The following is a 67664-nucleotide window of genomic DNA, read 5'->3' as shown; positions in this document are numbered from 1 at the left end:
CATCTGCTTGGCTTCTAAGGAGGCCTTGGGAGCTTATGATCATAATGGAAGGTGAAAGGGGAACAGGCACATCTCATGGTGAAAGCATGTTCAAATTAGCATAAGAAGAACGAGAACTTGGCTGGGCGAGGTGGCTCATGCCTGTAATCCCAGCACTTTGAGAGGCCGAGGCGGGCAGATCACCTGAGGTCAGGAGTTCGAGACCAGCCTGGCCAACATGGTGAAACCCCATCTCTATTAAAAATATAAAAATTAGCCAGGTGAGGTGACAGGTGCCTGTAATCCCAGCTACTCAGGAGGCTGAGGCAAGAGAATGGCCTGAACCCAAGAGGTGGAGGCGGCAGTGAGCCACTGCACTCCAGCCTGGGTGACAGAGCGAGACTCCATTTCAAAAAAAAAAGAAGAAAAAGAACTTGAATAGTCCACTGAGTGTTAGAGAAATTAAACTGGTCGTCCAAGACTGTTCAGGTTTAGGTAGTTTTACAGATTAATTCTGCCAAAGTTTCAAGAAACAATTAACTGCTACCTAATATAATTTGCTCCAGGAAATAAAGACCAAACTTTACCCAGCTTATTTTAAAAGACTGCTGTAGTTTTGATTGTAAACATAAAGATATATGTAGAAAGAAAATTATTTTAATGATGGGCATAGATGCAAAAATCCTAGGTAAAATAAATTTAAAATATATAAATATATTAAAATGGTGTGATATAATAAGGTGGGTTTTAGTATGAATTTTCAGAGCCCAGAAATCCTTTGATGTCACTCCATTATCATTTTGAACAAGAAATTTTTTTTTTTTGAGACAGTGTTACTCTGTTGCCAGGCTGGAGTGAAGAGGTGTAATCTCAGCTTACTGCAACCTTGACCTCATAGGTTCAAGCGATTCTCAAATCTCAGCTTCCCAATTGGCTGGAATTGCAGGCGTGTGCTAAGACACCCAGATAATTTTTGTATTTTTAGTAGAGATGGGCTTTCACCATATTGGCCAGGCTGGTCTTTAACTCTTGAGCTCAAGTGATCTCCCTGCCTTGGCCTCCCCAAGTGGTAAGATCGAAATAATCAAATGATTTTCTTGGTTGGGCACAGTGGCTCACAGAGAAGACAAGCATGCTCAGTATCACAACTACTGTGTAATATTGTGTTGGAGTGTATACCTAATGTAGAAGGAAACTGAAAGAAATAAGATTATGTAACTAGCAGAAGGGAAGAGTGAGACAGTCATCATCTGCAGATGATTATATGCTTGTTTACCTAGAACAGTCAACCTTGTCAAACACATACAACAGTTCAAAAGGCCTTCTGAATATAACTTACAAAAGCCAATAGCATTTCTCTGTATATCTACTATACAAAACTGGAAAAATTAAGATATTTGTAATAGTTAAAATATCTATAAAGTGCTTAGGAATTAATTTTTAAAATACATAAGATTTGTCAGAAGCACACTAAAGCTCTAATGAAGAACATAAGAAATGATCTGAGTAGATATATTCCTTGTTTTTGATTCAAACAACTGAATAAAGTTCTTCCCTAATTAGTCTATACATTCAATGCAATCTTACTAAAAATTCCAACATGATTTTTGTGAAACTTGATAGACTTACTCTAAAATGTAGAGGAAGAGAGGAGGTCCACCAGTTAGCCAACTTTGAAAATAAGGATAAAGAGGGATTTCTACCCTTCTAGATATTAAGATAGATCAAGAAAAAGCCATATTTATAGAGCATTATGGCATTGGCACAGAACAGATAGAAAAAACCAATATGGAATGCAGTGGAGAGCTCAGAAGCTGACTTACAAATGTGTAGAACTTAAAATATATGCCCAATACTGGCGCTACAAATCAATGGAGAAAGAGAAATTGTTCAGTGAATGTGTGATAAAATGAGCTCATAACTAGATCTCCACCTAGCACATGTCCACAGGTAGATGCCAGGTGGAGTAAAGACCTAAATATGAAAGATAAGACTTTAACAGAAAGAAGCAGAAAAAATAGAACATATTCATGACTTTGTAATGGAGAAGTATGTTTTAACACCTCAAAATACAAACCACAAGGGAAAAATGGATTGCATTTTTTTGTGTGTAACAAATGAAACCTGTTTAATGAAGGACCTCGTGGACGTTAACGGACAGAAGTTAGATACAGTGGAAGAAGTGTTTTGCAATGTCTCAAACTGACAAGTCATTAACACATGAAATATACAAGTAACTCCTATATTTCAACAAAAACAAGGCAGCAACCTCAGTAAAAAATGGGAAAAGGCATTTTACAGAAGAGAAAAACCTGAAAAGCCCTAATTTACTGAAGAAAAAGATCCCAAACTGAAGATAATTTAAGTGATGCTTAAACCTATCAATATTTTAAAAGGTGCAAAGTGAATGACATCACTTTATTTATTTATTTATGAGACAGAGTCTTCCTCTGCCATCCAGGCTGGAGTGTGGTGGTATGATCTCAGCTCACTGCAACCTCCACCTCCTGAATTCAAGCGATTCTGCTGCCTCAGTCTTACAAGTACCTGGAATTACAGACACATGCCACTGTACCTGGCTAATTTTTGTATTTTTAATAGAGACAGGGTTTCCTCATGTTGGCCAGGCTGGTCTTGAACCCCTGATCTCAAGTGATCTACCTGCCTCTGCTTCCCAAAGTGCTGGAATTACAGGCATGAGCCTCTCAGCCTGACATCATGTTACTTCTTTAGACTGGCAAAAATTACAAATTGGGAGATGCTCAGTCTCGGTAGAAACGTAAGGGGCCAGGCTTCAGGGACCTCTGGCCCTGCTGGTGTGGTTAGATCAGTTCAGGTTAAATGTCGTACAGTCTGATTAAAAATCAGACACAGTGTCTTCATAATTAAGGCAATTATTATTTTAATAATACATTTGCTAGCCTTTCTCTGTCTTTTCTGTTACATTAATGAAATAAGAATGAGCATTGAAGTTAATCTGCATTTTACACTTAATGTATCAGGAATGCATTCACATATTTGTGCAGTACTTATTATTCTTAGCAAGTCCTACATAGCTGAAGATTTTATTTGTTTACTTATTTTTGTAGTATGATACCACTGCAACAACCATTTGTGGAACATAATTCCTCCACTGTTTTCTGCCGGAATGCTTACTTTTAGATAAATTTCCCTGAGTACATTATGAGAAATGAGAGTAAAAGGAATGTTTTGGCGCTATACATTTGTAGCAATACTTGAATGAGTTGGTGTGGAAGCTACTAGTGTCTTCCATTGTCGCTAACCCGGGGATGATTCGCGACTCAGTCAGGCCACCCAGCTTCTTTAGCATCCCTCTCCTAGTGCCTAGGAAAAAGCCGTGGTTGCCAGGCCTCCTCTTGCCCCCTCCTTCAAGCCATGCAAACAAATCCTCCGTGAAGTCCATCCGGACCCTGTAAAACCAGGGCCGTGGCTCGTTTGCACCTGCATATACAGCAGACAGTGAGAGTGTGCACAGCATATAATGCCTTCTCAGTGCATGCTGAGTGTATGAACAAATGAGTGAATAAACAAGGGAGTGAATGAATGAAAGAAAGCAGCAAGGAAGCACTGCCGCTCAGTCTGGTCTTGTCCCAGGGCAAACACCCAGCAGGTTGCGCTGTTGCACCGGCCGTTGCAAACACTTGGAGCAAGTTTAAACAGAGCTCTCTGACTCTGGGACAGAGGAAGTGGAAAACCTGTGCCTTCAAACCATGTCATTTGGTTTGAAGATGACTTAATGTGAAAAGAAATGTATTTTAACGTCATTAAAGTAATTCTTAGTACTTGAAAATCTTGGCTAGCTTCTGAATGCTTTGGGAATACTTTCTCCATAGATACTGCACACGAGCCCCTGGGATGGGCAGGGCTGGTATTTGCTCAGTGAGACCCAGAGAGGTCAGTTTCTCCGCTGGTAGACGCAGAGCCGGATGCAGAGCCTGGCACAGGGCCCAGGTGTGTCTGACTCCTGTCCAGCGCGTTCTCCTGCAAGCTGTTGTGTTTCCAGAGGCACACTTCAGTGTGTGGAGTGAAAGGAAAGTCTCCAGACATGGAAAGAGCTGCTCTGAGCAGTGTGCTGGGCCCTTTTTTTTTTTTTCTATCTTCCTCCTCCTGGGACTGGGCAGACATCAGGCACAAAGAAGGAAACAGGCCTTCTGTGAGTGCACTAGCAACCAATAAGGGAGAAGCCTAGAGTGGCCATCCCTCTTATGTCTGCTGTGATGCTCTGGCCCAGGTGTCCCTAAGGCTGCCTTCCCCAAAGTCTGTGCATTGCGTATATGGGGTGGGGTGAGGGCAGCTGGAATTGGAGTGGAGACCCTTTGATTGTGAGGGGCTGTGGGGTAGAGATGGGCAGCTCTCAGGCCACTTCCTGGACAATTGCATTCCTCACCCTACTCTCTTTTTCTTCCCTGTGCTTACATCATCTTATTTGTGTATTTTCTCACTGTCCTCCTCCCTCTACGGACGTTGTAAGCATAGGAGGAGAGGGACTTCATTTGACTTGTTCACCCCTGTGTCCCAGACCCTGGCACAGAGGGAGCACTCGGTACACACTGATGGGCTGAAAGTGTGGATGGATCTGGGGACTAGGGCGATGGTTATTTGGCAGACAGCATGCCCCCCCGACCCAGGTAGTAGCCGTGAAGACTCTTTCTTTTCCCCTCCTCGCCTGCACTCTTTAGGATTGACCAGCGTTGCTTCAATGCATATTCTGGGAGCACAGAGGAAAGAGGGTTGAAGTCCCACCATTATGAAAAAGGTGCTCTTGCCAGGCGCAGTGGCTCACGCCTGTAATCCCAGCACTTTGGGAGGCCGAGACAGGTGGATCACGAGGTCAAGAGATCAAGACCATCCTGGTCAACATGGTGAACCCCGTCTCTACTAAAAATACAAAAAAATTAGCTTGGTATGGTGGCACATGCCTGTAATCCCAGCTACTCAGGAGGCTGAGGCAGGAGAATTGCTTGAACCCAGGAGGCAGAGGTTGCGGTGAGCTGAGATCGCACCATTGCACTCCAGCCTGGGTAACAAAAGCGAAACTCCGTCTCAAAAAAAAAAAAAAGAAAGAAAAAGGTGCTCTTGTAAGCCAGGTAAAGAAGGGGCAAGGCTCTTCCTGGTCAGCAGGGGAAAGGCTCTTCCCGGTCAGCAGGGGCAAGGCAGGTGCGTGGGGGAGGGTGAGGGCGGCGGGAGATGCAGCGGGAACATTTGGTTGGGACTGAGGCACTGTTCTGCTTAGGGACTGTGTGAGCAGAGGCAGTGGCTGCACAGGAAGAATTTAGATAAAGCCATAAGGCTGGAAGACGGTTTGGGGAATGGCTTTGAAGTGACATTTGTTTTGCAAGTTCTTTGTTTTTATCAATATTTGCATGTTATTTGGGTAGCCATAGGAGGAGGTTTTTGGGGTGTTAAAGTGCACTCTCTCCGTCATTTCTGCTACTGCCTGTAGATACACAATCACCTCAAGTTACTATCAGGTCACTAGGAATGGGCAAAGTCTAGATTAAAACCATTACGCGCCTTTGGAACAGAAAATATTGTAGGTCCCCTTCCCTCTCTGTAACTAATAACCAATGCAATATAAATGGCAATGTATAAAGAAGTCCACATATTCTTATTTTCCCCTCAATGAAGTCATGCATGACATTTTAAAACTAATACTTCACTGGCATCAGAGCTCCTGGGCTGTATTTGATCAAACTCTTGGCATCTGGCTCCGAAGCACATCCTTGATCTGTATGGATTTTTGTCAGAGAATCTTCTTTCTGAAAGGCAGTGTTTGGGGTCTTCCAAGGCACGCTGAGCTATGTTAAGCCCCTCTCACACACACAAAGCACTTAAGGCAGAAGGAACCTGGATATCCTATGCGGTCAATGGCGAGGCGGGCCATCACAGTGGCCCTGAATCCCTCCCTGAATCAGACCCTTTGTGATCTGATTCTGCGGCTTTGCCCATCCGCAAGTGGTGTCTGTTTCCCTAGCTCAGGAATCTAATTGGCCTTTCAACTTGCTTTGACCAATGAAAGCAGCAGAAGGGGCCAGTTAGGAACCTAGGCCTCAGGACACCTTGGATGTGGCTTTACAATTCACATGGCCATGGTAGCAGCCGGCCCCCCATGGAGCTGGAAGTTGACTTCAGAAGCAGGGGTAAGCCCGGTGGGAAAGGCTCAATTGTGTGCACCCAAATCTCTATGTTGAAGTCCTAACTCTCAGTGCCTCAGAATGTAACATTCTTATGCATAGTAATCTCCAGTCCTAAATCCAGCACCTGGTCATTGATTTATTTTCAAGAGGTAATACCATAGAATCTTTAAGTGAACGTTCTATTCCATTCTCCAGGCTCCCTGTGCTCAGGTGATCTTCAGCCCATCACAGGCCCTAGCCAGAAAAGAAAGAAAGTGTATTTCTTTCCTCCACTGTAACAGGAACCAATGGGAATCTGCTGTATTGTGCAAGAAAATGTGCATTGGTTGCCATTCTGGAAGCACTCAGGGGTTTCCAAAGGCATTTGCCATCGCCTGTGGAGAGGGAAGTACAGCTCAGCTCCTCAGCTGGGAATGTGAATCCCGTGCTGTGATCTGTGTGAATCTGTGCCATGCCGTCGGTGGTTCCTGGCTTGTAGGACAGGCTCAACTCTAAAAATCCAGATTCTGTAGTATCTGCCCCAAATGCTGACCCTTAGCTCCCCCCGTGCACCCCAGCTTCCATTCCCTGCTAAAGAGATGGAGGGAGGTGGAGATTCCATAACAGGAATCTCTGCAATGTTGCATGAATGTGAAGACAAGCCAGCACACAGCTCCTACTCGCCCTGGGCATGGAAGGGCAGGAGGCACTGGGCAGAGAGAGTGGACAGGACTTGGGGGACCGGAACCCCGATAGGCCACTGAGCTACATCCATGGCCTCAGGAGACCAGCATGGTGGGCATGCTCAGTGAAAGAGGAGGCAGAGAATACACAAAACAGAAGCCAGAAAATAGCAGCAGGAACGACCCCAATGCCTCCAGTGTCTGTGCTGCTTTATGAGGCCCTGCCTGAGCTTAGCCTCAGGTGTCATCAATGAGACCCTCTGTGCCACGCAGGGGTTTTTACTCCTGTTTTACAGAAGACAGGGGTGAATCTGAGGACAACTCAGTGACCTGCAGGAAGGCCTACTGCGAGTGAGTGTCAAGAGCTGGGAACCTCACACTGTGCTTTGGCTCCCAGGCCAAGCCCTCTTCCGTATCCTGCACTTTCTCCCAGCCTGAGAATGAATCAGATGCGAAATGAGCCCTGGGGAGAGGTGCCTTCTATTAGGCGGTTATCTGCAAGGCCTAGTTCCAGTGCTAACCATACCTGCTGTCCTAAAAGCCTGGATCGTTCCCTTCACTGTCTCCCTGGTAACTCAGTTCTTATTCCAGGGAAACAACCCTCAGTCTAAAGAGATACTGGAGGATGTTTCAGTAAGTTAAAAAAAAAAATGGTAAGAATTTCCCTTGAGTCCGTATTATTTTGATCTCCTCCCTAATGCTCAGATTTATTACTTATTTCTAGACCTGGAGCCTTTGTCAAAACATAGCTTAATCCCCATTCCCTGGGCCTGAGACCCTGCACCCCTTACACTGCCTGGATTCAGGTCTTACCTGGGGCAACCTGACCAACAAAAATGCACAAGGCCAGGAGCCAAAAACAGAGAATCTTGATGGAACAGAAGGAAAAGGTATGTGCCCCGCAGCTGAGACCATGAGGCCCACTGGAAGAGCCTCTGTTTCTGCTGCTCCTGGCTGCTTACACAACAGATCTGGAAACGTTGCCTGTTCTGAGACTTCATTATAAAAAAGGCTTCTTATCTGTGCAGGGAATGTTTTCCACTGAGCAGCTTCATTTCTACCCTTTTGTTGACGGTATTAACCACATATTTAGGTGGGAACGGCCTTATACTTAGCTCCAAGGCTGGATGCTTGGCCCACATACCTGACCGTAGAGTTCAATGCGCCTCAGGGAATGAAGCAGGGCCAGGAAGGGCTTGGAAAATGTCTGTCCTTCTCTTTTTAAGAATGGAATATGACCTCTGTCATGTCCCAGCACAGAAACAACCTGTGTGGTGATGACTTCTGCAGTGAGTTGACTTGTCATTGCAGAAGTCAGCACCAAGTGTCCACCTGTGCCTCAAAGCCAGATTCTAGGACAGCTGGTAACAGACAACTCAGCAAGGGGAGACCAGGGACCCAGGGCAGGTCACTGTGATGGGGAGTCCCACATGCCAGCAACCCCTTCCCATCATACATATGCAGATGTACACACCCATAGCTGCACATCTATGTGTGCACTCACACATACACACACATGCATACCTAGTCACACCAGAACATACATGCATGAGCATACATGCACACCTGCACACACCTACATGCACACACACCCCCATACATCACACCTGCACATATACACATCCATGTCTGCACACACCTACATGCACACACACCCATACATCACACCTGCACACGTACACACATGCATGTCTGCACATGCTTACATGCACATGCACCCCATACACTCATACCTGCACATGCACACCTGCACATATACACACATATACCCACATGCACACCTGGCACACACCTATGTGCACACCCCCATACACTCACACCTGCACATATACACACATTGATACCTGCACACAGCTGCACGCACACGTATACACTCACATACATGCAGATGTACACACATATACACTTGCAATACGTACAGACACTTGCACACATGTAGATACGTGCACACCTGCACAAACCTACATGCACACATGCACATGTGTACACTCACATACATGCAGATACACATGCATGCGCACCTGCACACACATGCATTCATACACACCCCATACACGCTCACACATCCACATGCACACACATGCACACCTGCACACACCCATGCCCATACATGCACACACACATATACATAGTCTGAGTGTTTTTCTATTTACTGGTAGGAGGGTGTCTGCAGAGAACATCTCTGTCTCCTGCAGGAATCTGTTTTCACCCTAGCTGGAACAGGGTTGGTCCATGACTCCCTCTCTTAACCTGGGAAGCTTTCTGAATCCAACCTTTGGGGCCAACTGGAAACTTCTTTGGGCTTTTTCGTCTCTGCACCATTTGGAGACCCAGGTGAGAGGGGTCCTGCTGGGTCCTGGCATTAAGAAAGCTTCTCTCTGGCCAGATCTATGTCCCTTCTCCTCATTAATCATTCTCTGGGTTCTTGTGACCTCAGAATTATTTGCCCCAGCCTCTGTCTAGGGCCTTTGGAAGTTTCTCCCTTGGGTTGGAACCCCAAGGTGAGACCATGCTCGCTGGGTGTGTTATAGGCCCGAGTGGTAGCTGCTGTAAGACCATGACACAGCTTAGAGGTGCAAGCCAAGGGGTCCTGTGTGGGAGTGCATGAGACCCTGGAGGCCGAGGATGGTCTTGGCCGTAGGGAGAGAAAGGGGAGGGGCTGCAGGCCAAGGCCCTGTCCTCTTTGTGCTGTCTGATTCTGGTGCAGGACTTGCAGGGGTCCAAAGGTCCTCCATTTTACCTAGTGGTCTAGGTGTCTTAGGAGCATAGGAGGAGAAGGTGAGAGGATGGAACATGTTCTAGTCAACAGTGTGACAGTCTGATTTATAACTGTTAAATATTAGTCAGTTGGCACAGGAGTCTCTTTGTGTTCTTCTCAGAGCCCTCAAATATTTGTGGTGGGACTGAGCTGCCTGCAGGGGAAATCACTCATCCAACCCAGGGCGGGACCGCAGCTTGTGCCTGCATTGACAGTTGGGTGCAGCGCTTCTAAAATCATGGCTGTTTCCTGAAGCTCTAAACTTCAGTCTGTAAACTTCTACTACCTCCTCACTTGGCTTTTCCCTCCGATCAGCCGCTGAGTCTTTCCACTCAGCCAGCCCAAGGGAGACGTGTTTCTAACTGCCCGCATTCTGCTCTACTGCATTTCTCACGGCTTATCTCATCTCTGAACTGGGCCCTATCCCAGGGAGCCGGAGGGGCTGGCTCCTGCACTGGAGGAGAACCACTGCCTTCGAAACAGCCCCAGCCCTTCACTTCTTGTTCCAGGAAACGTTCCGCAAGAGGAGACCACAAGTTAAAGCCTCTCCACCTGGTTCTTTCACTCTCTTGTTTCAAGAACAAACAAGGCGAATTGCAACACCCACTGAAAACAGTGGAGCAGGATAGAGTTGGCATTACCTACCTCCCTGGGAACCGTGGTCCCAGCACCTCCAGAGACTTTCTACAACCTTCAGGCAAAGCTTTCAGAACTTGACCATGGGGAATCCATCAACTCCCTGCTTAGCCTCAGATGTCCCCCTTATGCTCCTTGGTCTAGAAAGAGCAGTGAGTTTGGAGTGCTCCATCTGGCCTGTGACCCCTGAAAATCTGAGACAGGTCTCAGTTCATTTAGAAAGTTTGTTTTGCCAAAGTTGAGGATGTGCACCCGTGAGACAGCCTCAGGAGGTCCTGAGGACGTGTGCCAAGGTGGTCAGAGCACAGTTTGGTTTTATGCATTCTAGGGAGACATGGACATCAGTCAACACGTGCAAGATGAACACTGGTTCAGTCTGGAAAGGCAGGACAACTGGAAGGAAAGGCGGGAAGACTCAAAGCAAGCGAGGAGGGGCTTCCAGCTCACACGTAGATAAGAGACAAGTGGTTGCATTCTTTTGAGTTTCTGATTAGCCTCTCCAAGGGAAGTAATCAGATATGCATTTATCTCAGTGAGCAGAGGGGTGACCTCGACTAGAACGGGAGGCAGGTTGGCCCTAAGCAGTTCCCATCTTGACTTTTCCCTTTAGCTTAGTGATGGGGGAGGAACCCCAAGATGTGTTTTCTCAGACCTTGGATATTTCTGCTGAATTTTCCATTCTGCAGATGTGGCACCTGGGTTCAATGAGGCTTCTGTCATCCCCTAGATTTGAGTTTTTGGTGTGTCAATATGAAATTCTAAAGATGCTATGATAGAAGCAGATTTTTGCTGGCTTTGAAGTATGGCATCAGAGATACAGTAAGGCCAACGGATCAGGACACGATGTCATTGAGAAGGGGGTTGATTAGACTCACAGATTCTAGGAGGGGCACACAGAGTGGGGGCGGGGGTCACATGGGGAAGCCCTGGGGCTAGGAAGGGAATTGGTTAGACTCACAGATCCCCAGAGGGCACACAGAGCGTGGGGGTCACATGGGTGAGCCCTGGGGTTAGGAAGTAGAGGAAGAGAGAAGGAACTGCGGGCGAGAGCCTTTCTTGTGATTTCCATGGGAAGAAATGAGAAGACAGGGCAAGCAGGTTTAGGATTTGCTAGCGTACATAATTTCAGCAGCTCTGAGGCACAGAGACTGTCCCTAGTCATCTGGTACTTGGTTCTGGGAAGATAGAGGCCAGTGGATAGAGACCGGAGTGTGAGAACCTCCCGAAGGAAGGAGTTGAGGATGTGGGCTCTGCATTGGTTGGTTTGCATTTGAAACGGGTGCTCTCAGGAGAGTTGCCTACTCTCTCTAAGAACTGGCTAACTCTGAGGGGCAAGGCCCCAGATGTCAAGGCATGAGAATACAGACAACGAGAGATACGGCTAATCCACTGCTCTAACACGCCTTCCCTCAGCTGTGGCTTTGCGGTGGCTCTCAGTAGGTGGACTGTACCGTGCTGACCTGCTGACATAGGGCCTGATGGTGTGCCTTGTGTCTACCAGAAGGAAGCAGTGGCCGTGTGCCTGTTCCAGAAAGGACAGCTTGTGTCTCAGCTCAGCCCACAGCCCTCAGCCCTCAGCTCCCACGGGGAGAGCCTGTCATGGCAGCCCCCGTTCACTGAGCATGTGTCCCCGAGAGGGCCACACACGGAGCAGCCCTGAGCCCAGTCCAGAACTGGCAGCAGAGGCCACAGAGCCAACTGCAAATGGCAGGACATGCATGTCTGCGGTTTTCAGAATCGGAGATTTGGGGACCTTTGTTCTTGCAGCAAAATGTGATGAGTATAGACACCTGGGATTTTGGACATGTGGTAATGTCCAAGAGCTGATGGGGCTTCAGATCTGCACTGCAGGCTTCACTTTTTCCTGCCAAAACTGCTGTCAGTCCTAGTGGGCTTCTGGACCACAGAAGGAGATCTTCGAGACCATCTTTGTCTTTGACCTCACCCAACTCACCCATGCCAAGTTTACCTCACCGGTTTTTACCTCCTAAATGTTTCTCGAATCTTTCTCCTCCTCCCTGTTCTTAGTATCTTAGGTCTGGCTTCCATTCTTTCTCCCAGGATTAATAAAAGAGGCTCCCCCGTGGGCTCCCCACGCCCAGAATTCCCTTTGCACCTTACATCTGTACTCCACCCAGCTGTTAGAGGGATCCCTCTAGGATTCGTGTCCTGGGGCTGCTGTAACAAAATATCAGAAACTGGGTGGCTTAAAACCACAACAATTTATTGCCTCACTGTTCTGGAGGCCACAAGTCTGAAGTCCAGGTGTTGGCCGGGCCATGCTCCATCTCACGATGCTGGGAGAGGATCCTATCTTGCCTCTTCCAGCTTCTGCTGATGGCTGGCAATCCTTGCATTCCCTGGTTTGTAGAGACAGCATGTCCAGCTACACAGCCCTGTGTGTCTTCATGTCGTCCTCTCTCTGTACGCCCATCTCTCTGGGTCCAATTTCTCCTTTATATAAGGACGCCAGTCCTACTGGATTAGGGCCCACCCTAATAACCCATTTTAAGTTGATTGTCTATGCAAAGACCCCATTCCTAAATAAAGTCACTTTCTGAGGGACTGGAGTCTGGACTCGAATATCTCTTTCTTGGAGACACAATTCATGCCATAGCATAATGTATCTGAACTTCATGTCTGAGCATGTCACCTCTTCAAGGACCCAAAGCCACCTGAGGCTTCTCACCTCCCAGGCTGTGCCCCCACCAAAGGCCAGGAGCTGTCTCCTGGAGCTTGGACAGCAACAGGCAAACATGTTCCACCTTCCTGGGGCGTCATCTTTCCTCTCAGGTTTCATAAACGGTTATCTGTAATGCAATGGAATGGAATAGAATGGAAGGGACATAGGCCTCTGCTTGATCAAATGCAGCTTTGAAGGTATTTGGAACATCCAGCAGGTAGCCCCTTTGGTACCAGTGGGGCCTTTATTCTCCTTCTCCCATGCAGGTGAAGCAGGCAGGGAAAGCATTTGAGAAGGTCTTAGCTACAGAAAAAGGCCCAACATAGTTAAATTGTGCACGGTTATCCAGCATGGGTTATCCAGTCTTAGCTCAACTCAGCCATTGGCTCTCTTGCTAACGCATTCCAATGAGGTAGCATCAAACCATTCCTGCTCAAGCCTTTGCTCCTGGGCTATTTGCTGATCCCAGTTTTTCCCTTGTCCAACAGGCCTGACTCCCAGTCAGCCTAGAGAATACCTTCTCTGATCCTCTAGGTCTTTCTACTCTGAAATGGTTACATTCCCCATGCTTGCGAAAGACATCTTCAACGTCTTTATCTCTGCATGTTCTTGTATCACATTACAATTTGTAATTGCCTTTGGAATGTGGCAGCTCACATTAGCAGGTGAATTCTTTGGAGGAAAGCAACTTTAAAAAATATTTTAAATTCGTCATGTCCTTGACATTTAGTGGAGTTCTTCCTGGGATATACTAGACACTTAACACATGCTTGTGGAAAGCTGGTGATGTCTTACTTCACTACAATAAAAAAAAAAAATCTGTCTTACCTTTCAAAACCTTAAAAATAATGCAAAAAGCCTTTGAGGCAAAATTACATTATTTTGTACTAATATTCAGAAGACTTGTATACATTATGAAATAATTGATTTGTTTGAATTTTTTCATTTCCAATTACAATAACAATCCATTTTTTTATAATAGAAAAATTAGAAATACATATAAAAGGAAAATTAAAATCACAGAGAAAAATAAGTCCAGATGGATTAAGGACTTGTTTGTGAAGGCAGAAATTTCAGTTAATTTGAGTAAAGTAGTGTGCAATCTTGATTACCTCAAGTAGGAAAGATTTTTTTTTCTTTTTTTGAGATGGAGTTTCACTCTTGTTGCCCAGGCTGGAGTGCAGTGGTACAATCTTGACTCGCTAAAATTTCTGCCTCCTGGGTTCAAGTGATTATTTTGCTTCAGCCTCCCAAGTAGCTGGGATTACAGCCAAGCCTGGTTAATTTTGCATTTTTAGTAGAGATGGGGTTTTACCGTTTTGGTCAGGATGGTCTCAAATTCCTGACCTCAGGTGATCTACCCACCTTGGCCTCCCAAAGTGCTGGGATTACAGACGTGAGCCACTGCGCCTGGCCGAGGAAAGTCTTTTTCATAAGTCACAATAACTATGAACCGATGAAAAAAAGTCTAGTATGTTGTTTACTCCATTAAAATTAAGAATTTCCTTTTTATGCCAAATACACTGTAATGGAAGTGAAAGCCAATTCAAAACTGGAGGAAGGTATTCTTACAAATATACTTTACAAAATATAAGTGAGTCTGAATGTAGAAGTGACAGAAAGCAGCCAGTTCACTGCCACACTCCGCACTGAAAGCAGATTTTCTGCCAAGAGGTGAATTTGCTGAAAGTGGACTAATCAAATGATGGATGTGCTAAACAGAAGGATTTTCAAAGTCCTCAATTTCTCTGTGTCTTTTTCCTATCAGTTTTGTTTCTGTGGTTTGTCACAAAAACTGTTTCGTATTTAAAATCCAAGTACTTCAAAAATGCCCGTTATTGGCTGGGCATGGTGGCTTATGCCTGTAATGCCAGCACGTTGAGAAGCTGAGGTGGGCAGATCACTTGAGTTCAGGAGTTCGAGACCAGTCTGGCCAACATGGTGAAATCTCGTCTCTACTAAAAATACAAAAATTAGCCAGGCATGGTGGCGCATGCCTGTAATCCCAACTACTCAGGAGGCTGAAGCAGAATTGCTTGAACCCAGAAATTGCAGTAAGCTGAGATCATGCCACTGCCCTCCAGCCTGGTTGACAGAGTGAGACTTCATCTCAAAAAAATAATTAAATAAAAATGCCCAGGTTTATATAGATAGGTGTGTCAGGTTGACCTGAAATGAAGTTTGCGATCTGCATTTTGCAAGTTCATGCCTGCCTGGGCCCCATGCTAGTCCCACGTATGATCTTGCTCTGGTGCCTGCCCCTGCCATCTCCCATTCCACCCTAGTCCCAGGGACTGACCCTACTCCCTTCCTTCCCCATCTCCTGCCCACTTTTCCCCTCCCTCCGCCAGCTCTGGTTCACCCTAGTCCTTCTTTGCTCTTGAGGTCAAAAGAATCTGGTGAATTTAAAGTTGCTGGACAATTGGTCACTGGGAAAAATGTACTCAGCGAGTTTTTTTTTTTTTTTTTTTTTGAAAATTAAAAAATGGAAAATCGGTCATTCAGAGATTTGACTTGGAGCCCTGGGGAAGAGACTTGGAGCCTCAAAGATGGTAGTGGCAGGTGAAGCCCTGGGTTACCCTTACTGGCCACTAGAAGGCGGCCCCGAAAAGGTGAAGATCTGGACCCTGCAGAAACCAGCTCTTCTTCCACCAAACCTTCTGTAAAGAGCAGATGACTGAAGCTCGTGGGTGTTGCATTAAAAAGTGAAATACAGGTGCTCACCTGAAATTGCAGGGTGAGGTAATAGGTGGAATCAGGGGCGTAGGACTACCTCATTAAAAAATTTGTCATGTAAACAGGAATGGAAGGAAGAGATGGTTTTCTCTTAACAGTGGCCTGTGAAGGTTCCCTGGTGGGGGTGGTGGGTGGATGGGGGAGCCCCTGTAGCTACAGATGGACAGATGGAGAGCATGGCAACCTCCTGTGTCAGGTCCACCTTCGGAGTCTTTTCTTGTTTATTTGGTAACAGGGCTGTTTGTTGGCAAGAAGGAAAGAAAAGGGTTTTAAGAGATTCACAGAAAAACATGGGAATGATTTAATTTTGTTGAACAGATTTGGAGTTCAAATTTGTTAAGAGCTTAACTTTAAAAGTTGCCATTCAAGAGGAATGCAGGAAAGGTTAAGGATGCTTCGTGCAGAGGTGGAGTTCTACTAATCCGAAGGGTCAGCCCCCCAGGACATGGGATGTCAGTGGTCCCGATGCTTGGTTGCTCAGGGGGAATTCGTTACTCAGGGTTTATGACCCTGTAGGTTAAAAGACTTTTATGGTCTCTGTGATTGTTTTCTTTGTTGTGGCAAATGCCCAATCATGACGATACCTATAAAAAAAACAGAAAAGAATAATCAGTGTCAAAAAGATCAGACTAAAAGTCACGCTTCTCTTTCCTTCATCCTGTTTTCTTTCTTTTCCTCTCTCCGTCCTTTCTTCCCTTTCTCCTTCCTTCTGTCTGTTTTTGTTTTTCTTTCCATCTCTTTCTTTCCTTTCTTTTCTTTCTTCCTCTTTCCTTTTTTATTCTCACCTCTTTTTTCCTCGTCAAAGGATTTGATTACGTTTTCCTAACATGCCACAACAGTTTAACTAATTGCATCTAGTTTTCAATACCATATTTTTCCAAATTATTTCATTCAAATTCAACCTTTTAAGGTTCTGTTATTTTATTTTTATTTTTATTTTTATTTTTGAGACAGAGTCTCACTCTGTCACCCAGGCTGGAGTAAAATGGTGCCACTCCGACTCACTGCAACCTCTGTCTCTCTAGTTCAAGCCATTTTCCTACCTCAGCCTCCTGAGTAGCTGGGATATAGGCACCCGTCATCATGCCCAGCAAACTTTTGTATTTTCAGTAGAGACACGGTTTCACTATGTTGGCCAGGCTGGTCTTGAACTCTGGACCTCAAGTGATTCGCCCTCCTCGGTCTCCCAAAGTGCTGGGATTACAGACATGAGCCACTGCACCCAGCCCAGGTTCTCTTTTGAATTCATTCCCACGAGCCTTTGTGTTTTTAGTAAATTTGGCACTCTCTGTCTTTGTGATGTCACCAGCCTTTGCAGACCTTCAATGCCCCACTCCTGTCCCAGTGTGTCACATCATGTCCTCTGTTTACAAGCCTGGAGGGCATCCTTAGACTTGGCTAACTTGGGCTCAGCTCTTGTCTGGATGTTGCTGACTGTGTGGAGTGGATTATTCTGGGATGGGAAGGGAGGAGCAGGGAGGGAGGGGCTGAGAATTGGGATTTGTGCTGGGGCGTGTGGTCTAAACATCTGCTGCATGTGTTCAAGGATCTGTTAGTTTCTGCTAGGGTCACCGTGGAAGTGGCTGGACTTAGACCATTTAGTTGACATGTTGTCCTGTAACCACCCAGTGGGTTCACCCTGCCCGCTGCCTAGACAGACCCGATATACCAAGACAGGGAAATTACAAGGGAGAAAAAGTAATTCATGCAGAGACCGGATTTTTATTGTTACTGAAATCAGTCTTCCCAGCATTCAGGATCAGAGGTTTTAAGGATAATTTGGCAGGTATGGGCTCAGAAAGTGGGGAGTGCTGACTGGTCAGGCTGAGGATGAGATTATAGGGGGTCTAAGTGCACTCTTGCTGACTTCTGTTCCTGGGTGGGATCGCAGAACTGGTTTAGGCAGATTATGAGTCTGGGTGGTGTCATCGGCTACACTGGAGTTTAGGGTCTGCAAAATGTTTCAAGGCCTGATCTTAGGTTTCACTACAGTGATGTTATTCCCAGGAGCAATTGGGAGAGATCAGACTCTTGGAGCCAGAGGCCCCATGGCCAGGAAACCATCGTCTTTGTATCTTTGTAGCTAATTTGTTACTCCTACAAAGGCAGACTGACCCCCAGGCAAGAAGCGGTTTTTTAGGGAAAGGGGCTATTATCCATTTTGTTTCAGAGTTTAAACTGTAAATTGCTTCCCAAGCCTCCTTCTGCCTACACAGGAAATGAACAAAGGCAGTTTAGAGGTTAGAAGGAAGAAGGGGTGCCTTAGGTCTGATCTCTTTCACTGATATAATTTCCTCAGTTGTAATTTTGCAAAGGCAGTTTCAGTCCTGCCCCTCATTAGAGGGCCACTTGCAGAGTGAAAGGGTCCCAAAAGATAGAGCTGTTGCCTTTGATGGGGGTGATGGAGGAGAGAGGCTGAGCCTGACCCCATGTCCCATGCCAGTGAGTGGGGCATCAGGAAAAAGAAGGAGCTTCTTTAACAACGGAAAGCTGCTAAAAAGCTATAGAATTGAACGGAGAGACCGTTAGCAGTTTTGGGGAGAGAAAACCATTTCAGGTTTGCTACCTGTGACAGAAAAATATCTTGGGTTCCCGAAATCACTAAGCTAAAAGGAAAAGTCAAGCTGGAAACTGCTTAGAGCCAAGCTGCCTCCCATTCTATTCAAAGTCATCTCTCTGCTCATGGAGATGAATGCATATCTGATTGCCTCTTTTGGAAAGACTAATCAGAAACTCAAAATAATGCAACCAAACGGTGCCTAACCACCTTGGGCACATTCATCAGGACTTCTGAGGCTGTAGGGTGTATCAGAATATCACAGGTGTGCCTCCTCAACCTTGGCAAAATAAACTTCCTTCCTTCCTTTCTTTTTTTTTAGACGGAGTTTCGCTCTTTTTGCCCAGGCTGGAGTGCAATGGTGCAATCTTGGCTGACCACAAACTCCATCTCCCGGGTTCAAGCGATTGTCCTGCCTCAGCCTCCTGAGTAGCTGGGATTACGCCCCCATGCCGGGGTGATTTTGTATTTTTAGTAGAGACGGGGTTTCTCCATGTTGGCCAGGCTGGTCTCGAGCTCCTAACCTCAGGTGGTTCGCTTGCCTTGGCCTCCCAAAATGCTGGGATTATAAGGTGTGAGCCACCATGCCTGGCCTGGCACAAAATGAACATTCTAAATTAACTGAGACCTGTCTCAAATTTTTGGAGTTCACATACCTATCGAATCCCATCAGTCAAATCAGTTATAACACTTTGCTGAGTAAATTCTCATGAAGTTTTACAGTTCAATTACCATATTTGCCATAATTTTAAGGGAGAAAAACAAGAGTCCGAGAGTTTTAAGTCCTTGTCCAGGAAGACACACTAGTGCGTGAAGAGGAACTGGACCCAAGGTCTCCTTCGCCTTCACCTCTCTGGATGACTTCTAGTCTGTTTGGCTTCACTTGTGACATCCTTTCCGCTACAAAGCCTTTCAAATTTCCAGTTGTACCTGACTTCTGTCTTCTACATATATTCTGATTCAGCCCTGAGTCACACTCTAGGCCACAGTTGGAGGCTCTTCAATCCACAGAAGCAGCAAAACCACCTGGCGAGAGACGGGGGCAGATAGAGGCAGCCAAGGAAACCAGGTGTGGACGGGCGGGTTGGCTCCTTCGCGCTGGCTGGCTGGACGAGGTGACTCAGGTGTCCCGACCAGGACACCTCCAAGAGCAAGATGGGGAATAAGGAAGGGATGAGCTGAATTCTGGTTGCATGTCAGGGGCTGGCTGGGCTGGATGAGGGCCACACAAAGGTTATCTCACTGAATCCTCATGCCAGCCTGGGGCGTCCATTTATTCTACTCACGTTTATATGCCCAAGAATGCAAGAATCAGAGAAGTCGAGCAGCTTGTCCAAGGCCTGGGTCTGTTTGACTGAAAGTCAGCCTGTGGTTTCCTATACCACTGGGGGTTCAGGGTGACCTGCTTTGGTGCTGGGTCATAGTTGCTGGGACAAGAGATTCTCCAGTAGCTGAAGGGAGGGGATTTAAAGGGAGCTGAGCTCACAGAGCATGGGGAGATGAGGAAGAACACACTAGAAGCTCTGGCTCAGGTGGAGGCAGGAACACTCGGATGAAGTGTTGTTAACCACCAGGTGACGGCTGTCCTAGGACAGGGCATCTCTCACCACTCTCTGCCCTGGTTTCTTCAGGAGTCACTGGGCTGGTTACTAAGCTTGTTTCTCAGCCCCAAGCTCCCTACTCAGTACCTGCTTTCCAGTGTGGTGTGGTGTGTGCCTGGGAAGGGCCAGCTCAGATCTGCCCACAGGGCAGAGAGGGAGCAGGGAGGCTGGTAGGGAGGCTGTCGTTGGGGGGAAGGCTAGTGGGGAGGCTGGCAGAGGAGGGTAGGTTGGTGGGAAGACTGGCAGAGAGGGGGGAGGCTGGTTGGGAGGCTGGCGGGGGCAAGGCTGGTGGGGAGGCTGGTGGGGAGTGGGGAGGCTGGCAGGGAGGTGGGGAGGCTGGTGGGGAGTGGGGGAGGCTGGCAGGAGTGGGGGAGGCTGGCAGGAGGTAGAGGAGGTTGGTGGGGAGGTGGAGAGACTGATGGGGAGTGGGGAGGCTGGCAGGGACTGGAGAGGCTGACAAGGATGGGGAGGCTGGCAAGGAGTGGGGAGCCTGGAGGGGAGGTGGGGAGGCTGGTGGGGTGTGGGGAGGCTGGAGGGGACAGGGAAGGCTGGTTGTGGGGGAGGCTGGTGGGGAAGTGGGGAGGTTGGCAGAGTGGGGAGACTGACTGGGAGTGGGGAGGCTGGTGGGGAGTGGGGAGGCTGGCAGGTGTACAGGAGGCTGGAGGGGATGGGGAGGCTAGAGGGACAGGGGAGGCTGGTGGGAGGGAGGTGTAGAGGCTGGTGGGGGAGGCTGGCAGATGTGGGGGAGGCTGGAGGGGATGGGGGAGGCTGGTGGGAGGGAGGTGTGGAGGCTGGTGGGGAGTGGGGAGGCTGGCAGGTGTAGGGAGACTGGAGGGGACAGGGGAGGCTGTCAGAGAGGGGCTCTTTCTGTGGCTGCTTCCTGAGGTCTCCACAGTCTGTGAGTGGCCCTCCTTCCCTGCATGTACCCCCACCTGGCAGCAGCAGTTTCTTTCTGTGGCAGCAGCTGGATTTGATTTTGCAGCTTTTCCAACCTGGGATCAGCCTCATAACACCTGGTTGGGACTCGGTAAGGGCCTGCAGAGTGAGGCAGGTGGTTGGCTGGGTCTGCGTCTGCAGTTCTTCCTGCCACTAGCAAACTTCCTCTGGACAAGTGGCAGACCCAGCAGCATAATTTACACCCAGAGGGTGGTTTGCTTTTCACCCCATGTTAGGTTGCTATCAGTCTGCATGGAAAGTCTGCTGTGAATAGGACTCTGCGAGAGCCAGGGTTACAAAGTGCTCTGAGACACAGGGCTGCTCTCCGGGCTGCGCTGGGGTCCAGATGTGAGAGGCGGTAGAAGGTGCGGGGTGGGTGTGCAAGCAGAGGATGCTCAGGAAGTTTGGGTGGTTTAAGAGAAGAATGTGTCAACCTACCATAACAGAAAGGGTCGGAAACTAGTTTGCAGAGGGTTTATTCAAGTGCAAAGGTTGAAGACCGTCTCTGGGAAGCACAGATTCCAAAGAATGGAAGTCAGTGTTACCAAGTGTAGAGATTTGAGATTGCTTTATATAAACAAAGCTCAGGGGAGTTTCACAGAATTTCAGCATCTATGTGAGGCTTAATGCATAGTTCCAACGATCTGTTTACTCAAGGGGAGCCTCTTTTGGAAAGCTATATCTAACATTCCACACTGCTATCTAGGCTGAGTTAGGGTCGGGACTCTAAAGGAGGTGGTTAATCTATAACAAAGGTCTGTGATTAGAAGGCAGAGTTCTGGTCTCTGGTCTTTCCTAGTCATTTACAGAACAAGAAGAATGAGAAAGAGGGTTAAGCTGCAATCCAAGCAGCAGAATTGCAAAACACGTTACATGACCCAGTTCACAGCCACACCTCTCTCAAGGCTTGAAGAGTCCTCGGGGTTCCAACAGCTTTTAAATTTGATTTATTTTCACAAACACAAATATATATTTGAATATCCTAGCTAGAAAATGTCCAGGAATGCCTGGAGCATAGATTTTAGAAGACTCTGTAAGATTAATAAACAGGAGAGAAATGCTCAGAACAGGTTTGGAGGCACAGGTCGGGGACAGAGAGCCATGCCCAGAGAGGAAGGAAAGTGAGAGCTGGCGTGCTTCCTGGGAAAGGCGCAGAGGGAGGAGCTCTTAGAGAAGGAGGTAAAATGGGATGTGAGGTTTATGGGATTTCAGACACCAGGAGAAAGTTAGGCTTTGCCCAGTGATCACTGTGGTGACTGCTGCCTTGAACAAATGGTAGGCGACCTAGTTAGAGGTAGGAGTTGAGCTTATCTAGCCAGGTATATTAGCCAGTACACAAAAGCCAGGTGGAAGTTCAGCATATTTATAGTTGCAATGTGTGTTTCTACACCGAGTCTACCGTGCCCAGCAAAGTGACATCAGACACTTTAGACAGAATGCCCCACAGGTGTGGGTGGGGAGGGAGCAGGGCTGGCACCAGTGTGGATGCTTACTGTGTGCTGCACGTGAGGGTCTGCTGGGGGCTGCGGCGCAGCAGAAAGAACTATCTTTAGAGCCCCTTAGTGGAGACCTGTTTTTGTGACTTGTCAGGAAAAGACCAGTCAGGTCAGACATGACTTAGCCCAGGAGTGATCATCTCTGCAAGTGTTCCCACGTGTTGATCAGTGAGCCTGGTTTTTAGAAAACAGCAAAACAAAACTGAAACACAGGCAAAAATAGAAACTCAATTAAGCAAGGCCCTTACCTTCTGTAGGTGTCTGGTCTCAATGGGTAGAGTGAATCCCTGGGGGGTGGGGCGGGAGAGGTTATGACACCTCTCTGCACGCCTGGTCTGATGTCAGTTACAATAATCAAACACACAGCAAGACCCCTGGCTGGCTGGGGAGGGGGCCTGTCTTTCTGGGGCCAGCCCAGGAGAAAGTGTTCTTCCTGGGTGTGTGCCCAGGTCACTGGCCATGGGACATGCTTCAAGGAATGGGTCTGCTAGGTCACAGTGTTCCTGGACCAAACTGAGGATTGGGCTGCTGTTTCTGTGGCCCAATAACGAGATGTAGATGAACTGGGGAGAAAGAAAATTTTTATTTCTGTAACCGGTTGCAGGGAAAAGGCCTGGAAATGATGACCAGACCAACTCAAAATTATAAAGTTTTCTGGAGCTTATATACCTTCTAAGCTATATGTCTATGTGTAAGTGTGCATTCGTCTAAAGGCATAAGTGATTAACCTCTTTTAATCCATAACTAAGGTCTCAGTCCTGAAGACTTTCTCCTGGATCTTCAGTAAGTTTACTTAATCTAAATGGGTCTAGGTGCTGGGGTGATTACCCTTATCTTGTCTCCTGCAGAATCGTAAAGGTTTGAGGAGTCCCTTTAGACCCCAACAAACTTGGCTGTGAAGGCCTGGGAAATTTCTTCAGATCCCCAGTAAAACTTGTTTAAACCTAAAAAGTCCTGTTAAGAATTTCTGACTGAGAGTGGTGGCTCACGCCTGTAATCCCAGCACTTTGGGAGGCTGAGGTGGGCAGATCATGAGGTCAGGAGATTTGAGACCATCCTGGGTAACATGGTGAAACCCTGTCTCTACTAAAAATACAGAAAATTGGCTGGGCGTGGTGGCATGCAACTGTAGTCCCAGCTATTTTGGAGGCTGAGGCAGGAGAATTGCTTGAACCCAGGAGGAGGAGGTTGCAGTGAGCCCATATCATGCTACTGTACTCCAGCCTGGGTGACAGAGCAAGATTCCGTCTCAAAAAAAAAAAAAAAGAATTCCTTTGTTATATTTTGTCATGCTTCAAGGCCCAGGAAAAGCCTAGGCAAAACTTTTGCTGGGCTCTTTGTTAGCTTCCAGCCTTTGTATAAGGGCACTGGCTCAATCAGCTTTTAATGTTTAATCTAGCTACTCAGTCAGTGCTGGGACAGTTGTAATGGAGGCCTACGTTAATGAGACCTGGCTTGCCACAACAGGGCAGCAAGAGAGGCAGGGGAGAACCAGGGAAGGTGAGGCTGAGGTGGGGTGAGTCCCCAGCCCCAGCCCCCTGGTGGACCTCTGATCCTCTGGCACCTGAGTGAGCTCCGGAGACAGCCAGCTGGCCTTCGTCTAGAGGAGAGCCTGTCTCCCATCCTGTTATGGGTGTCTCCTCCTCCCCTTCCAGGTCCCGTGGATAATGACCAGCAGGGTGATCGCCAGTAAGCACCAGTGTATGTGCCTGTCAACAAGGGAACAAGTGAATCAAGTCCCTGTGTGGTTCACGGAGGGGGAAGATCAGGTTTCGCTTGTCAGGAATGGCGGTTGTGTGCACTTCGAGATTATGCTAATGAACTTGGAGGGCTGCACCCTGTCCAGGTGGCAACAGGGCCGTTCGTCTGCACACGTTTGGTCAAAACATTCCACACCGTTCATTTGTCAGAAAGGAATTTTCCATTAGGTGGACGAAGCACTGTCAGAGGGAGTTACGCTGAGTTCTGAGTCACTGTTCAGTCTGGGCCGGTTGGAAGCAGTTGGGTTGGATCTCAGCATTCAGGTTTGACATGTTGGGCAAGGACTGCTCTAAATGGGAGCTTTTCCCTCTCCATTCCTCAAGGATCTGAAGGACCCAGCAGCCTTTCCTTAGGTTGTCTTCTGTGCACAGCATCTCTTAAGGCCATTCTAAAACACCACTCCATGGAGCTTAAAGCACCCCGTTTTTTCCCTCAGTAGGGAGAGTTCTGCGGCTCCTTAATCTAAAGCCAGATGGATGCAGGTAAGAGAGAATTCAGAACTCCAGGCTGCCCCCATGGTGAATAGGCTGGGTAAGCACTGTGCAGTCCTTAAAGGGGACCACAGGCTGGGCGCAGTGGCTCACGCCTATAATCCCAGCACTTTGGGAGGCTGAGGAGGGTGGATCACGAGGTCAAGAGATCGAGACCATCCTGGTCAACATGGTGAAACCCCGTCTCTACTAAAAATACAAAAAAAAAATTAGCTGGGCATGGTGGCACATGCCTGTAGTCCCAGCTACTCGAGAGGCTGTGGCAGGAGAATTGCTTGAACCTAGGAGGCGGAGGTTGCGGTGAGCCAAGATCGCGCCATTGCACTCCAGCCTGGGTAACAAGAGTGAAACTCCATCTCAAAAAAAGGAAAGGGGGACCACAGTGGATGAGATGAAGCCAGTGGGGCACTGTGTGTAGTACAGAAACAGCAGGACATATACCCAACGGCATATATCCAATGAGTACAATGCTGAAAAAAAGTGTGTGTGCCAACCAGGTCTGGAGAAGTATGCTGGCAAAAACAGGCTAACAGTAGATTTGATTGGAAGTGTGGCATTTTCAGCAATTTGTGTTATAGCAGTTTTGTATTTTGATTGATTGTGACAAGAGTATATTTTTCTGCTGATATTGGTCGGTTCTCAGGCTTTGGTGGAGTGAAACAACCTTGATGAAAAGTGAATGGTACAAGAAGTCAGTGAATCAGCTTTCAGATCTGTCCAGAACACAGCAAAGGGGCACTCACCTGACAGCTCACTGCATTTCTTTTAAAAACCTGTTCTCTTCCAAGATTTGAGACTAATAATAAAAAAGCCTTAGGTGGCTTTTGTTCATAAATTACCATCAGTCGTGATCTAACAGGTGAGATAAATGCAGGGAAATAGGTATTTCTCCCAAGCCTTTGTATTATTATGATTTTAAAAACTACTGTTATTTTTCAGTATTTTGGATACTTCATGTATTTTCAGAAGAAAGCAGCCATGAAAAAGTGTATGTTTATTGGGAGTTTGCTAGAAATATCCATTTTCATGGAGGTTCTCATTTTAAACACTGGAAAGAATCAGTTCTATCCCCTAAACCAGAGGTTGGAAAACGATGACCCATGGCCAGACCCGGCTTGCTGCCTATTCTTCTGAACAGTTTTATTGAAGCACAGCCACTCCCATTTACTTACAGGTCAGGCAAGGATTCTTTCGCTCTGCAGCAACAGAGTTGAGTACTTGCGACAGATGGGATGTGACTCACAGAATTGAAAATATTTGTTACTTGGCCCCTTAGAAATATTTGCCAACCCATGTGCTGAGCCACTGACTGCTGTCTAATCCCACTTGGCAACCACTGGCAGAAGATCTATGGTTTAAACTCCTCCTGGTCACTAATACACATGTAATTAGGGTCCATTGATACAGGAAAACTGTCGCTGTTTTTGTTTTGAGACAGAGTCTCGCTCTGTTGTCCAGGCTGGAGTGCAATGGCACGACCTCGGCTCACTGCAATCTCTGCCTCCTGGGTTCAAACAATTCTCCTGCCTCAGCCTCCCAAATAGCTGGGTTTACAGGTACCTGCCACCACGCCTGGCTATTTTTTTTTATTTATTTTTTGTATTTTTTTCAGTAGATATGGGGTTTTGCTATGTTGGCTAGGCTGGTCTCAAACTCCTGACCTCAGGTGATCCACCCACCTCGGCCTCCCAAAGTGCTGAGATTACAGGTGTGAGCCACTGCAGCTGGCCAGGAAGACTGTTCAATATAGGGGCCAAACAAGGCCATGTGCTGGCTGTTTTGTCTCTTTTCTCTCTTTTTCAGCAATCATACTCCTTCTTTTTCCTCATGGCATTGGTTTTTTGGAGAAATGAGGTTATTTTTCCTGTAGAATGTGTTATGTTCTGGATTTGACCGATTGCTTCCTCTGCTATTGTTTTGCTTGTTTCTGAGAGTCCTGTATTTTCTATCAACTAGTAGTTAGATCTAGAAACTCAATTAGTTTCAGGTTCCATTTCTTTGGGCAAGAATTATTCATGGGTGGTGCTGTGAAATTCTTATTACATCACAACAGGAAGTCCATTAATGCCTGGTTGTCTCAGTTTTAGGGAGGGTACAGCCTTAACCCTCACTTATCAAATTCCCTGCCAAGCTCTTCACCAAATGGTTCTACAACAGTCCATCGGTGATTGTTTTAGAGCTATAATTTCATTCAAGGTTGCAATATGGTGATTTTAGTATTCTATCATCTCTTCTTCATTTAGTAGTTGAGGAAATTCTATAAAGAAGGCATTTCTTTAACTATTGTCCACCCTGAGTGTAAATTAGTTCAACCATTGTGGAAGACAGTGTGGCGATTCCTCAAGTACCTAGAAATAGAAATACCATTTGACCCAGCAATTCCATTACTGGGTATATACCCAAGGAATTATAAATTGTTCTGTTATAAAGACACATGCACACGTATGCTCATTGTGGCACGTGCACATGTATGCTCGTATGCTCACTGAGGCTGCCATTTCTCCAAGTAGTCCTGGTCCTTTTCAGTGGCAATGAACATTTGGGGATCATTGCATTAGTGCTGGAGGGCTTAGTGTTATTGTGTGGTCACTGCATTTTCAAGGGCAAAGGTTAAGAAATAAACATTTTTTATTAAGAGGGGGAAAAAAGTCATAATGTTACAGTGATAGTTGCAATTCAAAGTAAGATTACAGGATTTTAGGTCAGGTGCAGTGGCTCATGGCTGTGATTTCAGCACTTTAGGAGGCCAAGTTGAGCGGATCACTTGAGGTCAGAAGTTTGAGACCAGCCTGGCCAACATGGTGAAACCCCATCTCTACTAAAAATACAAAAATTAGCCAGCCATGGTGGCATGCACCTGTAATTCCAGCTACTGGGGAGGCTGAGGCAGGAGAATTGCTTGAAGCCAGGAGGCAGGGGTTGCAGTGAGCTGAGATTATGCCGCTGCACTCCAGCCTGGGTGACAGATCAAGGCTCTGCCTCAAAAAAATATGCACAAATACACCTATACATACATACATATATATATATATATGCACATATATATATATGCATACACACACACGCATATATATTATTATAGGGTTTTAATGTAATCTTTCAATTTTATTTAAATCTTATGTGCAGAAAATCTTAGTTCTTTTGATTATTATTTCTCCCCTTTTGCCACATTTTCATTCTGAAACATTTCAGACCTACTTGCAAGTACAGTCCCAAGAGCACTTGTGCAACCAGTGAGAAGACGACCACCTGTGGACCAGGAAGCATGCCCTCAGCAGGCAAGGGTTGGACTGCCCGGCCTCCAGAACTATGAGAAATCTATGTTGTTAAAGCTCCCTGGTCCATAGTATTTTTGTCACAGTTGCCTGAACGGACTAAGAAACGACCCGCTGGAAGACGGTGGAGCTGACACCGTTTTGCGGGAAGAGGAGTAGCTCTACCTGCACTGCTGCTTTTCTTGCCTAGACTCTAGGAAATATCCGAGCTTCACTCCCTACAACATGCCCAAATGAACGGAGAGAACCGGGGCATCCCTGCGGGGACCCAGAACTGATCTGGCAGAATGGCATCTGATGACTTTGATATAGGGATTGAGGCCATGCTGGAAGCTCCCTATAAAAAAGACGAAGGTGAGCAACAAAGGGAAGTCAAAAAGGATCATCCTAGCAATACCACCAGCAGCACCAGCAACAGCGGCAACGGGTCCAGTGGAAGCAGCACCATTGGGGAGATAAGCAAGCAAGAGGACCCCTGATTTGGAAATACCAGGTTTTACTTGGCTTTAGGGGGAAAATGGCCTCTTCAGATGCCTGGCAGCTTTCAGGGCTGAAGAAGAGGAGTCGGAGCCATAGTAGAAGCAGGGATAGAAAGTGCAGTCGTAGTCGAGGCCAGGATCAGCATAGATGGAGAAATAGAGTCTAAGTCGAGATCAGCAGCATCATAGATCGGTAGCTGGGATCATCGACATAGTGAGTCATGAAGTCGCGACCATCGTCGTGAGGATCGTGTGCGCTACAGGAGTCCTCCACTTGCCACTGGTCATAGGTATGGACACAGTAAGAGTCCTCATTTCAGAGAGAAGAGCCCAGTCAGGGAGCCAATTGATAATCCGAGTCCTGAGGAGCGTGATGCCAGCACAGTTTTCTGTATACAGTTGGCTGCCCGCATTAGGCCTCAAGACCTGGAGGACTTTTTATCTGCTGTAGGCAAGGTTCGTGATGTACGTATCATCTCAGATCAGAACTCACGCCGTTCTAAGGACATTGGCTATGTGGAATTCTGTGAAATCCAGTCTGTGCCACTGGCCATTGGGCTAATTGGGCATCGGTTGCTTGGAGTGCCTATCATTGTACAGGCTTCACAGGCAGAGAAAAACCGACTGGCAGCCGTGGCCAGCAACCTGAAAAAGGGCACGGGTGGACCAATGCGCCTCTATGTGGGTTCCCTGCACTTCAGTATCACTGAAGACATGCTCCGAGGCATTTTTGAGCCCTTTGGTAAAATTGATAATATTGTCCTGATGAAGGTCTTGGATACAGGCCGCTCTAAAGGTTATCGTTTCATCACATTGTCTGACTCTGAGTGTGCCCAGTGGGCCCTGGAATAGTTGAATGGCTTTGAGCTTGCTGGTCGACCTATGAGGGTTGGCCATGTGACTAGTGACTGGATGGTGGCACAGACATCACTTTCCCTGATGGGGACCAGGAGCTGGATCTGGGATCAGCAGGTTGACGTTTGCAGCTTATGGCCAAACTGGCAGAAGGCTCTGGAATCCAACTGCCAACTACCACTGCTGCTGCTGCTGCTGCCGCCGCCTAAGCTGCTGCCTTGCAACTGAATGGAGCAGTTCCCTTGGGCGCCTGAACCCAGCAGCTCTGACTGCTCTGAGTCTAGCCCTGAACCCTGCCTCCCAGTGCTTCCAGCTCTCCAGCCTCTTTACCCCCCAGACCATGTAAATCGGTGGCACAGCAGACTGCCTCCCTGTGCCTCTGGGTCCTGCTACTTCACATCTACTCTTCCATGGCCCCATCTCTCCATTTTGTGGACCAAGCCATCCTGAGGGCATGGACATTGTCTCTGAGGGAATTGGGGCCACCCTTAAGACATCAAGAAGAGCTCCTGCTCATGGCCCCACTGGAAACGGACTCTGTGAGATGACCACCTTGCCCTTTCCTACACCTTAATGATTCCTCAATTCCTCCCCCATTGGGAAGGCCATAGGGCATTAACTGAAGGCACTGACCTCTCCTTTTCCTGTACCTTTATCCTTCATTCTGTCAAGGAAAACTCTTAGGACCTCTGAATCAAGAGGACTGAGTTTGTAGGGTGAGCCTTGAAGGTGCTCTTTTTCTGCTACTAGGGCCCTAGAAGATAGCATGGATTCATGCATTGAGAAGCCAACCTCAGACCTTAGCTTGATGCAGCTTGAGGCCAGACCTGCTGTAGTGTAGACTCAGCATCTTGCTAGGAGGCATGGGAGTGATCTATCCTGCCAGGCATTTAGGGGCTTTCAAGAATTTAGTAAGAGGTGGAGTGTACCTTTCCAGTGTCTTCCATCTTCCTTTGAATACTTGTCCTTCCTCCCAGGTCCTCCCTTTGGCCCAGGGTGGGAGGATGGAGGGAGGCTGCTGCTCTCTACCACTTCCTGTGTGCCTCTACTGTGGCCTCAACCCTGGCAGTTAAAGCTGCTCCCATTTCCCACCTGGGCATGTGTGAGCCCTTCTCACTGGATTTTATCCCCTTGTGTCTGTGTACATAAATGTGTGTGTGTGTGTGTGTGTGTGTGTGTATAAACTTTGTACAAAAGGCAAGCCTCCTTCTTGTGGCGGCTGTTGCCTATTTGTGTGTGGTCTCTGTTGTGTGTCTGTCTGACAACTTCTTATGAGCCCAAACCATGATGTTTCTAGGGATTATAAAAGACTAGTAACAAAAAAAAAAAAAAAAGAAAGAAACTACCCAACCCCCTCTCTGTCTTACTTCCAAATTTTGATAGGTACGTTATTACTTTAGTTGCTTTTCTTTAGTTGGTTTCATTTATACCTTTAATTTCTTATGTAGTATTTTTAGAAAATATCCCCCGCTACTCGCTGTGTATGACCAGACCTTACCCCTTACCCCTTCCTTCATCTCTTCTTTGCTACCTCTCAGCTGCTGTCAGTTATACTTTGATATTGCCAGATCCATAATGATTATATTGTAATCATAAGTATAAAAAGAATTTCCTGTGCATTGCCTATAGTTGATTCTGAAGTTCGAAAAGTGAAAAATAATATTATATTTGTGCCACAATCTTGTTGTTGAGGTGTTTTCCAGAGGCTTTTACGTGTCAGTGTTGGTCTGTGCTGCTGGCAGATTGGACCTAACTGAAGCTGTCGTCAGGTCACCAGGTCACTCCTGCCTAAGGTTCATTTCTGCCACCATCACCACTTCATTCATAAACCCACTGCACGATGAGGCAGGTGGCGGAGGAAAGAGGCCAACTGACCTTCATGGAATGGGTTATTCTACCCTCTCAAATGTTAAAATCCTTCTCGGCTGAGGTCATTATTTAGTGGACAATCACACAAGACACAAGTGTCTTCATGATTTTTGTCCATTCAGAGAAGCCTGTTGTGAATTTTCCAGTCCTATTTCTTGCAAGCCCATAACCACCCAGCTAGCCATTGGCGACAGCCTACGAATTAATACATAATCACACACCTGGTCATTTCTTTTTCTAAGCAGAGTGCACAGCCAGGTGTACTGCATGAAGTTCTGCCCACTGAGAGAATTTTCCTTCCCCACTTCAGGGAAAGTCCTTCAGGGATGGCCCAGGAAGGGGCTCGGTGCTACAGCCCTCTGCCCAGCATGTTGTGCAGAACCATTGTAAACCAGGTGCGAATTTCCTCTTCCTCTGTCAAATCATCATAGGGAACTCACCCTGAGGCCGTAGGCACAGGCTCGGAGAGAGAAGGCAGTGTGGCGGATGTAGGAAGCATGGGCATTTGGGCCACTTCTCCATAGAACCATATAACTTACATGTACCTTCAGGGTCTGCCCAGACCCAGTGATGCATACGCCACTTCCATTTGACGATGGAGCAAGGCTGTGCATACTCAAATTTATGACCTGGCCGGTCGATAACACATGATGGGCGGCTCAAGTTTCATGCTGACTTGGTGGCCTGTGGTCAAGTATTCACTCTCTGTTAAGGCCCAGTAATAGGTCAAGAGCTGTGTCTCAAAAGAAGTTGTCTTCAAATGCTGTTGAGATAGGAGAGACTAGAAGAATCATGTTGTTCATTCTGGCTATGAGTTTGCTGTTTCTGGTGACAATGCTCTTGGTGACTTACCATCTTCCTTCTGAATTAGTCAGCTCCGTCACGTGCCTGGGGAATCCATAAAAATATGCTTCTGATCGCTTGAAGGGCTCTAGGCAGGGGAGGCCAAATTGCCACAGCCTCATAGACTGAAGAATGGGGAGTGAACATGTGTTTTTTATTTAGTTATTTTTCCACCTTAAGAATTAGGTCTTGGGGAACCTGATTTCCCAAACCCTGGCTGTACTAAGGCTCATGGGGAATTTGCCTTTAATAAACTTATTGTCCAGAGAAATGCTACCTGGAAGGACTCAAATATCTTGAGGTGGAAGTTGATGACATGCCTGAGATTTCTTCTCAAGGTAGAAGGGTCCTGGATTATTCCTCAGCTGTTCAGAGGAAGGAAGAGGCTGGATGCACCATGATGAAAACCACAAGTTGTGTCTGGGTTACAAGAATACCTGAGTAGAGGTGAATGTTCACCCCATAAGGCAGAATTTTCCTCTCCTCGCATTTTCCTTGCAGAGAGGGGTGTTGTGTCTGAATCTATGACTGGAGGCTGGCGAGAAGAGCTTTACAACAGTGGAAGAGGAAGATACAGTTGCTGTTGCCAGATTCGGGAGATAATAACATCATCAGGAATTGTAAGAGATTTATTGAAGAAAAAAAAAAAGGATGGTAGCCCATTTTCCTCCACCCACACGGTGTCTGCAGGCCTAATAGTCTGGAAGGAATGAAATGCAGATGTAGCTGGCTCATACACACACTTTTGTGAATGGTATGTTACTAGGTTATGTCACTGCAGTCGATTCAGGAATTGTGATCTGGGATCCCAGACGTGAACCCTAGAGGGCAAAACTTAAGTGAAATATCTTTATGGTCATTATGGAGATTCTCAAATGCTAAGGTTAACCAACACACTGCCCTAAGACCAGAAAGGAGAAAAAATGGAAGTTCTGGGTTCTGCCGATGGACTATTTCATGGAGCAGACTGCTAAGACCTCTGAATAATGTGGACTCTCAGAATGAGTCACATGTTGGGGCCGGGTGTGGTGGCCCACACCTGTAATCCCAACACTTTGGGAGGCTGAGACAGATGGGTCACCTGAGGTCAGGAGTTCAACACTAGCCTGGCCAACATGGTGAAACCCTGTCTCTACTGAAAACAAAAACAAAACCTGAAAATTAACTGGGTGTGGTGGCAGTTGCCTGTAATCCCAGCTACTTGGGAGGCTGAGGCAGAAGAATCGCTTAAACCTGAGAGGTGGAGGTTGCAATGAGCTGAGATCGCGTCACTGCACTCCAGTTTGGGCAACAAGAGTGAAACTCCATGTCAAAAAAAAAAAAAAGACTCAGTTGGTTTGGGGATCAAACAAAGTGGAGGTGACATCACTCAAGACTGTGACATCACTCAAGACTGGGCCATCACTGCCCTGTTCCAGGCAAGCTTTGTGGTCCGACCCGTCTCATGTTCCAACCCATGTACCTTAACCCCCTACTCCTTGACCTCTTCCAATTGAGACACAAGATTCATTTTGGCCAAAGGAGGTATACTTGAAAAACAATTTTCCTTTATTGAAAGAATGATTATAAATAGTTCGTTTGGCTTCTGCGTCCTTTCTTCTGGTCAGTCCCAGCTCACTTGCAGCACTTGGCCTTCCCACCATAACAGGTGCCTTGAACTTTGGTATAGATTGGGCAGGCGGAATAGAGACATTGCCCTCCACCCTTGACACAAGTGTAATGGTCAGATCTGTAGCCAAGACCTGTGAGAAAGGTGTCACCTGTAAGGAAGGAACACAGACACGTCAGACTCATGGCTTGTAGTTGCAACGATTTGAGAACATCTCGTGGGAGAGCAGGACAAAAAACTGCAAAACACTAGAGAGTTTTCTCTTCCAAGAAATTTGCACGTGATTGATCTTTGGGGCTGCTCATGAAATGAGGTGACCGAAGAGCTTACTCAGTCCAGGGCTATGCCAGCTGTGGCCAAATACAAGCCAAGGATGAACAGTGGGGTTCTGAGTGGGGTTTTCTTATGCTGAGATATTTGAGGAGTGCAGGGAATTCAAGTTATTTTCCAAATAAGTTTTCTGCCTTGTCTCACCATGCTCAAACTCACATCCTGTGTTTTAGAAATGTGGAAGCAGGTGCCACTCTGCAAACACAGCCTACACTTCCCTCCTGCCCTGCCTTCAGTTACACCGGCTCCCCTACTTCCCACACCACTATTTCAGCTGAAATCTAGGATCCTTTCACGTCAGGCTGAAATTGTGGTTACTCTCTAAAGGTTTCATAGTTTTTTTTCTACTTGGAATTGATTTTGCTCTTCTCTCAGTATCCCAGATCTCATAGAGACAGTACTCTGGACTAGGCTTCTACTCCATGACACAGGAAGCAGTCGCCCGTGATAGTCCTGGCCAGGGACCATCAGGCCATTGTTTTGCATGCCTCTACTGGTAGGTGTTTTGGACTGAAATATATCCCCTCAGAAAAAAATTTCTGTGTTGACGTCCTAACCAGTGCCTCAGAAAGTGGTTGTATTTGGAGAGAGAAACTTTAAAGAGGTGATTCAAGTTAAACGTGGTCATCGGGATGTGCTCTGATCCGTATGACTTACAGAAGAAGAGACTGGGACAGAGACACACAGAGGAAAGACTATGTGAGGACACAGGGAGGAGGCACCAGCCGTCTACCAGTCAAAGAGAGAGACTTGAGAGAGGCCAACCCTGCCGGCACCTTGATCTCAGACTTCCAGCCTCTGAGGAAGTACAGTTCTGTTATTTAAACCGCCCAGTCTGTTTATGGGCAGTTTAAACCATAAACGTGGTAGCCTGAGCAAACTAATTCAAGATGCCATCACCACCCTAGAAGACAGTACATTCTAATGTCACAGATCTCTGTTGGAAAGATGGCTTTCACACTGATGGAGATTGTCCTGTCAGTAACTTCCATCCTGCAGCTGTTTTTCTGCTGTTTGCAGTAATTCCACTTTTGAAAAACTCTTCTGCTTGGGTGCAGTAGTTCACACCTGTAATCCCAGCACTTTGGGAGGCCGAGGTGGGTGGATCATCTAAGGTCGGGAGTTCAAGACCAGCCTGACCAACATGGAGAAACCCCGTCTCTACTAAAAATACAAAATTAGCTGGGAGTGGTGACACATGTCTGTAATCTCAGCTACTAGGGAGGCTGAGGCAGGAGAAATGCTATAATCTGGGAGGCGGAGCGGAGGTTTTGGTGAGCCGAGATTGTGCCATTGCACGCCAGCCTGGGTAACAAGAGCAAAATTACTCTGCCTCAAAACAACAACAACAACAACAACAACAAAAACTTCTTTTCTCACTGTCCTCATTGCCTGGTTTCCAGGCCCTTCCCAAACCTCTTTATTCTCCTGTGGATGTGTTTAAGTTGGTCAATAGAGTTCCCAACGTTTGAAGCCTGGTATCGATACAGAGTCCCTTAAATGTGTCCCACCAACCAAGGTCACAAAAGGCTCAATTTCTCTCATTTTGTTTGCTACAAAGCTGCACCATCCAATATGGCAGCCACTCGCTTCCTGCAGCTGTTCTCATTTAAATTAATTGAAGTCCCCCTAGCCACACTGCAAGTGCTCACAAGCCATATGTGGCTAGTGAGTGCTGCATTCATCGAACAGAGCAGATACAGAATCTTTTCACCACAGAACATTCTATTGAACTGTGTTGCTGCGGAGATGGAAGAGAATTGACAGACACTCTTATTCTACCATCCCATTACTCAGGGAGGCATCTTGGGCTGAGGCCACTCATTTGTTCACACAAAACACAGTCTCTTGATTGCCAGCTTGTATTCTGTTTCTCTCATTGATTCCTAATGATGCTGTCTGAGATTGTACTGTGTTTTAATAACCATGCCACAATGCTGACCTTAAGTAAGATCATGACCAACCAGCTTCCCCCAAAGCCTCCACTTTCCGCTTTAGTCTGTCTGCACTGGAGGCTCTCAGTGCTCAGAAGATACTTAAAGGATGCCTACTCTGACCTGACCTGCAAGATGGAACCTCTCCAAGTGATTATCTCTTATTAGAGAGATCAGTTGAGCTTACAAATTTGAAAGCACCTTGAAATCGTGAAGGTCTACACATCTTTGTTCTTGATTGTTCATCTCAGTAATCAAATAGTTGGGTATATATACATGCTGAGTAAGCAGAGGAGGCCCAAATTTAATATTTGGGTATAGCTTTTTAGAGCCAAGATGAACTTCAGAGCTCAATTAATTCAACCTCTCTGTGATCCTCTCCTCAGGTGAAGGAACCAAGGTCCAGTGATGCCCCCAATGTAGCTGGTCAAAGACCAACCCCCTACCAGAATGGATGCCTCCTGACCTCACTTCAGTTCTCATTCCATTTTACAACACTGCTAGTTGACTACGGTGTCATAATGCATAAGCAGAACTAATTTCTGGCATTACCTTCAAAGATCTAGTATATTATGGGATACAAAAGAAATTGCAGCCATGTTAGTGTCAGGGTACTTTGGTTACATTCTGTGTTCTGAAACTAATCTACTGTGTGATCTTTGGCAAACCACTCAACCTCTCTAGGCCCCAGCTTCTCAAATTTAAAATGGAGGAGACTGTAAGGTTTGTTCTCCCTGAGCTTAAAGAGAAGCAACTGAGGTCAGCACAAGAAGATCTGATGCGAAGGAATTCATCCAGGCTCCCGGACGAGGTTCTGTGGTCCGACAGGAGGGGGCAGAGAAGTCGCGCGGACTCCTCTCAGACGTGGGGTTTTATAGGGAGTGAAGGAGTGAGTTTGGTTGTGCTCAAGGTGAGTGGGGCCTAGATGGGACAAAATGGTGGGGAGTGGGGCCCAGATGAGACAAAATGGTAGTCAGGGAGTGGGGCCCTGATGGGACAAAATGGTATCGGGTAGGTCCTGGCGGGGCTTTTTTCTGGGCTCCCCAGTGAAGGGGGGGTGTCCGAGCTCCCGGCGAGGGAAGGGTGTGTGTCTGAGCTCCCCGCGAGGGAGGGGGGTGTGTCTGAGCTCCCTGTGAGGGAAGAGGGTGTGTCCGAGCTCTCCTCGAGGGAGGGGGGTGTGTCCGAGCTCCCTGAGAGGGAAGGGGGAGCGTCCGAGCTCCCAGCGAGGGGGGATGGGGTGTGCGTCCATGCTCCTGGCGAGGCAACCAGCCTTACAGAGACTATGCAGCCGTAAAAAACAATGAAAGTATGTCTTTTGCAGCAACTAGAATGCAGCTGGGGGCCAATATTCTAAGCAAATTAACACAGGAAAAGAAAGCCAAATACTTCATGTTCCCAGTTGTAAGTGGGAGCTAAACACTGAGTACTCATGGACATGAAGATGGGAACAATAGATACTGGGGGCTACTAGAGGGGAAGGGAGGGAGGGGATTGAGGGTTGGAAAACTAACTGTTGGGTACTGTAAGGCCGGTTGCCTCACCGGGAGCATGGACACACACACCGCCCCCCTCCCTCGCCAGGAACTCGGACACCGCCCCCCTCTCCGGGAGCTAGGACACACCCCCTTCCCTCACCGGGAGCTCGCATACACCTCCCCCCAACCGGGAGCCCGGAAAAAAGCCCTGCCAGGACCTACTCAATACCATTTTGTCCCATCCGGGCCCCACTCCCCGCCTACCATTTTGTCCCATCTGGGCCCCACTCACCTTGGGCACAACGAATCGAATGCCTCCACTCCCTATAAAACCCCATGTCTGAGAGGAGTCCGGGCGACTTCTCTGGCCCCTCCTGTCGGACCGCAGAACCTCACCCGGGAGCCTGATTAAACCCCTCACATTGGATCTTCTTGTGTTGGCCTCAGTTTCTTCGTTTTAAACTCGGCAAGAACAAACCTTACAGGTACTATGCTCATTACCTGGGTGACAAGATCATATTCCAGGTCTCAGCATCTGAGTGGGTCTGGGTTGGGGCTGATAATTTGCGTTTTCAAACAAGCTCCCAGGTGACACTGAAGCTTCTGGTCCAGAGTCCATACTTTCAGAACCTTTGGTCTGGAATGTTGAGGTTCCTTCCTGCTGGAGCAGTCTATGCTGCTTTCAGACTAGGGGCCTTTCAAAAGCGCTTGTCTTGACCATTTTCATGACATTTGCCTTCCCCCTTGTGTTAAATTTCACTGTGCACATGTCTGTTTCTCTTACGTGCTTCTTAAGAGATGTTTGTGTAATCTAAATGCTTCTGAAGGTTTATATTTTCCAATAATAGTGGCAGCCCAAAAAGAAAAGCTAGAATATGTGACAGACACACACACACACACACACACACACACACACACAGACATACGTGCACTTTGTAGGTATCAGAGAATCAACAATAAAGAATTACTAGGTCAAGATTTGAGAGAAAGAAATAAAAACAGGAATATCACATCCTACTAACAAAAAAATGTTATTATGAATTTATGAAAACCTGAAAATTTAGTCGAATAGAAACATTCCTAGAAAAATACAACTTACTAAAATAAACACAATAAGAATTAGAAAATCTAAATAGTCCCAAAACTGTCAAAGGTATTGAGTCAATAAATAAAACTCTAGGCCAAGATGGCTTCATCAACAAATTCAACTGAGCAGTAAATAAGATATAGGGTCTGCACAACACATTCTGTTTCTCAGAATAGAAAAAGGGAGAATACTTATCTATGGATGCCAACATGGTTTTAATATCATATCTAACAAAATCAGAAATGAAAAAAAAAGGAACAGGATAATTGCAAGTCAATCTCTTTGATCAACAGAAAGACAAAAATACTAAAAAAAGAAATCAGCAAACAGAATAAAATCAAGTTCTGTTTATTTCACAAATACAAGGTATCATTTAACATCTGAAAGTTAGTCAAGGCTATTAACAATAAAAAAGCATATGATCAATAGATGCAGAAGAAACATTTGAAAAATTCAAAATTTAAGATAAAAATTCTTAAACCTTGTAACTAGAGTAATTTACTTAATCAATAAAAAGTATTATAAAACCTGAAAAAAAAAAATAGTACTTTCAATGATCAAAAATAAAAGCGTTGCCTTTGAGATTGGCAATAGGGCCAGAATAATGGCTATTACCATTTCCATTTAACATTGTATTTCATATACTAGCCAGTAGAACAGGATAAGAAAAACATAAGCAAGTGATATGAGTTGGAAAGGAAGAGATGAAATTATCACTATTTGCAGACATTATGATTATACATAGACAGTTCAAAAGGAATTAAGCAAGCCAGATTAGCAAGTTTGCTATATATAAGACCAAATACAAAAGAAAAAAGAAAAAAAAATCCATTTTACATCTGTGTATTTGCAACCAATAGCCAACATGATGTGAAAGTAACATACCATGTCAAAGAGTGTCAAGTAACAGATACCTAGTTAAAAATCTAAGAAAATGTGTGCACTACTTCTATCCATAAGGCATAAGACATTTTGAAATAAAGAAGACCTAAATGAGTGGAAATGCTCTGTTTAAGCATTTGAAGATTATTTTTTCTTAAATTAATCTTCTAGTTCAACCCAATGCCATGGGAGGAGGTTGTAATCTGACAAGTGGATTCTAAATTTTATTTGTAAATTCAAATGGCCAAGAATAGCCAAGACACATTTGGAAAAAAGGTGGGCAATTTGCTTCGCTGGATTTCAAGACTAATTGTAGAGCCACTGTAATTAAGGCAGTATGTTGATGGCACAAGGAGAGACAAATATCCAAATAGAATAAGACAAAGAGTGTAGAAAGAGGCTCAGGTACTGAGAATGCGCCATTGCACTCCAGCCTGGGTGACAGTGAGAGACTCCGTCTCAGAAAAAAAAAGAGGCTCACACATACATGGAGAATTGATGTAGAATATTGGTGGCTCAGCAGAACAGTGGGGAAAAATAGTCTTAGCAACAGTTGGTTCTGGGCTGAGCATGGTGGCTCATGGCTATAATCCCAGCACTTTGGTGAGTGGATAACTTGAGGTCAGATGTTTGAGACCAGCCTGGCCAACATGGTGAAACCCTGTCTCTACCAAAAATACAAAAATTAGCCAGGTATGGTGGTGGGCGCCTATAATCCCAGCTACTCGGGAGGCTGAGGCAGGAGAATTGCTTGAACCAGGGAGGCGGAGGTTGTGGTTAGCCAAGATCGTGCCACTGCACTACAGCCTGGGCAACAGAGTGAGACTCAGTCTCAAAAAAAATAGTTGGTTCTGAACCATCAGATATTCATACTGGGAAAATAAAAAGAACTTGACCCTTCACATCGAAGACACACACACACACACACACACACACACACACACACACACACACCATTGCCGGATGGATTATAAGCCTAAATGTATTTAAAAAAAGGATAAGCTTTTAGAAGACAATATTGGAGACTATCTTCATGTCTTGATATAAAGGAAGTCTTCTTAAACAAGGTACAAACAGCAGTAACCTTAGGGAAAAAGACATGACACATTCAACTACATTGAAATGAAGATAAAAGCCTCTGTTCAAGGAAAGTTTCCTTTAGGAGAGTGAAAAATCAAGATACAAAGCAAGAGAAGATATTTGTAATGTATATAGTTGACAACACATAAAGAACTAAAATAAGAAAAGACAGATAATCTGATAGAAAACATGGGAAAAAGACAAACAGGCATTTTACAAAAAATATCTCGGTTGCCAATAACTATATATAAAAGGGCCCAACTTATTATTTATCAGGGAAATACACATTAAAACTCCAATGAGCTATTGCTACACTCACCAAGTGGCTAATATTTGAAAATGATTGAGGCTATCAAATGTTGGCAAGGATACAGAGCAAGAGGAACTCTTATTCACTGCTTGTGGGAGTGCAAATTGCTGTAAACAATTTTGGAAAACAGTTTGGCATTGTCTAATACAACTGAATATATGCATATCCTATGATCCAGTAATGCAGCTTTTCAGCAGGTAGAAATAAAGGCATATGGGCACCTATTGGCTAATAGAAATGTGTGCACAAACAAAGCTATACTATTCAACTTGAATATTAGTGTGATAAAAGCATAAAGAACATGAAAAGTTATCACCATAAAAGTCAAGAGAGTGATTATTCTTGGCGGAAGCAGGGAGTTGTGACTGGGAAGGCTCGAGAATAGCTTCTCATAATTCCATTTGGATATAACAGACTGAAAACAAAACTTCTTAGTGTTAACAAAGTGGCTTTCAAACCCTTGATTTTGGACTGAACCACCATAAGAAAGAAATTTCTTAATGCTACTCAGTAAAAACATAGGTACACACCCCAAACTGAAATCTGGGTACAATTAAACAGCATCTACTTTTACTACATGGCATGAAGTTATATTTTCTATTCTTTAAAAAAAAAAAACATGGTAGGCTGGGTGCAGTGGCTCACGCCTGTAGTCCCAGCTCTTTGAGAAGTTGATGTAGGAGGATCACATGAGCCCAGGAGTTTAAGAAGAGCCTGGGCAACATAGTAAGACCTCATTTCTACCAAAAAATAAAAATGAAAGAATTCACCACACACCAGGTGTGGTGGTGCATGCCTGTAGTTGCAGTTACTTGAGAGGCTGAGGTGGGTGGATGGCTTGAGCTCAGGAGGCAGAAGCTGCAGTGAGCCGAGATCACACCACTGCACTCCAGCCTGGGTGACAGAGCAAGACCCTGTCTCAAAAAACAAACAAAAAACCAAAAACCAAAAAAACCCATGGTAGCAACTGGCAGCATGAAAAGCTCTGCATGTCAGTTTTCAGATGGAAAAACTGAGGCATAATTGGAGTAAATTAGGCTTATCTGTTAGCTAAAGTGATGGCCTAGAATAACTTACAATAGGAACTTACAGAGACTTTCCAAACTGGAGTGCTTTTAAAATCATCCGCCTCAGCCCCCTCACTCTGCAGATGAATAAACCAAGGCTTAGCACCACGTGGCTTGTGTGAGTGAGGGAGAGGGCTGGGATCATGGGATCAAATATGTCCCCGATAATCTTCTGCAATGTCCCACCTCACGTCAAGGTCATGGCTGATTTGGCCCAGAGAAGCTGACAGCCACCTGGTTCACAGGAAGCCCCCTCCTACTGACTGGGGAGACCCCTAGCCTGGAGAACGTGGAAGCATTTCTCAGGAGAGGGAGAGGACCGCCTGTGGACCCTCCCTGCCTGCACACGAGGTGAGTCCAAGGCACCGGCTGAGCTGGCCTGGTGGGTGGGGCGGCAGCACCTCACCTGTAGCAGGGCACCCCGGGAGGCTGCACCCAGTGACCTGGTGTGAGGAAGCTGGCTCTCACTGTGGGTAGCCTTCTTGCAGGGGAAGAGGCCATCTCATCCACATAGGATGCTGTCTTTGTGTCCAGGACAAGGATGCAGGCAGCTGCCTGTGACTAGCCCAGCGTCCCTGCCAGGCTCATTCCTTGGCTGCTCGCAGACTCTCAAGGCTTGGCAGGCCTTGCCAGCTGCCTTCTGCCAACTGCAGGCCACTGAACCATGGATGCTCTCCTGCTGCTTGTCCCTTGTCCCTTGGGACATGGAGGCAGTCATCCAAGGTTCACATCAGCCCAGTGTCCCCAGCCCTGGGAATGGGAAACTCTAGCAGGTACCGGAGCTTACCTGAAGCCATGTCACACAAAACTAAGCAGAGAGTAAACAGCAGAAGGTAGGAAGTTCTCATGGCGACTGGCAGCCAGGACCCAGGATTTCAGGAATGGAGGAGCAGCTCCTTTGGAGGTTGAGCTGACAGAGGCTTCCAGGGCTTCCAGAGGCTGGAGTGACGCTGTATTTATAGGACTGGCAGATTGCACAACCTCGTTGACGGAGCTGAAGGGAGGTGCCGCAGTCCGGGGTGAACTTCTAATTGCCAACCCCTGGTGTCATTTGCCCTGAGCAGTCGGCAGTCACATGGCACATTGTCTCCATCTGGCTGCCGCTGGATTTAGCTTTCAGCCTGGAGCCCTGGTGCCAGCTCCTCCTGTTTGCTTTTCTAGGTTAGGCAGTTCTGATGGGGTTTCTGGAAAAGGCAGCTCATGCTGGAATACCTCCTTTTGGGGCCCATGGAGGAGAGGCCACAGGGAAGCTCTGAGCAGGGGGCCACCCAGCTGTAAGCTGGTGTTGATCTCTTTAGTTTGATTGTCTTCCTGCAAGACAGCCTCAAACTTCACCCTCTTCCCTTGCAAAAGCAGAGCTGGTTGTAATGAAGTTCTTTCTTCTGGCCAAGGCTACTGTCTCATCTCTCCCCTTATGCAGAACACTGTCCTCGATGGTTGGTACCTTTCTCTGTTCCTGGGAAGTTTCCGAATGGCACTCCTCAGAAAGTGAGCCCCCAGTGTAGCCCTTAGAGGTCAAGGGCCTAGGGTCCAGCCTGGGCCAACCCTGCAGAGCTGCAACTGCCAGACTGGGGTGCTGTTAGCTACGCTTCAAGTATCCCTCAGGTGTTCCTTGATTCTAAAGATTTAAGAAACATTTTATTTATCACTGATTTTCATTGTAATTCTGTGAGCAACTTTCGATGTCTCAGTGGCTTACTTGCAAGCAGCAGAAGCTGGCTCTCGCTGACCAAGGAAGGGAAGAGTTTATTCGGAGGAAATGGGCAGGGTTGGCAGAGGGTTGGGGGTGAGGTGGCGTTGCCGGAGAACCCAGCTTAAGGCTCAGCTTCTAGGAATGGCATCCACCCTACACCATCATGCTGGTCTGATGAGAACCCCATGCTGCAGCCACTTAGCATGAAACACCCAGAGCGGACTGGCCCTCAGTCACTCCACCCCTGGCAGAACGTCATTCTGCACCCAAACCTGCACCTGCCATGTACCCCCACTGCACCTCTGCCAGAGAAAGACAGAGAACCAGAAAGATGGACAGAGACAAACAGAAACAGAGGCAGAGACATGCAGAGAGACAGTAGAGAGACACAGAGAAACAGAGAGATAGAAACAGACAGAGACAGAGAGAAATGGAAATAGACGGAGAGAGGTAGAGGTAGAGAGAAATATATTCGGAGAGACAGAAAGAAAGGGACAGAAAGACATCGGGTGGGACCCTGTAGCTAGCTTATTGAGGCAGTTAACAGAGAGGGTTTGGGAGGAATGGTTAAGGGGGTTTGGGAGGAATGGTTAAGGGGCTCGAGAGAAACTTGGAAGAGGCTGAGCCATGTCTGACCAGGGAGCAGTGACCTTGTGGCAAGAGAAAAGTGAGAACTGAAATGTAGGTCTCCTTGCTGCTTTTGGGTGAGACATGGCTCAGCCTCTTTCAAGTCGCCCCCAAACACCCCCCTGTGAACTGCCTCAATGAGCTAGCTACAGGATCCCACCCCTGTTTTTCTGGCCCTTTCTTTATGTCTTATTGAACCAACACTATGATTCTTTGATCAGGCAATATTATCCTCATGTTAGAGAAGAAAAACCCTGGGTTGCAGAGAATTGAAATAAACTGCCCAAGGTCACCCAGCTGGTAAATGGAAAACCTGGTGTAATAGCCTGGAAAGCCTCATTCCCTAGCCTCTGGGCTGACCGCCTCCTGGGGAGGCCTTCCAGGTTGTTATACCCAGTGTGGGTTCAATAATGTTGTGAAAGAAAAATATCTTTGGCTCCTTCAAGCTGGGAACTGCTCAGGGCACATCTGCCTCCTGTTCATCTTTTTGCTCCCAGAGATAGATTTGTATTCTGATTGTCTCTTTTGGAAAGATTTATCATAAATTCAAATGAATGCAACCGGCCAGGTCACAGAGTCTCATGTCTATAATCCCAGCACTCTTGTAGGCCAAGCGGGGTGGATCGTCTGAGGTTAGGAGTTGGAGACCCGCCCTGCCAACATGGCGAAACCCCGTCTCTACTAAAAATACAAAAGTTAGCTGGATGTGGTGGCACATACCTGTAATGACAGCTACTTGGGAGGCTGAGGCAGGAGAATCGTTTGAACTTGGGAGACGGAGGTTGCAGTGAGCCGAGATCGCGCCACTGCATTCCAGCCTGGGCAACAGAGCCACACTCCGTCTCAAAAAAAGAAAAAAAAGAATATAATCATCTGTCTCTCACATACCTGTGACCTGAAAGCCTGGAGTTGGCAGGTGGGGGCTCGCTTTGAGCTGTCTCTGCCTTTCTGGATGGAACTAATGTACTTCTAACATATTGATTGATGTCTCATGTCTCATGTCTCCCCAAAATGTATAAAACCAAGCTGTGCCCCAAGCACTTTGGGCACACGTTGTCAGGACTTCCTGAGGCTCTGTCATGGGCTAGTCCTCAACCTGGGCTAAATAAACTTTCTAAATTATCTGAGACCTGTCTCAAAATTTTGGGTTTGCATTTTGGTAACCATGGGGGGATTCTGCGTGGAGATGCCCCGACCTTTGACAAATCTCCTATCGGTGGTTGGTACCAGCATGAGCTAACTTTATGGCTGAAACCAATAGGACAATTTGCTGAGGTCTGAAAGCAGTCCTTGATCCTCCAGAGCATCCCTTATCTCCTCAAATTAGGTTGAGATCTAAAGTTTATTTTGCTGTACAACTCCTTTGTTTGGAGTTTGACTTGCTTCCAACAGGAAGGCAAGTTTTACTGCTTCCATGACAATAAAAGGCAGGTAATTCCTTTATGGAGTTTGAGCTTGCTTCCTACAGGGAAGATCAGGTTTGCTCCCCCGGCCCCACCGCCACCTTTTCTAGGATGGTAGAGAACAGTCTGTAGCCTGAGACCCGTCACTAGGTAAGAAATTGGTTTGGGATACTGTCTTGCAAATTACTTTTAATGAGTAAAGTTAGTATTTAACAATCAGCTGGTATTAATTTCTGCTTATACTTAGAACGCTCAGAAATCATATAATTTGTGTGATCATTGTCAGTTTAGCAGCATTTTGCCCTAGTTGAAATAGGGTAATAAGATCAAAAAAAATATTTCAAAGGAGCTCAATGGTTAAAAGTCAGCGTAATTGAAAGGTTAATATCAAAGGTGTGTGTGTGCGCGCGTGCGTGTGTGTGAGTGTGTGTGCGTGTGTGTAAGTGTGTGCGTGTTTGTGAGTGTGTGCGTGTTTGTATTTGAAAGGCCTTCATGTCTTTTTTGTTGTTTTTCTTTCCTAACACCTTGTCTTTTTTAGGAGCAAAAGTTTTTCTTTTTCTGTTTCTTCTCACTTGACTGAATTATGTTTTCACCTGACTTTTTGTGTGTGTGACTAAAATAGTTATTGCAACAGAGGCTACTCTTGGGTTTTTAAGAAAGAGTGTAGTTTAATTTTCTGTTTAATTTGGCTCAAAGAAAAATAAAAGTGTCTCCCTCTAGCACCATCAGACTTTTCTCTCTACTTTATGATGTAAATTGTGCTATTTGATTTTCACCTGAGTTGTTTCCTTTACATGTGCAAATTTAAGGCTATTTAGCTGACAACTGCCTAGGGTTATGAAATAGGTCATCAAGAATCGGAAAGTCTAAGACAGGGAAAAAAAGGGGTGGAGGTCTTTATAACTATGAAAGGTACTGTAACCGCCCAACGGGTTCACATTGCCTGCTGCCTGGACATAACCAATTTATCAAGACAGGGGAATTGCAACGGAGAAAGAGTAATTCGCGCAGAGCCAGCTGTGCAGGAAACCAGAGTTTTATTATTACTCAAATCAGTCTCCCTGAGCATTCAGGGATGAGACTTTTTAAAGACAATTTGGCAGGTAGGGGCTTGGGAAGTGGGCAGTGCTGATTGGCCAGGTTGGAGATGGAATCACAGGGGGTCGAAGTGCGTTTTGTTGCTGTATTCTGTTCCTGGGTGTGATGGCAGAACTCACTGGGCCAGATCACCGGTCCTGGTGGTGTCAGCTGATCCATGGGGTGCAGGGTCTGACACATGTCTCAAGTACTAATCTTAGGTTTACAATAGTGATGCGACCCCAGGAGCAATTTGGGGAGGTTCAGACTCTTGGAGCCAGAAGCTATAGGACCCTCCTAAGCTGTAATTTCTAATCTTGTAGCTAATTTGTTAGTCTTGGAAAAGCAGAGAGGACCCCAGACAAGAAGGGGTTCTTTTTGTGAAAGGGCTGTTATCAATTTTGTTTCAGAGTCAAACCAAGAACTGAATTTCTTCCCAAAGTTAGTTTGGGCCATACCCAGAAATGAACAAGGGCAAGTTGGAGGTCGTGAGCAAGATGGAACCCGTTAGGTCAGATCTCTTTTTCACTGTATTAGTTATAATTTTGCAGTGGTGGTTTCACAACTTTAACTCATGACTGTCACAATTTTCATAAATAATCTAGGTAAACAATTATAATAATTAGGTAAATGTGATGGGATAAATACTTGTAGACAAACTGGTCATAATTTATAATATAAAGCTATATTAAATTAAATAATAGACATTTCATTATTTGGGTATTTTCCAAAAATATATATATTGTAGGAAAATATTCTTGCTAAAAAAAAAAGGGAATATCTTTTTAAAAAAACAAAAAAATAGGTGAACAATTTTGTCTAATTCAAAGCTTATTTAAACGTTACATATAAAACAAGGTAAAAGGAACCAGGAAATTTAAAAACTGTAAACAAAGTTATAAAAATTAAGAACTTTTTTTTGAAGTAAAAAAACTTAAAGAAAAATAATTGTATATAAGAAATGATATTGTATGGTAAATTTAGTCCTAAAATAAAATAATTGGTTGTTTAAAAAGGAAGGACGTTCAGAACAAATCAGAAAGTCTGACCACGTCATGAACAGTCCGAGTTAAGTCACAATAAGAGGATTTATATATTTAAAAACCCCAAACCTTTTATATAATCAAGTTGTCATATTATTATTAAGTTTTGGTTTGCATAGGGCAAAAACAAAAGATAATTTTTTAAAAATTAAGGTTATTATATCCATGTATCTTCCTGTATATGCTTTTAAAATCTGTGTAACATTGAGTTACAGGGCTTTTAACTCTGGGGTCTAAAAATGACATCAAGTCCTGCTCCAGAGGATTACTGGATTTCTTGTTGTGGATCTGGGATGGAATTAGGGCAGCTGGGTTGAAAACATAGTTGAAAGCAGTGGTTTTCAACCGAGGGTGATTTTGCCACTTAGGGGACTTTGGTGATGTCTGGAGACACTTCTGCTGCAGCTTGGGATGGGGCGCTACGAGCATCTGGTCACTGGAGGTCAGGGACTCTGCTAAACATTTTACAAGGCACAGGATGGCCTCCTATGATAAAGAATTATCCAGCCCCTAGTGTTAATTGTGCCAAAGTTGAGCGGTCCTGGCAAAGGAAAGAACCAGACAGGGCCACTTTTGAATCCTAGACTAGCCATTGAAAAGTCATCTAAGTGGTCGTCAACATCCTTGTCTTCCGTATAGGGGACGAGAACTCTCCATTTTTTAGATGTTGTAATTATTAGATGAGAAAATGAACAGAAACATGGAGCGCAGGGCACAGAGAGCAGAAATTGTCCATGAATGGTAGGTCATATTATAACAACTGCACAACACCCTGGAAGAAGGATGGGAAATGGATATTCCTTAACATGTAGCCCGGAGGCCACTTTAGAGGGAGCATGGTAGGAGCAGAAGGAGCTGTGGCGCCTGGTGACTTGGGGAAGGATGGATCTGTGCATCTCGTTGTTTCTCTGCTATTTTGTTTGGATTGCATTGCCTTGGTCAGTTTTGTCAAATGACCATTGGATCATTTTAAAAAATTGTTTTGCAGATTTTTTTGTTCTTTGAAATCAGTGCTGTTGTGTGTCATATACATTACCAGTGTTTTCTCCACTTTATCATTCAAACTGTCTTATGTTTTCTGTTTGTTCTGCAGGATAGAATTGCTCAGTGTAATAAAATATTTCAGTCTCTTTTATTTTGAATATAATCACAACATCCACTCCTTCTAGTCAAAAACGATAGGTCCAGGGATGGGCATCTGACCCAAGTGGTGGCCTTACTGAGCGACACTGCTCCAAAGGGAGCCAGCAGTAGAACCCTGGTTCTCCATGCCCATTTGGGCCACACTGGAGATACACGAGCGTATCATGTCGGTGTACTTTAAGGAGGTGATGCAAGTAGCTCACACTCACACTATGAATCTGAAAGTGCTTGGTGCTTTCAAAGGATTTCAAAGGATTTCTTGAGAAGCAAATCCTATTTACAGATAATTTCTATTTCAATTCCTTTCTGGAATATGAAGGCAAAGTGTAACAAAGAGTGACATGCCGGGTCCGTCCCGCAGACCCTGGCTGAATGACAGATTAAAGAAGTACTCAGACACAGGTGTGCAGTGTAAGAGCAGCTGGGGGGTCTGCCTGGGTCTAGTGGCTAAAGTGCAGCCTGAAGAAGCTGGAGCTTTTATTCAGCACGGGCATAATGCCAAAAGCCTGCAGCAAACACAGGCTACGGGTAATTAACATTTATTGTTCCCCTTTCAAGGAACGTCGAGTACAAGGATGATCAAAGGTCAGCTCCTGGTCAGCATAAATAAGCAAGCCTGTTTAAGAAAAATTCTCCTACACTCCCTTGTAGCCACTTCTTGCCCTCTGCCTCAGGGTTATAGAAGAGCTGCCTTCAGCTAGTCTCGCCTGGAGCTTTGCAGAGCCTTCTGACCTTTCAGAAGGCCTGCTCCCTTTCCCTGTAGTTTCTCCCACCACACTGACTGATTCCTACAGTGACATCGGTATTATAATTCATGGTTCACATAACAACCTTTTTGTTAGCCTGGTTGGAGACTTTACATACACTTTGAAGAAACACAAAGTCATTAGTAATTCTACAGTTCAGAAAAAGCGTTACTTGGCAGCCTCTCTTTTTGACCTACATCCACATCCCATTCTGATACCTGATAGAAAAAGCCTCAGAGGCGGCAGAGAGGTGGATGGATGCTCCTGATGTCCACCCCCGCTCCCCAGCTATCCTCCCAGGACGTGTCGCAATGCCTCTAATGTTCTTCCCAGAACAAGTGTTGGATAGTGTCCCCACTGCAATACAAACACTCTTGACAAAGGGTAGCATGTACAGTCATGACCAAACTATGCTCTGACAAATGGGACTGAGAACCTCTGCCGGGAGGACTCTGAGCCAAGCAAGGAAATCAACTTTTCCCAGTGATGCCCAGAATTGCCATTTACCGCCCATCATAATCTTAGCTGGAAGGATGTATCCGGTGTCTACCCCAGGGAGGTTCTGGGAGTCCCTGGGACTTCGGGGTTCCACTGGTACCAACAAGGCTTGCTCTGCACCCCAGCCCACCTCATAGCCGTAGCCATTTCTTCCACAGTCCAGGGCTCCTGAATGGCTTTTGTGTGACAGACAGTTTCTGGCAGTTAAAAAAAAAGGCAAGGCAGAATGAATCTAGCTCAACATAATTAGATGATTTGCAGATACAGAAGCTAATTGCAGAGTATAAAGGGATTCACTCAACGTGACAGCGTGAAAACTAACAGAGGGACAATCAGAGGCTTCCCTCAGCCTCTGAAGTGCAGTGACTGTTCCTGCATCTGTCCTGGCACCGGGCCCACTCACTTCTACTTGGCTGGGGTGGGTGGTGCTGCCTGAGAGGCCGGACAGTCCTACTTCACCTCTAAGCCTGGCCCTAGTTTCTCAGAATCTCAGAATCTAGCTATTTTGAAATATATAATATATCATTGTCAACTATAATCACCCCACTGGGCAGTAGAGCACCAGAACGTTTTCTTCCCATTTAGTTGTAACTTTGCACCTGTTGACCAACCCCTCCCCTCCCCACCTCCCCCCTCCACCTCCCCTTCCCCCCTCCCCCTCCCCACTTCCCCCCTCCTCCTCCCCCTCCCCTCCCCTCCCCACCCCTCCCCCACCCCACCTCCCCCTCCCCTCCCCACCTCCTCTCACCCTCCCCACCTCCCCTCCCCTCCCCCTCTCCCCCCTCCCCCTCCTCCCACCTCTCCCTTCCCCTCCCCTCCCCTTCCCCCCCTCTCCCTCTCCCTTTCCCCCCTACCCCTTCCCCCCTCCCCTCTCCCTCTCCCTTTCCCCCCTACCTCTCCCTCCCCTCCCCCTCTCTCTCCACCTCCCCCTCCCCTCCCCCTTCCCACATCTCCCTCCCCTTCCTCTCCCCACCTCCCCCTCCCCTCCCCCCCACCTCCCCCTCCCCTCCCCCACCACCTTCCCCTCCCCTCCCCAGTCCCAGGTAAAGCTATTCTCCTCTGTGCTTTTGTGAGATCCACTTTTTAGTTTCTGCATATGACTGAGATCAGGTGGTATTTGTCTCTCTGTGTCTGGCTTACTGATCTTAACACAAGGTGTATATATGTCAATATCACAGTGTAACCTATAAATACGTATAATTATTATGTGTTAATTAAAAATAAGACAAATAAATAAAAGCAAACCAAAAAATCTGAGCCTTCTTAGGGCTCTCCAAGGTCCTTGACTTCCGGGCATTTCCTTTTGTTTCACACTGAGGAGAATCATGGTGGTCCTCTGCCAAACGCCAGCCAGGTTGCTTCATACTGTTTAAACCCTGTTGAAAGGAAAGGCAATTGGAAGCATTTCAGCAACTCAAGGGATCCTGTGTTCATCTGGTTTGTTTTGGGTCTGAAGTAAAAGAGTTGCTAGACTCTAAAAAATGTAAAACCAATGTTGTGTGTGCAACTATCAGCTCCCATCTGAAGTCCCCCCAAACTGCTTCCTGCTGTAACCAGCTTTTTCCTGTGAGTGGTTTGTTCATTGGCTTTGCAGAAATGAGAACAGCCAATGATGTCAGGAGTCCAGAACTGGCCGAAGTCATCAGCATTCGGCAAAGCCTGAGCCGCAGCCGGAAGGAGGTGCAGTGGCCTGGTGGGAAGCCCCGATGAAGAGTGGGAGGCGAAGCCAGAGTCAGGGTTTTGGTGGAATGCCTGTGCCCGACCTGTGACAAGCTACGGGTTGTCCACCACCCCCAGTTTCCTCCTTTTTAAAAGAAAAGGGTGAATTTTACGTCTTTTTAGGAACCAGTTTCCAAACCAGGCAGCCCATCAGAATCACCTGGTGATGCCTCACCAAAATAAAATCACCCTTGAATCAGAATTTTCAATAATAAGGCTCTAGGATCTGTCTTTTTAACAAACCCCCCCGCAAATGACCACAACACAAAATGCCACTACTTTGTGCTTTTATACATCCTAATGTATTTCTAGGATTCGTAAATGTACACTTTTTCAAATTTAACATTGTGATGTTAAGGCGAATTTATAATTGATGTAAATAACTAATGTGGTCTTCTCTCCCCCTCTCCTGATTCCCCTCTGAAAAGCAGATAATGAATTGTGAATCTTATATTCAGTGGTATTTTTAAGTGATGGAAACACCTCCTCTCATTTCCAACTTTACGACAACCCTGTGAAGCAGGTCGTGCAAGAATCATTTATCCCTTCTTCCCAGAAAGAGAAACAGATGTGAGTAGGTTAGGCACATTGCCCTTTGATTTATTTATTCAACCCACGTTAGTAATAAGCATCTTCTGTATGCAAAGGCTGGGTTAGATTTGGAGAAAGCAGAGATGAAGAACTGGCTCCTGTCCCCAAGGAACTCGCAGGCTTGTGGGGGCACCAGAGAAACAAGTTGTGCCAGTGGCTAGATCAACAGTGGCTCTAGAAGTCCCCTCTGGGAGCTCAGGGGAAGAGTGACTGATTCTCATGGAGCTTAGGAAAGGCACTGTTAGGGAAGTGGCATTTAAAGGGAACTTGAAGAATGACTAGGGAATGCTGGACGTGCTATCCTTGGAGCTTGCAAAGCCACGGAATCAAATCTTAATGACACAGCAGGACTCTGGTGGCAGAAAAACACGTTGGCATTCCTGCTCTCTCAATGTGACCTGGGGCAGTTTGTGACCATCCTGAGACTCTTCCCTCCTCTGAAGAGTGGAAAGCTGTGGTTGGAGTTAGATGAGACGATGCTGGTCAACAGCTTGCATGGTGTGGAGGTTTCAGCATCACAGGAAGGACCCAGGTGTGATGGGTAATTTTATTTATCAGCCTGAGTGGGCTATGTTCAGACAGCTGGTAACACATTCTTTCTGGGTGTGTCTGCCGGTGCTTCGGAGAGAGGTTAGCTTTTGAATCTGTAGTAAAGAACTGTGCGCTTACCAGTGTGGGCGGGCATTGTGCAATTTCTTGGAGGCATGAGTAGAACAAAGAGGCAAACTGTCTCTCTTTTTTTGAGCTGGAACACCCATCCTTTCCTGCCCCTGGACATTGGAACTTCTAGGTGCTTTCAGACTCAGACCAAGACTTGCCCCATAGACTGCCCTGGTGCTCAGGCCCTCAGGCTTGGACTGTATGATGTCTCCAGCTTTCCTGCTGCCTTGCAGGTGGCAGACAGTGGGATTCCTCAGCCTCCGTCGTCGCAGGATCCAGTCCCTCCTAATAAGCATCTTTCCATCTGTTTAGGAACTTTCTTTTGGTTCTGTTTCTCCGGAGAACCCTGACTAATGCACCAGGACAGGAATTATCTGGAAGGAGGGAAGAGGCTGAGGGCCCTGCCTGCCGGGGTCTGTTGCAAGTGGAGGGGAGGATGGAGGGAAGCTAGCCTCGTGATAATTCATGGGGTTGCACACTTGGTAGGCTCTTCAGGGTGAGGAGAGCAGACCAATCCTACACTCCTCCCCTCAGCCCACTTTTGCTCTTTGTCCACAGTCACCAAGGGACTCTGCAGAGTCGAAGCCCATAGAGGAAAGACTTGGACTCAGGGATATGGTAAAAATGTTGCCTCCTGTCATCCAACAGTAGACCTGGAAGGACTTTTATCAATGCTGTGCCTGGCACTAAAAACAAACAACACACACACACACACACACACACACACACACACACACACACAGATGGGCGAGACAGAGACGGCTCTCATTCTCAGCACGGCATACAAGCATCAAATAATTGTGCAGGTGTTAAATCTCTTGCAGAAGCAGCACAGGAGTAGTATTCACATGATTCCAGGGTCCTGACATCGTTTGGGTGTGAGGGAAGTCCCTTCAGAGTTTGGGGTGTTGAAGCTGAGATTTAAAAAGAGGAGCAGGAGCTGTCCAGACAAAAGGAGTGGTGCAGGGAGAGAGGGGCTAGAAGCACTCTGGACAGAGGACACAGACCCTCATAGGCCATCCATGTCAGGAACTAGCAAAGTGCATTGCAGCTGGCCCTGAAGAACGGGGTGAGGACAGCAGGCACAGGGGCTCGGCCACCGTGACTGGGGAACCCTGCCAAGGATGGGGAACTTTTCTTTACTTTTTTTTTGAGACAGGGTCTTTTTCTGTTACCAAGGGTGGAGTGCAGTGGCCTGATCATGGCTTACTGCAGCCTTAACCTCCCAGACTCAAGAGATTTCCAGACTCCACCTCAGCCTCCCGAGAAGCTAGGACCACAGGCAGGTGCCACCACTCCCAGCTATTTTTTTGTTTCTTTTGTGTGTCTCTGTGTGTGTGTGTGTGTGTGTGTGTGTGTGCAGATGGGGTTTCACCATGTTGCCCAGGCTGGTTTTGAACTCCTGGGCTCAAGAGATCTGCTTGCTCAGCCTCCCATAGGCTGGTGTTTGGTTTCTGAGAAGCCAGCCAGCAGCAAGAGAGAAGACGCTTGGGGTCAGGAGGCCTGGGCTCTGGACTCAGTGGTGTGGGGTCTGACCGTGCAGCCTTGGCAAGCCACTGCCTCCCACCCCTGAAATTCCTAACCTGTGACATGGAGTCTTCTTCAGCTAGATAATTCTGGAATGTATTTCCTCGTTTCAGGTGTATCTGTATTGCAAGTAAGTCCCTACCAAAAAAAGTTGTTGTCATACTTTGGACAAAAAGACACATCTTCAAGTCAGATACTTGCATAGCTCTTGTCACAGTTAATTCCCAAACGACTCTGTGATCCGGGTACTGCTAATCCCATCTAGTACGTGATGATCGCTAGGTTTCAGGGGCTAATGACTTGCTCACGTGGGACAGAGTGTTTGTACCAGGTCGCAGGAAGTTATGTTTAGGCAGGGAGTGATTAATTGAAACTGTAATTGATCACTTGCTGTTCTGCAAAAGGAATCTGTTGTGTCAGTCAGTGCCTGGAAGAACCCAGACACTCGTTCCTTTCCTGAGAGTAAATCTAGCATCCTCAGCTGACGTTTGGAAACCTCTGTTCTTCGAATCCAATCACATTTTCCTTGTTTAGTGTCCGCTTCTTCCTTGCACTTCCACTTACACCTATGCTTTGGTCTACTGCTCCCTCCAAATCCTACATCTCCTGCCTTGATAGCTGTGGCCCGGGACACTGTTTCCTGGTGACACAGTTTGGAATTCTGTCCATGTGTCAAGGCTAGTGAACCCTTCCTGACCACCCAATGAGGTAGTGTTTTCCTCCTTTTGAATCTGCACTGTATTTTTTCCTTTCCTCCCAGTGTCTCTGCCTTGAATTACAGTTATTTGCCTCTTTATTGCCTTTACATTAGAACATGAAGGTGATTTAGTCTTTGCATTTCATACAAAGTAAACCCATGACAACAGTTGGCACATAATGAAAGCTCAGTGGGTGTTTGTTGATTTCAAATGCATGCATCCTTAACTGGTTTTGGTTCGTTTATGCACTACATTGATTGAACAGTTGATTATTAGGATCTAAGGTAATGAATAGGATGTCTCATCACCTTTAGCTTGGAGAAAACATCCCAGGAAATGGCCACCCATTTCTTCCGGGATGCCCCCTATTAGCCGTCTTTGCTGGGGCTTCCCGTCCGGGCATGTTTGCCCAGTGTGTAAAAGGTTCTGTGGGACCCAGGCTCTCATGTGATCACTGCCTCCACCTGTGAGACTGGGATAGCAGATCCATCTCCCCACGGTCCCATTTTCTGGATGTGGAAACTGATGTTCCACAGTAGGGACCGACTTGCCCTGTGTCTCCCAGTTACTGGGTCAGTAGATGCTGAGCCTTCTGGCTTCTGGTCCTGTGCTATTCCTGGGAGTCCAGGAAGGATAGGAAGAAAAGGTAAAGAATCACGTAGGGAGATGAGAAAAACATTCCAGAGACCAGTGAGGAGAAGGAAGAATCTGACGCCTGGGGTTCACGCCCTTGTGTGAGGCAGGCTGCCTCTGGGGCTGCCACCAGTTTACCCTGTGAAGGCAGACTTTGCTCCTAAGTCCTGGATCTCACCCGCTGCAGGTTGGCTTCTGGGCTGAAAAGGCCAATCAGCTGGGCAGGGAGGAGGCCAGGTCGGAGGCAGCTTCAACACTGCCTTCTTGGCCTTCAGAGCCTTTGCTTTGGCTTCGGCTGTAGGAGGGGCAGAAACTTCCTTCTTTGCTTTTAGTGCCATCTTGTGAAAAGGCTACTTTTTTAAAAAAATTGTGGAAAATCTATATAACATCAAATTGACCATCATAACCATTTTACTTGTGCAGTTCTGTGGCACTAACTCTATGTATATTGTTGTGCGACCACCACCACTATCCATATCCAGATATTTTAAACTCTCTCCCAGTGGAAACTGCTTGTGAAACACCAGCTCTCCATTTTGCTTCCTCCCTGTCCCTGGTGATCCCCATTCTACTTTCCATCTGTATGAATTCAGCTACTCTAGGTACCTCATATGAGTGGAATCATACAGTATTTGTCCTTGTGTGACTGGGCTTATTTCATCTAGTGTAATGCTTTCAAGGTTCATTCATGGAGTAGGCTGTGTCAGAATTTCCTTCCTTTTTTAAGGCTGAATAATGCTCCATTGCCTGTGGACGACCCATTCTGTTCATCCATTCTGCAGTCCATGGGCAATTTCATTGCTTCCCCGCTCTGGCCATTGTGAATAATGTTGCTACAGACATGAATGTACAAATATCTGTTTGTGTCCCTGCTTTCACTTCTTTCGGGTATTAATATGGTTCGGCTCTGTGTCGTCACACAAATCTCAGGTTGAATTGTAATCTCCTGAGCTGGGAGAGAAACCTGGTGGGAGGTGATTGGATCATGGGGGCTGATTTCCCCCTTGCTGTTCTCATGATAGTGAGTTCTCACAATATCTGGTTGTTTAGAAGTGCATGGCACCTCCCTCCTTCTGCTCTCTCTTGCTCCTGCTCTGGCATATGAGATGTGCCTGCTTCCCCTTTGCCCTCTGCCATGATTGTAAGTTTCCTGAGGTCTTCCCAGCCGTGGCTCCCATACAGCCTGTGGAACAGTGAGTCAATTAAACCTCTTTTCTTTGTGAATTACCCAGTCTCAGATATTTCTTTATAATAATGTGAGGATGGATTGGATCACATGGTAATTCTGTGTTTAATTTTTGAGGAACCACCATGATGTTTTCCATAGCAGCTGTACCATTTTATATTCTCACCCACAGTGTGCAAGGGTTCTGATTTCTCTACATCCTCATCAATAAATGCTGTGCCATATAGTTTGCACATATCTTATTACATTCTTACAACAACCCAGCAAAGCAGACAGTAATGCCCAAATATGGACAGGCAGTTTGGAGTTATTAGTGAAATATGAAACAATCTTTGCAGGGCCATCTAGGAAAACAGTGAAGTCAGGATCCAGACTCAAGCTTTGGACTCCAAGGCCCATGCCCTTTCCAGCCTATCAGGCTGTATCTCTAATAGATGGATGGATTCTTAATTCATCTAAAATGTTAATATGAATTATTGCCATTTAAACTGGGTACCTCCTCAATAGAATATTTTGGGCACTGGGTTGTCATCAAATCATCTCTGCACCATGGTATGCTTTGGTTCTAGGAGATCGTATTCTAATGCATAATTAGTGGACATAATGGAATCTGTCATAGACTTGCTCTTACCAAAGCTGACTAGTAATGAAGCACATTGTGCACAGATTTCTTTCCTTTTACTAATTTGGCGAACAGTCACGGAGCCTATCCTCTGTGCCAGGATGTGCATGGGGCTGGGATTTTAGAGATTAAAAAGTTTGGTTCCTGCCCACAAGCCACTGAAGCCACAGGTGGCAGGGACAGTAAACAAGGCCTGCCCACAGTGGGATGAGATAAAAGCTGGTGGAGGTGAAGTGTAAGACGTCCCTGCTCTACTTGCGAAGGTAGGAATGACAACCGGGTTTCACAAACAAAGCTGACGACAGATCCCATGTATCTCAGTGAACTGGCTGCTGAGAATTTGTGCAAACTGTGGCAAGAATGAGCTTTTGTTTTTGAGACGGGTCTCAATCAATTTTGAAAGTTCATTTTGTCAAGGTTAAAGACGTGCCCATGACACAGCCTCAGGAGGTCGTGACGACATGCACGGAAGGTGGTCAGGGGGCACCTTGCTTTTTATACATTTTAGGGAGACATGAGACCAATCAATATGTGTAAGCTGTTCATTGGTTTGGTCTGTGCTGAGTGTAGGACAAATTATATTGTCTGCTAAGAACAGCGTCAAGGAAAACCGGGCCAGTCCCTCCAAGCGGAAAATTGCTCAGGGTGTTCCAAAGTAGTAAACAGTATGTGTATATCATACACCAGTTAAAACTAGTTATTTAAGCATGTGATATGTGGCCCTGCCTCCGTGGCTCCCTCATGGAGAATGCTTGTTAGTTTGTCTTTGATCAGTGGTAAGCAGGCACCAGCTGTCTGCTTAGTTTATCTTGATTCTATGAGAAAACACAGAACACTTGTTTGATAATAATAATCACCTGTTCAGAGAGAATAAATTCGTGGGTCACCGTCTGCTCAAGGCCCTCAGCTCGGAATGCTGTCAGTCCCTTGACAATCTCAGCTCGGAAGGCTGTTGGTCCCCTGATAGTCCCACTTTGGTGTTCTATCTTTGTGTCTGCTTTTTGATTCCTGCAGCACTACTGGGTTGGGGTCTCCACGACGGAGCTGGTCTCAGCAGGTCTGTAAAGGTGGGATAACTCAAAGCCGGGGCTTCCAGGTCATAGGTAGATAAGAGCCCAAAGTTTGCATTCTTTTGAGTCTTTGCTCGGCCTTTCAGTGAGTTTATAATTTACATGTGAGAGGTGGGTAGAGGAATAATCATTATGCCTTTGTCTGGCTCAGTGAATCTGCCTTCTCCATAAACAAAAGGTCTGAGGAAGCAATCAGATATGCATTTGCCTCAGGTGAGCAGAGGGATGACTTTGTGTCCCACACCTGGGAAGATAAGCCATCAGTTTACACCGTTAGGGTGAAATGCAGCAGAACTGTTCTAGGGTAAAGATCTTGAGGCCCGTGAGGAATTTCCTTATGGGAAAGTTGTGAAGGAGGTGTGTAACTTTTTAAGTCTTTGTAGCTATCTTATTTAGGATTAAAATGGGAGGCAGGTTTGCCTGTCACAATTGCCAGTGATTTGGTGGTCCTGAGATTGATTTTCCTTTCACAGGTTAAATAAATATGCCATGCAATATTCTTAAATAGATGAACAAGATTATAGTTGCTGGAAATCATAGTCTTGAAATTTTCTAGTGCATTTTTTTTGTTTGAGACCAAGTCTTACTCTGTTGCCCAGGCTGGAATGCAGTGGCATGATCTTGCTCATGGCAATCTCCACCCTCTGGGGTCAAGTAATTCTCGTGCCTTAGCCTCCTGAGTAGTTGGGACTATAGGCATGCGCCTCCACACCTGATTAATTTTTGTATTTTTAATGAGTTTTCACCATGTTGGCCAGGCTGGTCTCCAACTCCTGACCTCAAGTGATTAGCCCACCTTGGCCTCCCAAAGTGCTGGGATTACAGGCATGGGGCCCTACACCAGGCCTTTTCTAATGCATTTAAATCAGTCTAAATATCAGTGGGTTTCTTATTAGTTTGCCCATTTATTCATGGATGTTGATTGACTGCTCGCTGTGTGTCTGGGAGCCTCCTGACTCCCGGCTGGCTGTGCCCTCAGTGGCAACACTCCCGTCCCTCCCACATGTGGGTCTGAGTCAGGGTTCGCCACTGTGGGGAGCTTGTGCAGGAATAGGAAAGTGTTGGTGAAGTGGAGGCCACCATTCCTGAGAGATGGTGGAGGTTTTTCAGCCTTCCGGAGAGCAGCCCTCAGCCGTGGGTGGGGAGGCTTCTGTGACCTTGGTCTGCAGCCTGGAGGATGACTGTCCCCCTGACCCCGCGCTCCCTGACCCCGCCCTCCCTGCTTCCCAGCTGCACTTGGAGGGCTCTGTCCTGATGCCACTCACATGCAGTCATAGGACAAGCAAGCTTACTTCCCTCCTAGAACTTCTATTTCTCTAGAAGAGGTTAACCCAGTGGGAAAGAGGGACAACAAACCCGTAAACTGGTGTGTGTGTGTGTGTGTGTGTGTGTGTGTGTGTGTGTGTGTGTAAGATACGGCGTCAGGCAGGGGAATGTGTGTACAAAATTAATCTGGATAAAAGGATGAAGAAGTTGGTTTAAGAGAAGGCAGTCTGAGAAGGCCTTTCTGGAGGGGAAGGCACCGATATTTTAAACACACACATATACACAGACACATATACAGACATACACAGATACACACGCAGACCTACACACATATACAGATATAAACATATACACGCAGACACACACAGACACATGCAGATACAGACATACACATACACACGCAGACACACATGCACATGTTGACACACAGGTGCATGTACACAGGCCGAGCCCACTGGTGTCTCCTCTCTTCCCCAGGCACGCAGGCATCACAGTGTCTGCTGATCACATCCTCCACCCAAACTTGAAGCCTGGGAGAGGAGCCTAGAGAGTAGGTAACAATAAGGTCGAGGGCAGTTGCTATGGACTGCCTCAGAGGACACATCCAGATAAGGCACAGGCTGGGAGGGAGCCCAGGGGCAGCAGGGACCTGGGGGAAAGAGAAATGATGAGGGGAAGAGAAAACAGGCTGGATGAAGCCCCCCACAATTCTTTCAGGCCCGACATGTTCTCCCTCCACTGTCCCTCTGCCCCAGTCACCAGCATAGGCACTCCCAGGACAGGTGTGAACCGAGGGCATGAGTGGGGCCCGGAGTGCAGAGATGACTCCTCTCTCTGCATGCCCACCCAGGCTTCCTGGCTTCCATTCAGTACTGCCTGAAATTTCTATAAATGGCACCTGTAAGTCTCTGGCATGGAAAGGATGCCTTTCACCTCCCTGGTGTTCACAAAGGCAGACCTCTAAGGTGAATTCCAGCCCAGCAGTGTGGGCCAGGTAGAATCCAAGTGCTTGCCTCCCTGAGTCTCTGTCCTGTCCTGGGGGCTGGGGTGACAGTGGCCTTACAGCACTGTTGCTGTGAAGGTCAAATGGGCTAAGGCCCAGCTCCTTTTTGCATGACTAGGCTCAAAGCTGTAGCATGGCAAGAATCCCAGCCTTTCGTGTCTGTGACTATGCATTCCAGACCCTGCATGACTAATTATTAGACGAGTGACTGGGAGCATATAACCAAAGTGCCCCGGTCACATTTTCTTTAACTGTAAAACAACACCTGTTTTGCATAAGACTAGATGGCTAAATGTGGGAAAATGCTGTACTGAACAGAAGTTCGGGGTGACTGACTCTACCGGGCCCAGGAGTGTGGCAGTTGTGGTGGAATGCACTCCATGTCCTCCTCCGGCAGGCCATGTGTTCTCAGCCCAGGAGCTGGGGAGACCTCATCTTAATATTAGGTTGGTGCAAAAGGAATTGCAGTCTCAGACCATGAATTTTAAATCATAACTAGGCTTAAATACATTTTTATTAGTCAAAATAGGAACCGTTACAATCAACCACATTTTTGCCAACAAGAAATAAGCTGGTTTATTCCTGTAGTGTAAAAATCTGTGCTTTGGGATTCAATGAACTCTTGGAAAGCATTTTCTGTATCCTGCTGGTTGTGGAGGCATTTTCTCTGTAAAAAGTTGTCCAGATGCTTGAAGATGTGGTAATTGTTGGCGAGAGGTTCAGGTGAACGTGGTGGATGAGGCAAGACGTCATAGCCCAATTCGTTCAAATTTCGAAGCGTTGATTGTGCAATGTGGGGTCGGGCATTGTCAAGGAGAATTGGGCCCTTTGTGCTGGCCAACGCCGGCTGCAGGCCCTGCAGTGTTGGACATGTCTCATGGGTTTGCTGAGCATACTCTTCAGATGTCATGGTTTCGTGGGGATTCTTTGGTGAATTGGACCACCCAACAGTGACCATGACCTATGTTTGGTGAGAGTTTGGCTTTGGGAAGTGCTTTGGAGCTTCTCAGTCTCACCACTGAACTGGTCTCCACCGCTTACTGTATAAAATCCACTTTTCTTTGCATGTCACGATCTGATCAAGAAATGGTTTGTCGCTATTGCATAGAATAAGAGAAGACGGTTTTAAAAAAAATTTTCTGTCAACTCATGAGGCACCCATTTAGGGAGCTTTTTCACTTTTCCAATTTGCTTCAAATGCTGAATGACCGTAAAATGATCTTTTTTTCTTTTTTTCTTTTTTTGAGACAGAGTCTCGCTCTGTTGCCCAGGCTGGAATTCAGTAGCACTGATCTCCGCTCACCACAACCTCCACCTCCCAGGTTCAAGTGATTCTCCTTTCTCCTGCCTCAGTCTCCCAAGTAGCTGGAATTACAGGCTTGTGCCACCATGCCTGGCTAATTTTCTATTTTTAGTAGAGACAGGGTTTCTCCATGTTGGTCAGGCTGGTCTTGAACTCCTGACTTCAGACAATCCACCCACCTCAGCTTCCCAAAGTGCTGGGATTACAGGTGTGAGCCGCTGTGCCCAGTTTCCATGACAAGATCTTTTAAGGGAGTGGTGGAGGTGGTGAACACTTGACTTCGGTTATCGTTTTCAGTGAAAAAGCCACTAAAAGTTATTCTACAGTGGGAGGGAGACCTGTGGAGGAGGCAAGAGAGGAGTATCAGGGCTCACTTATATTCTGGGTGCTTTGACTATCTCTTCTCATTTAACTTCAGAACCCCAAATCTGAATAGCACCAAGTCCAAATAACGACAGAGATACATTTGATGAGAGCTAGAAATAATATTGTCATCAGTGTTATTACTGAGATATTTTTGGTTCAAGTTGGAATTTTTTTTCTAAATTTTCCTGGCATACCTGAGAGTTGCTTACAGAGCATTTGTGTTTCAAGGACTAGGAATACATGAGCAAGTAAAACCCGTGGGGCCGCTGAGTTCCTGCTGCTGCCTCTGGAGCAATGTCTGCTTGGGTCAAAGCAACTTCTTAAGGTGCTTACAAACCTTGACAGAGAAAACATCCATTTTTTTAATTTAAAAGAATGGAAATCTGAGAAGTAACACATTCACAGAAAAAATGTTATGATGCTCACAATCTATTGGCAGTTTTGCAATGCTATAATATGTACACAGTCTAACTATTTTGAAAAATGGAATAATTAAAAATAATTATATATTTTCTGTTTTAAACAAAATATTTTAAAATTACTTATAAACATACACAAAATACATATTAAATATAAAAGTTAAACACAGGTTTCTGCAGCCACCATATATATATATATATATATATATATATATATATATATATATATAAAATACGGAAACTTCAGCTTCATCTCTCCCTACCAAAAAGACTTCTGGGAACAGGAAACATAGTTTAAAAACCACTTTCTTAGGCAAACTCCTTAACAAAACTAATTTGCAAGAAACAGAATCTGGAAACTCAGTGTTTGGTTATTATTCATTGTAGCACTTGACCAAAGTTTTACAAATTTTGACTTTGGCGTATGACTTCAAAATTTTTAGAAAGACACACTCCAGCTAGAATTCCCAACTCTCTCCTCTGTCTATCTTTCCATTTGAGTAAACATTTTATGCAACTCTGTATGGTAGACTCCAACTTTCAGAGACTCAGAAACATGGCTGCCCGTGCAGATACCATAGAGCAATAGAAGCAGTGCCATGAAAGAGCTCAGCTCCTCTACCTGATCATTTTGCAGAGGCGGCCTAGAGAGGAGAAGGGACACCATTCATTCATTCCTTTATTCATTCATTTAGCGTGTATTGAGCAAGTGTGTTACAAGTATGCCATTAGGGTCTGGAATTAAAAACATAAATACAGTTTCTACCATTTCAAAACTTTAATTGGGGAAAAAGACACAGCAACAAACATAACGTGCTGAGTTATCATAGACACACTTCTCCTTCAGGAAATAGCTGTGGTCCTTTGTTATATGCCAGGCTCCGTGCTAGGCTCAGAGAATACAGGGAGTAAGTCAGAGAGGTCCCTGGACCTGATGGAGTTTAAAGACACATCAGGAAGTAGATTCGAACAAGTTCATGAGAAATGCTGAACAGCCTATTGCGGCAGCTTACACCTGTTATCCCAGCACTTCGGGAGGCCAAGGCAGGAGGATTGCTTGAGCCCAGCAGTTTGAGGCCAGCCTGGCCAACATAGCGAGACCCTGTCTCAAAAAGAAAAGTTAACAAATAAATAAAATAGTGTTGAGCAAAAATGTTGCAGGTGCTCACCACGTTCTCCGCAGGTACACATGGGGGAGAGAAGAGAGGGCATCAGGGTTCAAGGACTTAAGAACAGCAGTGGTGGAGCCATTGGCTCCCTGGAACTCTCGAGACTGCATGATGTAGCCTGGCATAGGTGGTCTGTGAGGATCTTGGTAGGCAGTCCACAGAGAGAGGTCTTGTCCTCCATAGTGATCACTATTTGAGGGACAGAGTAGAGGTCAGGGCAAGGAACAACAAAGTGTCATACAGCGTGATGCTCCCTGCTCAGAGAAGTGGCTCCCTTAGAAAGGGGACATCTCAGTGGCAGGGACTGGCACACCCTCATCTCCTGCTGAGCTGACTCAGCTGTGCAGGGCCAGCCCTCTCTAAGCTTCATAACGTGGAGGAAATGGGTCCCCAGGTCTCTGCACTTGTCTTTCCTCCAGTATGGAAGGCCATGTGCATTGAGCTGTGCAAGTATTTCAGCAGCACCTGCCTGGGTAAAGGTGGCCAAATAAATGGAACCGACAGGATGATCCAGACCTAAGTCCCCCTAGGTGTGTGCATGTGGCGCAAGATGTGACTCAGCCACTTCACAGATGCCTTTTTCATAAGCCATTTATAGGACTTCAGGATGCTCCCTGAGGACAGTGGGATGTCACTACAGGTATTGAGAAAGATGTGATAGAAATAATTTCCATTTTTCTTTTTCTTTTTTTTTTTAAGAGACAAGGTCTTGCTCTGTTGCCCATACTGGTACACAGTGGTGTGATCATAGCTCACTGCAGTCTCGACCTCTCTGTTTCAAGCAATCCTCCTACCTCAGCCTCCTGAGCAGCTGAGACTCCAGGCATGTGCCACCACATCCAGCTATTTTTTTTTGAGACAGAATCTTGCTATATCACCCAGGCTGCAGTGCAGTGGTGCAATCATGGCTCACTCTAGCCTCGACCTCCCACCTCAGCCCTCAGGGTAGCTGGGACTATACTCAGCTGTTTGTTTATTTTTTTGTAGTGATGAGGTCTCACTATGTTGCCCAGGCTGGTCTTGAACTCCTGGACTCAAGAAATCCTCCCACCTTAGCCTCCCAAAGTGCTGGGATTATAGGCATGAGCACATGGTCTAACTCCTTTTCATTTTAAAAATGTGGGGGAAATGGATTGGGGCAAGGGCAAGGGAGATCCAAAAAGACAAACTGGCTGACTGTTGTAATGATCTAGGCTGCTGGAGATTTAAAAACTCTATTTTGTTCACTGTTTTATTCCCAGAACCTAGAAGAATGCTTGGTTCCAAAGAGACGCTCAGTAATAGTTAATGAATCAACAAAATTCAGTTGCTGGTTTGAGGGGCAGTGGAATGTGGGTTCCTTTTACTGACCATGAAAGTGCTGATCAGATCTCCTCTTAGGGTTAATATTTCCAATGACTCTGGAGAGGGAGGACCCTCTTCTAGGGGTTAGGGCCAACTGACAGAGAAAAATGAAAACCCAGGTATCACAAAGCTGAAAGGTAAAGACGGAGTCATCTGAAATTCTCCCCAACCAGCCCATCAAGATCTACTGGTTGATAGAACACGTTACCTGGAAGGATGACTTCATATGTTTGTTTTCTGTTTTGGTGAAAGGAATTGTATTTGGGAAAGGTGCTTCTTCCTTAGTTCAGCTCTGGGAATCCTTAAAGTCAACAGATTTCCGGCAGGTTATACTCAAACAAGGTTGTATTTCATAGCAAACCAGGCCTTAGAAACAGGCCCAGTTTTCAACACCAGCTCCACCACTCTCAGACTTATGATCATGGGCAATTAACTTAACCCATTTAATATCCATGAGTCAGCTTTTTCCATCCATAAAATGAAATAATCTGAGTGCCTATATCATAGAATTGTTCTGAAAAATAAGGGAGATAATACGTGTAATGCACTAATTAAAACATGGAACAAATAAGCATTTGCTGGATGTTAGAGGTTATTACTTCTACAGTTTTTTTTTTTTGTTATTGTTGAGACAGAGTCTTGCTCTCTCGCCCAGGCTGGAGTGCAGTGGTACGACCTCAGCTCACTGCAACCTCTGCCTCTCGGGTTCAAATGATTCTCCTGCCTCAGCCTCCCAAGTAGCTGGGCACCCACCACCGTGTCTGGCTAATTTTTGTATTTTTATTAGAGACAGGGTTTCACCATATTAGCCAGGCTGGTCTTGAACTCCTGACCTCATGATCCACCCACCTTGGCCTTCTAAAGTGCTGGGATTACAGGCGTGAACCACCGCGCCCGGCTACTTCTACATTTAAAGTGGAAAATGGAAAGAGAGTAAGGTCTGCTGGAGCCAGATGTCCCCTGGCAGGCATTCTGGTCTGGGGACTGGCGACACACCTGTGTGGCCCATTGCCTTGTGCTGATGGCTTAGCCTGCAATGTCTGCTGGTCACGAGCCAGGAGGAGTGGGAACAGAGCCACAGCCACGCTGGAAGAAAATACAGGAACAAACTCCATGTGAGACATGAAACCTGGCGTATATGGGCCACTACCTGAAAGTTGGTGCTTGGCGTGTCTGCATGAGAAATGAAGGGATTGGGATGGGAATGTCTTTAAGTTAAGCCTTCTCTGCTTAAGGTGACTGCATATGACAGGGGTCCCAGAGTGACAGCATAAGCTGCGGTCTCCCTGCGGACTTAGATGTGTCATGGCGGCTGTGTAGGTGGCAGAGAGCTTGAGTTGCCCCACAGCAAAGAGCCATGCTCGGTTCAGAGAAGGTGAAGACCACGTGCTCGGGCCAACCATGCTGAACCAGTGTTGGATTTGCAGGCAGGTTCTGAACACATAGTATCAGCCACTGCTTAGATTGTTCTTTTTCACATGGGGCCGCCTCCCGCATGGGATCGGTGCTAAAGCCCTAGGCAGGGGAAGTATAAGTTCCCAAATAAAAAAGGTGAGTCACTAAAGTAGGGTAAGAGGCATGAAGCAGCTGGAATAAAACCTGCATTAGAGGGAAAAGGGTAGAGCCTCGTAGAGGGAGTCAGCCTTGCTGCCTGGGCAGACACATCTTTTACTTACATGTTTATCAGTCCAGGAAAATGTAAGCCCAGTGCATTCAGCGGGGCTTAAATCCTTTGTTTCCTGCTGTGTCCCCAGCTCAGAGAAACAGGCCTAGCATAGCGGAGATGCTCAAGAAACATGTGTTGAAGAAATGAATGAATGGATGAATGCATATTCACTTAGGTATGCAATCCCTTGTCAGGTGAGAAGGTAGAGGGTGCTGTTCTAATCCCTTCTCTCTTCACCTCTGCCTTGCCAGATTCCCCCTATCTTATGGGGTTTATCGAAAATACCACCGTTACCAGCTGTTTTATTTTCCCCTGAAATGGCCTTTTATCTGTTGTTGATGTGTAACTTGGCCCTGGATGGTTTATGATCTTGTCTTAATTCGCCACTGTTCAGTTTGGTGTGAATTTGACATGAGATTGTAAGTTCTTTGAGGGAGAGGCCATGCCTTAGAATCACAGACCTCTCCAGTCACAGCATCCCGAGGAAAGGAACTGAGACTGAGAGAGGCAAAGCCACACAAATGCTACACTGCCCATTGTGTGTTTGGGTGGCCCCACCGTTTCCTCCTGGGAAGACTTCTGCCCATGTCCGTAAACATGTTCTTAGCGCTCCTCCAGATGGAAGCAGGGTGGCCTTCTAAGA

At 46.3% G+C, this 67664-nt stretch overlaps 1 protein-coding gene and 1 pseudogene across 1 annotated transcript; one reads left to right on the top strand and one right to left on the bottom strand.

The window, feature by feature from the left end:
* Positions 1-28005: 28005 nt before the first annotated feature.
* LOC105720691 (probable RNA-binding protein 23) lies at positions 28006-29650 on the top strand (annotated as a pseudogene).
* A 3650-nt stretch (positions 29651-33300) lies between these two features.
* DEFB1 (defensin beta 1) lies at positions 33301-42530 on the bottom strand. Its single transcript, XM_012457366.2, has 2 exons — positions 42337-42530; positions 33301-33535 (listed from the first exon to the last, which is right to left on the bottom strand). The coding sequence occupies exons 1-2, from the start codon at positions 42395-42397 to the stop codon at positions 33390-33392; spliced, it is 207 nt and encodes a 68-aa protein (XP_012312789.1). The 5' UTR covers positions 42398-42530; the 3' UTR covers positions 33301-33389.
* Positions 42531-67664: the final 25134 nt, after the last annotated feature.

The sequence above is a fragment of the Aotus nancymaae genome, unplaced genomic scaffold (genome assembly GCF_030222135.1).
Source record: "Aotus nancymaae isolate 86718 unplaced genomic scaffold, 86718_ANA_hifiasm-v0.15.2.pri h1tg000090l, whole genome shotgun sequence".
Taxonomy (NCBI): Eukaryota; Metazoa; Chordata; class Mammalia; order Primates; family Aotidae; genus Aotus; species Aotus nancymaae.
The sequence above is the reverse complement of the archived record's forward strand: the minus strand, read 5'-3'. Positions and strand labels throughout refer to the sequence as shown.

Bases quoted from the DNA above. Each gene is read 5' to 3' on its own strand.
- DEFB1 (XM_012457366.2), bottom strand. From the start codon at position 42,397: ATGAGAACTTCCTACCTTCTGCTGTTTACTCTCTGCTTAGTTTTGTGT. The intron at 33,536-42,336 runs GTAAGCTCCGGT...CCTTCCTTACAG, and splicing joins TTTGTGTGACATGGCTTCAG to GTGACACCTTTCTCACAGGT.